This window comes from Lolium rigidum, chromosome 4 (genome assembly GCF_022539505.1).
Source record: "Lolium rigidum isolate FL_2022 chromosome 4, APGP_CSIRO_Lrig_0.1, whole genome shotgun sequence".
NCBI lineage: Eukaryota > Viridiplantae > Streptophyta > Magnoliopsida > Poales > Poaceae > Lolium > Lolium rigidum.
This window is the reverse complement of record NC_061511.1, coordinates 180,805,748-180,876,112: the sequence shown is the minus strand read 5'-3', so window position 1 is coordinate 180,876,112 and position 70,365 is coordinate 180,805,748. Positions and strand designations below refer to the sequence as shown.

Sequence of the window (70,365 nt, the reverse complement as noted above, 5' to 3'; positions counted from 1 at the left end):
ATGTACTGGTATCATAATTTTTCTTATATTAATTGATTTGTAGAATGTCAATGTAGATCTATATACAAGATATATTTGACATTAAATTTTCTAGTACTACGTGCTATGATAAAGTATCTACATATGCAATCCTCTCCCTCATCTTTAATTGCACTTCCACATCAGATTTTTTGCATGCATGAGATGCATGATACTTTTCGTTTGACTAAGTATTACTTTAAATATATACAGATTATTTGTATAAAATTAACATCACTAGAAAGTGCTTTTCAATACGAATTCAACGATACTAATTACATATAATATAACCATGATTTTGTTGCTCAATTTTTATGGTCAAAGTTCGTCTTGGAATACGTGTGCGCCTCTTAGAGCAAGTACAATAGAGTCCAGTCAGCTGATTATAAGAAATTAAATAATATATTTTAGATGAGTTGGAGGAGAGAGGAGAGGAGAGAAAAGGGAGGTGAGGCTCTTGTGCGTGTGAGGAACAACACGCGTCTTTCTGAGCGGCTGTGAAGTGAAAAGGTGGAGTAATATATTTAGTAAAGTCTTCGTTAACATGGCCATTATTATCATTAGTATATGATGACACAAATGATATGTCGTCTTACATTGTAAATCGATAGTTGGCTATACTATTGAAATTATCTGTTACTCCCGTTGTGGTAGTAATTTACTCATCATCTCAATGTATTGAATAAATGCAAATGTATAATTTGTACCAGATCTATTACCTCCATTTTAAAATATAAACCTTTTTAGAAAGCTAATAGTACTATATTTTAAAACAGGGTAGTACTTTGCTATTAACAGTATTTTGCTATTAATACAACCACTTGGTGCATGCATGCAGTAGGAGTCCATAAAATAATCAAATTAATTTGTCAAACCGATTAGATGCCGTTTATTCAAACTTGAGTACGTACGGGTACACCATACATTAGGAACTTGCATCTCAGCAGGGCGATCAAACGGGCCAGCATTGCCAGGTCGTCGTTTTAGACGTTCGGGTGGCCGTGCGGGATGCCGAGATGGCGCCCCGCGTCCGCGTGTCCGTTGGAGTGTGCACGCTCGCATGCAACGCGGCCACCCGTTGGTCATTTGACATATTTCTTTGGGAAATAGGCCATCTGACCACACATACTTATAAATAATATCTAACAAATATAGAATAATATCTAACAATTGTAGAATAATATCAAATAGCATAAAATAATATCAAATAAAAATGTTGCATGATGAAGAAATAAAATGTGCCATAGTTCGAACAAATGAAAAAATTACAAATTGGGATTGTCAACTCAATTTGGGCGCTCTCGAGATCTCATACAACATCTTCTCGAACCAAGCTCTCTTCGCCTCGCTCATGTTGGTCAAGTCGGCGTTCATGATCAGGTTGTCTTCGGCTTGCCGTTTGAGCTCAACTTCCTTCGACTTCAACTCCACCTCTTTGGCCCTTGCCATTGCTACGAGCTCAATTTCTCTCTCTTTCCGCTCAATTTCTCTAACTTTGGTCTTGGCCTTGACCTCTTCAATCTCAAGCTTCTTTTTTGGACATCGAAGTAGTTCTTCCTGTCCTCATCTTTCTCCGGTGCCTCCTCTCATCCCTCTTGTGCGTGGACACCTCTCTGTCACTTCGGCTCCTTCAAAGTGCCCAGACAATAGCATGGACAAAGCATCACGCTTCATGTCGGCTTTGGTTGCCCGCTTGGCCGCGCCAGGCGACTTGCCCGAAAGCGAATACGCAAGGCTGCCCATCAGGTCAATGGTAGCCAGGATCTTTGGCGGTCTTGTTGCCGAGTCCAAAGGACGCCATGTGCCCTCGTGCCTCACGGAACTTGGGGGGTGCCATGGGTTCGCCTACAGCAATGAAGTTTACAAGGTCTTTTGCTCATTGTTGGAATTTGTGCCATTCAAACTTGCCCGCCTAAAATAAAAGCGGGAGACAGCAACGATAAACATATGTGCAAACATCGGATGAATATGTTGAAGTTAAGAATCCACTTCAAGTCCTTCATGCCCAACCGCTCTTGAGGATCGCTTCCACGTGATCATACGCCGCACGGAACTTGTTGCATTCCGTTTGGGTGCTCCCCACCTCTTTTGGAGCGAATATGTCGATGGTCGCTCTCCGTGGCTCTTGTCCGTATTTGCGATGTTCATGGAAGTAATCATAGATCCGGCGCGATCATGCACTGTGTCGGCACCGTCGGCCATCTTTTGTGGTCAACCATCCGCCGACGAGCACCTTGTCCTCCTGCACCGTGTAGTTGGTGGTTCTTTTGCTAACCCGGCAAGCTGCGACCTTGTCCGAACGTAGTTTTGGCCGCGAGCTCGTCGGCGAACGCGGCTCTGCTCGATGTTCATGCTTTCTTGGGACGTGGCGGTGGTGTCCTCTGTGTCAATGGGGTGGGTGGGGGCTTGCTCGGTTGAGCATAGGGCATGGTGGTCGACATTGTGCGTGTGGGAGCGGAGGGCACGCACGGTGGACGGTGCTGCATCGGTGGTGGCGCGCGCTGGGCGGCTCCGTCGCGGGGTTGCGTGCACGGGCCGCCATTTCTGCGCTCCCGGTGCTTGGGGAGCTGGGGTTCGTAGAGCGCACGGTTGAGGTCAATGGACGAAGGAACGGCGGCGGTTCGCCCACCTCGACCGCCGTCGGCAGGTACGCGTCTCGGCCGGCAGCGCTGGTCGTGCGCGGCGGGCATGTGCCCAACGGGCGGTCGGCTGGCATGTTGACCTTGGAAGAAGGGGCCGGGCCAGGACGGGGGCCGAGCTCCCCGCCAAGGCCGTGCGGGCGCCGGGATGGTCAAGTGTTTGAGCGACGCTGCGTGCGGCGTGAGCATGGCGCCGCTCTTGCCGCGTGGTCGCCTTCGCCTCCGTCTCGGGTCCGAGGAGGAGCTACTCCGCCGCCGCTGCCGCTCGCTCCGCGGCGGCGCGCCCCCTCTTCCGTTGCTCGGAGCGCCCTCTACGCCGGTCGCCCCGCTTCTTGCTCTCCATCGCCCTCTGCTCCGCGGTGATCTCGGGTTTCGCCTTCTTCGGCGCCGGCCCGGGCTCGACGACCACCGGAGCGTTCAGTTGAGGAGCCGCCGCCACGGGAGGAGCGGCAACGGCCGCGAGCTGTGCCTCGTCTCCGATGGTGCGGTGGTGGCGGTGGTGGCGGCAGTCGCTTCGTCGGGCATCTCTAGGTTTTGGGAGTGGAGTGAAGTGTTTGTGTTTTTGGAGACAGACAGAGGCCAGGGCGAACAAAGGGAGGGCGGCGACCAGCCGCTTCGCGGCATCCGGCCACGCAAACTCGTCCTAGATTTGGGCCAGGTTTGGATCGTCCCGGACGCCGCGGCCATCCGTTTTAGGGATGAGTCCGCGCGCTGGGCCACGTTTTTGTCCGGTTGGACCCATCAGGACGCGCGGGCGCGGGATGGGTCGCCCCATTGGAGATACCCTTAGGGATGGATATAAAGCTTGAAGCTCAGAGAGCTTAACAAGCGCTTATTTACTTGATTCGTTTGAGCCGGTACGTTTCTTAATAGCCAAACATCATTTTGTGCTCGTTAACTTTAGTGAGTTAAACAATCAAGCCAACGAGTTTTGTGAGCTACTTGTTAAGCGCACTAGCTGCCTGCAGTTGACAAGTATAATAACTAGAATGATACCCCGCGTGTTGCAGCGGGTACCTCTTTAGAAAATCTAATAAAACACATAAAACTTGGTTTATAGAATATGTAATATTTAGTTGGTTATAGTAGCTGAGACACTAAATTTAATAGCCATGAAATGGATAACTATTTGAAAATTTCAAGATTGTTATATTTTAGAGGTGTACGTGGATTGATTTAGATAAGGTGAAATCAACCGAGTGTAGAACCAAATGATATGGATGGCTTGCATGAAAAATGCATGCAAATTGCGGCATTACGTTTTTAAATATCTTGTATGGTTATCGTATATAAGAGCTCATAAGTAACACTGAGTTTAATTTGCAAAGTGTTTATTTGGTTGCCAAAACTATTTGGTGACTAAGTTGTACATGACTCTATGTAAGGATATAGCATGAGGGTGCGATATTATCAATCGAGCAGCAAATAAAAAGAATGACATTGCTAGTTTAATGGTTAAAAATAGATAATCTAAATATCTTGCATGTAGAGATAGATAATAAATAAGAACTATTATTAGTGGAATGAGGTGGACAAATGATTGGCTAAGGAAGTAGATGATGTAGATAGCTTGCATATTAAGATAGACAAATATTAATTACACTTAGTGGGGTTTTATTTTATAAGAAGTATAGATATATCTCAAGAGAAGTAGCTGATCTTAGGTGACTTGACCGTGTATGGCAAGCAACGAAGCCCATCTGGTAAGCGACCAAGCATTCCTTATAATGACCACTACTCTTAATTGCAACTTTCTTATCTCGTATTCTCATCTTATTGAACTCCTAGCGGGACGCTAGCGGTATCTGCTGACTGCATCCCCGCTCATGCCGACCTCCCAAGTAGCCGATCTTAGAGCATCTTCAGCCATGTCTCCGGGAAGGCTCCCGGGACTTTTTTTTTCATCGAACGGACGAAAACGGTCCAGTCACACCCCTAGCTTCTCGTTTTCGTCTGGATTTAGGGCTAAATCCGTCCGGACTCTCCAGACCATCCTCGGTTTCCCGGGGTGCTGTCGGGGACTCCGGATGGAGCAAATTCCGCGCTCTGGCAGCATGTCAATGAAGATTCCGCGCTTTGACCCGACAATTCCTCGGGACGGCTGGAAAATCGTTGCTCCCCGCCATGCCAAAAATAGGTCCAATCCGAATCAATTTTCGGGGGCCTCCAACGGCTGGAGATGCAGATGCTCTTAGCTTAGAATTTTTCTTGCATGTTGAGCGTGCGTACTCCTTAACGACTTAATGAACGTGCAGAACTTATGGAGTGAGGATGAAATTTTGAATGAGAATGATAATACAAATCTAACTAGATCTTTTACTACATTGGAGGTTAGAAATGCTCACTTTTCCATGAAAAGTAATCGTGCTCCTGGGCCGGATGAGATTCCCACTGAGTTCTATCAACACTGTTGGGACGTAGTAAAAAATGATGTGATGAACCTTTTTCATAGTTTTCATAATGGTAGCCTGAACTTGCAGCGACTCAACTATGGGGTTATAACCTTGTTGCCAAAAATGGCGGATGCGAATAAAATTCAACAATATAGACCCATTTGCTTGCTTAGATGCATTCATAAGTTGATTACAAAAACTTTAACCATCAGGCTTGACCCATATGCACCAAAGCTTTTTAGCATTCGGCAGAATGCTTTCATAAAAAATAGACATCTGATGGATGATGTGTTTTCCTTGCATGAAGTTATGCATCATGTACATATTAAAAAATAAGTTGGGGTGATTTTAAAACTTGATTTCGAAAAAGCCTACGACAAAGTGAATTTGGATTTTCTTTTGAGTTGTCACGAAGCTAGAGGTTTCTGTCCCCTTTGGTGTTCGTGGATTCGGATACGCTTCATAATGGGATGGTGAGTGTCAAAGTCAACTATAAAATGGGTCCATATTTCCAAAGTGCCAAGGGGTTAGGCGAGAGAGATCCGATTGGCTCCTTTTTGTTTAATATGGTAGGTGAATCCGACTAAGATGGTGTTACAAGCACAATGTAATGATCCGATCTCGCGGTTTGGCTCTGATTTGGTGGATAAAGGGTCGGTATCCTGCAATGCGGATGATACGGTGCTATGTTTAACTCATGATCCCGAAAAAGGCTGTGAACCTGAAACTATTGCTTTACTTGTTCGGAACTCATGTCCGGACTCAAAATAAATTTTACGAAAAGTGAGATTTTTACTATCAATGCGCGACAATGAGACCACAAGATTTTATTCGAATGGCCTCTTTAAGCGCTAAGTTGATTGGTTACCGATGAAATATTTGGGTATGCCGGTAACCTTTGCAAAGCTAAAAAAGAGTTGATTGGGATTTCCTTGATGCTAAAATGCTTAAAAAACTTGATTCCTGGATTGGGGACTCCGCAGCCCTCAGGAGGTCGCTGTAATTCTTACACGGATTCCAGTCTCTCGGGGATTCCATATTTCTATATGTCTATGTTCCTTTTAAACAAAACATTTATTGAAAAATTGGATAAACATAGAAGGAGCTTCTTTTGGGCTGGTAAGAAAAAGAAAAGAAAGTATCACATGGTCAAGTGGTCGAGAATCTGTCGATCCAAAATCAAAGGAGGCCTTGGGGTCAAAGATCTCAGAAAACAAAACATTAGTCTCCTGTGTAAGTGGTGGTGGAAATTAGAGACGCAAGATGGGTTATGGCAACAAATTGTGAAAGCAAAATATCTTAGAAACAAATCTGTTGTGATGGTGAAACCTTGCATCCATGATTCCCCAGGTTGGAAAACTCTCTTGAAAGTAAAGGATTACTATTTTGAGGGGCGAAGAGTTGTGCTAAAAAAGGAGACTTAGTAAGATTTTGGATTGATCCCTGGTTGGAAGATAAACCTTTATATGTAGTGTATTCGAATCTTTTTGATATTTTTCAAGGTCAGGAGTGGACCTTCGAGAGAATGCTTAGTTGTGATTTCAATGTCCCTTTTAGGAGAAGGTTGTTACCCGATATGTTGGTACATTGGGATTTTATCAAATCCAAGGCCCGGGCATGGCCTTTGGTAAATGAGTCGGATGTAGTTACTTGGAACCTGAGTAACAAAAAGGTTTTCTCTACCAAATCTATGTATCAACACCTTGAGAGAAACCTGGCTGGTTCTCACAACAAATGTATTTGGAAAGCTAAAATCCCTCTCAAAATAAAAATTTTCCTTTGGCAATTGTTCAGAAATGCTATTTTGAGTAGAGACAATTTGAAAAGACGCAGATGGGCAGGTTCCCCTCTCTGCTCTTTTTGTAATCAATGTGAGACTGCTAGACATTTATTTTTTGAGTGTGCTAATGCCAAAGTGGTTTGGGGGGTCTTGGGGAAAATTTTGGGAACTGAGGTTTGCCCCATGTCTTTATGGCAAAGTATAACCTGGTTACATTGTTTCTATCCACATGGGAAAAAAATTCCATATGCTTCTCCTTGCCGCAATATGTTGGGGGATTTGGAATGTCAGGAACAAGATAACCTTTGACGGAACTGTTGTTCGTTCTCCTCTAGTAACGATCGCCACAATTTGTTCTTTCCTGCATTTTTGGTCAGGGATTTACGGCGTGGAGGAGGGGGAGAAGATCAAGAAAGGCGCGGATCAGATGCTGCAGCAAGCGTCGGTATTACATCATGGTGCTGTGACGGTTGCTCCAGGGACTCCAAGGCCCAGGACTGGCCTCCTGATGATCACTAATGGGGAAGACTAGAAGAAAAAGTTGGGCCTGATGTTGGCTGTTGCTTTGTTAGCTTCTTGATTGAGCTGTTGCTGTGGTATTTTGGTATCCTGAAGCTCTTTTGTGGTCGTGGTAACCTGAAACTTTGTAGTGTAGGGGTAGGTTTTTTGCCTCGTAACTTAGTTTTCGATGCCGAGGCTGAGCAGCGGGTTTTCCTACCAAAACTTTCCTTTGGCTAGGCAGTTAGACTTCCTGTTTTTCAGTTGTCTTGTTCCTTTTGTGTGTTGTGTGGTAGAGACAAAAACTGACTGATGTATTTCCGTTATATGCTGTAATGGAAATGGGAAGAAAGTCCCAGTTGGAAAACGACTTAATGAACGCTGGTTAGCGCACAATGAACCGAACCAAACTTCACTTTTAGCCCGTTAGAGATAATAAGTTTACCTATCCGCGCTTTCATGATCACGAGTCTTGATGAGCCGGGCCTAAACGAGCTAAGCAGCTCGTTAGTCCAGCCATACCGTACACGGTAATTATTTAATATTAGCCACGTGACTTCGTATACATGGTATGCAACAAACTTGTCTTATTAAGTGCATATAGATGACTAAGACGAGCGTGTACGTCAAAGTGTGGCCGCAAACATGGACGCGTCCATCCGTCAATGGTTGGCGACGATCTGCTGAGCCTTGGTCTCGAACTCAAACCTGTAGGGGCTCGCCTTGGAGCTATCCGCTGACCAGATGAAGAACCCCGGCAGCTTGCCCTGCCGCAGCAGCTCCTTGGCTCCGGCGATACCTTGCTCCGGCGAGAGCAGCCCGAGCTGCTGGGTGATGTTCCCGGTCTCCAAGCTGGCGAGCAGCTTGGCGCCGGAGCCGGGATAGTTGCGCGCCTGCAGGTCGTAGAACTTGACGTAATAGTCGACGTTGGTGTTGGCGCCGTAGCCGTAGAACTGGAAGTTGATGTAGTCGATGACGCCGGAGTACTTGCCCCAGAGGGCCTTGTAGTGCTTCTGGACCTCGACGTCCTCGAAGGGCGCGATGGAGGTCTTGATGTTGGGGAACCGCGCCTTGAGCTGGGTCAGGAGGCGGCCGATGCACTCGACGAAGGTGTCGACGTCAGTGCCGCCGCCGAAGTGCTCGTAGTCCACGTCCACGCCGTCCAGCCCGTACCGGTTGATCATCGTCGACAGGGAGGAGACGGCGTTGGCCACCCAGGAGTCGACCGAGGACGGCGCGAAGGCGACCTTCACGCCCGTGTTCTGCACGCTGTCGCCGCCGAGGCCGACCATGACGCTCAGGTTCGGGTGGGCCGCCTTGGTGGCGGAGATGGCGGCCGGGGAGAGGTTGGCCGTGTCCCAGAACGGGGCGAAGACGCCGTTGGTCGGCGCCGGCGGGGACGACTTGCTCGCCATGTAGTCGATGGCGAAGGCGAGGATGAAGTGGAAGCTGAGGCCGGCGTTCACGGGCACGTCGGAGAACCGGACGCCCGTGATCTGGGCGCCGATGTACTCGCGGAACACGTAGCCGTTGGTCATGGCTAGTTAAGCGCACTGGATCGAATCTCACTCCCGTTCGACGCTAGCTTGCTCCCTCCAAATTCGAATAACATGAATGATCGCTTGTATCCAAATTTATAGCGCCTGAGCCCTGAGGCTCACTTGTGGACGCTTGGATGCCGCATGCACGGACGGACAACCAGTCAACGATAGGGTGCTGATAGTCGCTTGGATGCCGCATAAACGGAATTCCGGAATAAGTCAACATTATGGGCTGCTAGTTTCTACACTTCGTCTTGTTCAATGTTCAGCACTCGGCACTCGATCAGCACTCACCACTGTGGTTGTTTTGACAATTCTTACGAACGCATGCCGCTAAATGCGCTGGAACAGATACCATCAGAATGTTGTGATACCAGCCTGAGGTGACACGGGATTCGATTGCGAAGTGCAATTACACCACGTGTCCTCCAACGTGCCTCGTCAACCCTTTCTGTTGGGCACGTACGTCACGATGAAATAGCAGCAACAACAACATATATAAAAGTCTTTTTCTCAAACAAATTGGGGTAGACTAGATATGAAACCTAACAGAAAAAAAAAACCAAAACAAGGAGAAAGAAAGAAGGATAAGAAAAACAAGACAGTAGAAACATATGATAAATATGATGAGTTGAAAGTGGATTTTGTACTTATACTCATGGGTGTGAGTGTGTTCTGGACCATCAATTTATTCCTTGAGATTCCCCCTCGCCTTGGTAGATGAAAATATTATTTTCTGTATTTTATTTAAATCTTAAAGCAAAATAAACGGTGACCGAAAACACCCACATATATACGTGCAAGTACAAAAGTATTTCCTAAACTAGAAGAGTTCAAATTACAGCACCAACAGTTTAGTAGGTGGGGCATATAAATTGATTAATAAATACTATGTTAAAAAGAGGTTAAATCAGATGCTTAAAGATATAACCACAACAAGGAACCCTTGTACTCATATTGGCACACATGAGAGCCGGGAGCGACGTGCGTTCAGGGGCATCGTGACAGTTGGGAGTGAGGAACTACGCACGCATGCAGACACCATCAGCTGAAAAAGAAAGAAAAGGAAACCAAAAAACGTACATGACTACTCAAATTAGCAATCTTCTCAGATTGTAAAAAAATATTTTTTTGCTAGGCAGCTAGCCGCGTTGTTGCTAAACATCCAAAAGCTTTAAGTCGCTAATATGTACTTCATCTTAGTACTACTATCTAGAAGAGAAGCAAATGCCCCCCTTATTGGTCACAAACTCTCTAAGGCAGCTGACCTTGCTAATTTCTATGGGGACTCGTGTATGGATAACTAACAACAATGTGTTTATTGTGCTAACCAGCACCATTAGTGATTCTTAGATATTTTATACAAAACATTTTTGCTTTTTCTAGAACACATTATGGCTTTAAATGTATGTCTTTTTACCTACATTTTGTTCACTACGCAATCTTAACCAATCTACCTTTTCACTAATACCTATCATAATTTATCTTATGATTGTGTCCCTAAGTAAACAATCATGTACTATCACTCGAAATGTTTTTCCTATTTTTTCGATGACAATAGTTTTGTCAATTCTGTCTTCTAATAGACTAAATTGCATTTCATATATATGAAAAGTACAAAAGAACTCATCAACAAACTAATGCGTTCTTTTAGGAATTTAATTGTTTTAATATTGATAATATATGTATATATATACATCTCTTGGTAGATCGCTTTAGAGCATACACCAGTATAACAAATATCCAGAGAGAGGTTTCGAGAGGGCGTGGAAGCGCACCTCTACCCTCTAAATGTGTTTTGATGATTAATGCGGAGCATTACAGACCCTGCCAAATATTGAAAAGAAGTCAACTACGTGTTTACGAAGAATATGTTCTTTGAAAGGAGGACAATGATGTGTGCATGAATAGTATGTAATTTCATGAGAGTTTTAGTGATTTGATAATCTCTTTGAGTAAAAGAGGTTATTTTAATATTATTAAGACTCAGTTTACATTTATTTAACTATAGTTTATTAACTATATTTATCGGGTCTCTCTACGGCTCAGTCTACTAAGCGTTAGGCTAGAGCTCAGTAGACACCTCCTTCTTCTCTGGCGCCGGTGTGCCCCCGCTGCCACCGCCCGCCAAACCGCCGACCTGACGACCTGCCCGCCCGCGTCTGGCGCTTTTCAGCGATGCCTCGCTGCCCCACTCCGTCAAAGCTCCTCCTCTATCCCGGTCATCCCTCTAAGCCCCGCCTCCTTCTCCGGCGCCGGCACCCCGCACCCCAAACGCCAAGATCCATCCTCGTCGTCGATGTCTCCGCCGCGGTCAGCCACGCCGTCACCGGCTCCGGCTCGGCGGACGTTCACCGTTCCCCCACCCCTCCCTCCTCCCGCTTGGTGTGTGCAAGGTAGAAGATGATCGCACGTATCTTGGCGCGATTGAACGGCTGCAAATTCTATTGAGCTCTAAGGTAAATCTCAGTTTACTATGGATTAGCAAAACCGATATTTATTGCCAGACAATTGCTAAGAAGGCAGAAGAGTACGTTAGCCAAACCGGTAAGTATGAAAAAATTGGTTTGCAAAATTAAGGTATATATTACCATAATCCACCTTTTAAGTTCAAACGGACACTAGAACGGCTCCACTAGGAATGGCTCCATCCTTGCCAAAGTATAGTGCATATGAGTTTTTCAAACGATATAAAGTTTGCCCAAGTATATATATAGAAAAAATTATCAACATCGTACTCCTTTCTTGTATATACACACATTTCATTGGCTTTTTGCCTTTTTGCTAGTCCACTCATTATGTTAAAGCCACCTCAGGCTCGGCCGTGGACGGCAGATTTGCCAACCATGGGAGGAGCTTCTCATGCACGAGGTCCGGCCGATCATCGTGTGGGCAGTGGCCGACTCCCTCCAGCATGTGGAGCCTCACGTTCGGAAGCTCGGAGGGGAGCCCGGAGAAGTACTTCCCCACAGGCCCATCGATCGGGGTGAAAGGATCCTGGTCTCCCCATAGAACCAAGACCGGGATCTTGATCTCGGGCATCAGTGCGATCGGGCTAGGACCTGGCGGGCCTGTCACCGTTGACACGAATGCATCGAGAGCACCTTCAGTATCAGCTGGACCTCTTATGATCTGCACAAGAATTTGACAAGCATCAGACATCGCTTGCCAGTCAAAAGTAGTGTTTGTATTTTATCTCTGCTGAAATGCACTTGAGAATTAGCTGATAGTTTAAGATATATAAGCACATTACCTCGACTAATTCATCATCCACGGCGTCTTTGTTTCCATAGACAGACAGTAGGATGTCCTTCAGGTTCTGCCTGTTTCAGCTCAGCAGTAAGTACACATCACCATATAAATCAACCGATTAGACTGGGTTAAAAACAGTGTAGTGACATGCCTTTCTTTTACACGCCCGAATAGTGCTGATGCTATGCTTTTTTGTTTCAGCAGAAAGTCAATTAGCCAAAGCAGAGGCAAGAGCAACTTGATCCTCCAGTCATCGACTATTGCCTTGTTGTTCATCCCACCTGAGCAGTTCAGTAGAACAAGACCCCGGACAAGATCTCTGGTAGAATCTGTTGTTCAGCATTGGAAAACAATGTTATCGTTTCTGAGTCAGATGAAAACCTATAAACATTAACAGCGTGTATATCTAAGCTTGGTGCTGGAGCAGTGAGCGGATTGAAATGGTTAAAGTTAGCATATGTCTGGTTATAAAGACCCCCATCTGAAGATTTAGAAGTAGGTACTCCTGCACCTATTCTATCGTGTCGGCACTAATTGCCGACAGCAAATCATTCTTCAGAAACAGCTACATAGCTAAAGTAGTTTGAAGTAAATTTCTTCAATTCAGCAACCACCCCATATTCAACATGAAGACCATAAGAGCTACTCTACACGATAGCCTATCACTAGGCATCGTTGTGACCAGACCAGAATCCTAAGCTACGAGAAAATGCCGTAAGAAGAGCTAGCACTTCTTGCCAGGATGTGTCTAACCTGAGGCAGCAATGACACAAGCAAGGCTTCCCACAGAGTTGCCAACGAGCACGGTGGGCCTCTTGACGACCTCGTCCAAGAAATCCAGGAGCAACTGCTTGGCACAAGAACACGCCCAATTATATTTATGAAAACTTCACGAGGAAGAGCTCAATTAACATGCATGATCTGCTGCTAGCTACTAGCAACAAAACCCAGGACTCACCTCTGCCCATGTTTCCATAGTGTAAGAAAATCCGGCAGGCTTGTCTGACGCCCCAAACCCGAGCAAATCAATCGCATATACCGTGTTGGATTCAGATAGCACGCCAATGTTCCTGAAAAGAAATGTTCAGTAAACATTTGTGAAGTACGTAGTGCAAAATATCTGTAGAACCTCCGCTGGTTCATCGATCGAGCACAATGCGTGCACAACCGATTACCCACAAGAAGTGCTCGTTTTCTTTGGTAGCGCAAAAATCACCAGCCCTGATCGGGCTTGATAGGCTCTTGCTCACCTGCGCCAGTGCGCGACGGAGGCGCCGAAGCCGTGGACGAGCAGCACGGGCGGGCCTTCCCCTCTGACCAGGTAGTTCACGCGCATCCCCCTCCATGTCCACGTTGTGCAGCTCCGGGCCAGCTCCTCTAGCGACGACGAGCTGGTGGCCGGGGCCGCGCTACTGCCACTGGAGGCGTGCCGGATAACACGGGCGCCTCTGGGGCGACCATGGGCAGGAGGCGACGACGAGGACGGGAAGGTGAGCGAGGAGGAACGGCGGTGGTGGAGGAGCAGAGTTCTTGGAGTTGCGGAGGAGGTGGTGGTGGTGGAGGAGAAGACACGGTGGTGGTGGGCAGCGAGTGCGGCCATATCCACCGCGGCCTCGTCTACTCGCCAGTGGTCACCGGTTAGTTGTGTCCCGTATGTTTTTGGCGCCGTCGATCGAATATGCACTGAGATTTGTGACTTTTCGCTCGGTTTTCCTTCGCCGTGGTAGGCAGTGGACTCCGCCTATACTGGGTGGAGATTTTGGTGCACGTCCTGCCACGATATCCTCGTTATGTAAATCTTTTTGTCCGGCCTTTGATGAGGTGACTAAAGCTTGCTAGAGATATTCAAATTTGGGAAATGTCTAGGATGACATACTCAATGATCTTAATTTTAGAATTCCCGTGGTCTTCGATTGAGGATGACAATTGGATAATTACGCTTTGGCCAAATCATATGAAGTTAGTGTCGGTGTTTGCTCTTTGTATGTTATCTTTGTATTGATTTTCTTAGTATTTAACAATTAACATCATGTACATACTGTGTGCCCTATGTTGGGCATTCTTTTCTTTTTGACACAAAACACCCTAGGGTGTTTTATCATATCTGAGAAAGTTTAAGGAATGCAACGCAATCTGGGGGTAGGACAGATGTCTCGAACATTACAAAGAAGCCTCTGCACAAAAAAGAAAATGCAAAGAAGTCCACACATGACACCGTCTTCAACCTTCCGTCTTCTCCATTGCACTTCCTCTTTGCATATCCATAGAGGTAAACCACGGAAAGGAAGACAAAAGCTCATCAACTTCCAGCAAGTTTGCCCAAGTTGTCGCCACCATGGGCTTTGAAAAACCGCAAGAGCTAGAGGGCAGGATTTTAACATCGACATTGGTGTGTGTGTGTGTATGTCTGTGTGTGTGTGTGGGGGGGGGGGGGGTTCTTATTCTCTGTTGGGCAATCTCAAAGTTGAGAGCCAAAGCTTGTTTGGCCAAAAGGTAATTAAATGACGTGTGGAAATAATTTGTTATTATTCCCCTTTTTTTAAAGGTTGGGGAGGGCTTCAAAATGATGAAGACAAAAATGATATATCATACAAGGAGCTGAAAGGTGTCGGCAATGAGGAGGGGCGTGAGGAGCGCTGTTATTCCCTACCTTGTTGTGCAATTTCGGAGCTTTGAATACCCGGAGTATAAGTAATTATAAAGTGTTATGTAGCTGGCAAATGGTGTGGTGCTTTTGCGATATGCTTTCTAGAGTGTTTAACTAGGTAGTTCGCGCTAGTGGGGTCTGAAAGAAAAATGTTTGTATGTTCTTGGGTTATTGGTTTGCTTGGTGGCTAGTTTGTGGATGTTAGCCGTTGCCTTGTACTTTCGTTCATGTTTTATGTTTTGCTTCTAGGGCTGTGAGCAATAAGAACTTCGTTTCCTTATATTTCAGCAGCGAAACTCAAAGCTTTTCAACCTTCGTTTGAAATTAAAAAAATTGAGCCATGATTCACATGTGTTTTACTTTTAAATTCTACTAGTTGTTCTATTCCGTGTACTCTCCGGTACCAATGTAGAAGGTGCATGTTAAAGCCAACTCCATGTAGTTAGGTAGAAAGTCTTGTACTGATATATTCTTGTATTTTGTTGTCATATTCTAAAATGAGCAGGTTTCAACTAGCATCTACATAACAAAAATCCAATATAGGGATTATAAAGTCTACATAAAATAAAAATAGACATGTTCTCGTTAGGGTTTTCCAGGACTTTAAACGGTCTAAATGGGAACAAATTTCATGAATCACCGCATTGTAACCCAACAACATAGAAAAAGAAACAAGGAAACAAAAGCACATGGCTACGTATAGGAAAAAAATTAAGAAGAAAACATGTCAAACATAGAACACACGAAAATGTTACGAGTTCAGACAAAAATCACTAACACATAGTCCCAAAGTCTCTGGATTTTTTTTTTGGCTTGTTCCCCTAAAATCAGGTCTCTAGTTTGTACACATCTATTTCTCTTAATACGAGTCCGATATATGTTGTATGAAGTCTACATAAAACTCAAAATAGACACATTTTTTGTTAGGGTTTGCCCGGGCTCTAAACGGTCTAAATAGGAACAAATCTCATGAATCACTGCATTTTAACCCAACAACATAGCAAAAGAAGCAAGGAAACAAAAGCACATGGCTACAATCAACTGTATAGCAAAAACATTTGGAAGAAAACATGTCAAACATAAAACACACGAAAACGTTATGAGTTTCGACAAAAAGGCCTTTGGAGATTTTCTGTAAAAAAAAGTTTGTGAAGTTTTTTTTTGGCTTGTTCCACTAAAATCTAGTTTGTACACATCTAGTTTTCTCTTAACACAAGTCCAATGTAGGGTTTATGACGTCTACGTAAAACTAAAAATAGACACATTTTTTGTTAGGGTTTGTCGGGGCTCTAAACGGTCATGGGAACAAATCTCATGAATCACTGCATTGTAACCCAACAACATAACAAAAGAAGCAAGGAAACAAAAGCATATGGCTGCACTCAAGCGTATAACAAAAAGAAATAGGAAGAAAACATGTCAAACATAAAGCACACGAAAAAGTTACGAACTTAGATAGAAAGCACTAACACATAGTCTGAAAGTCTCTGGAGCTTTTCTCTAAAAAAGAGTCTCGGATTTTTTTTTCTGGCTTGTTCCCCTAAAAATCAGGTTTTTAGATTGTACATATATCTAATTTTCTCTTAAATAATGAAACGGTAGCGCTTGTGCTGTTTTCTCAAGGAAAAGAAAAAGAGTCCAAGAAATACAAGAGATTTCTTCAAGAGAAAGGAAAAGGTCCAACAAAATAGACTTTGACGCGAGTAGATATGATGACGATAATTCCATAAAGCCAAGAGATACGATGACACATGCCCTGGCCACGCCACTTCCCAAACCAAAAGCTCAAATCCTCCCGAAAACGAACGCCAAATCCTTGCCGAAAATAAAAACCTCACCACTTCTGCGACTGCGCGACCCTGTCTCTCTGCCCTCTCCACCTCCTCCTGCTCGCCCGCCTCCACCCTCTCCTTCCCGCCGCCGCCGCCGCCGCCTCCTCGCCGGAACCCTAAATGGACGCCGGTGCCGGCGCCGGCGCCGGCGCGCCCTACGCCTCCCGCACGGCGGAGGAGGTCTTCCGCGACTTCCGCGGCCGCCGCGCCGGCATGATCAAGGCCCTCACCCACGGTACCCGCCCCCCTTCTCTCTCCGCCTATTTCCCGCCTCCCGGATTTTCCCCGGCCGGCCGCCCGCCCCGACGTTGCTGACGTGCTTTCTGTGTTTGCTTGGTTGGTGTTTTTTTTTTTTGCAGAAGTCGACAAGTTCTATCAGCTCTGCGACCCCGGTGAGTACGCTCGATCTCCCCTGCTGTAGGGTTTCGCGCCGCCCAGGCTGCCGCCGCTGCTAGGTCTGGGCCGTTCCGTTGCTCCCCTGGGAATTCCGGAGCTAATTTCGTTGAATTTTGCGCGGCTGGAGCTCCGTAGCTTCGCAGCTTCCGTCAATGCGGCGATGAACTGGGGCGTGTTGCGTGGGATTGGAACTATAGGCTGGGAGGAAATACGGTTTACTAGTTTCTTATCTTAGCTCGGACTCTTCGAATTGGTAGTACTTTGTGGTTACTGCTTGGTTGTTGGCTCTTTTAGAATTTGACGGTAGCCAGCCATCATTGCGAGGTGGAGGAATTTGAAAAAAAAAATGGTGCTGGGGAGCTTTGAATTAGTGATGTACTCCTCTATCTGTTGTGTATTGTCTCTTTGTCGGTTTGCTCCTTTTGTAGCTTTTTCCTCCATAAATGCAGTCTAGGTTCACGGGCTCATAGTCTCATACGTTTTGGTGAAATCATTAATCTGTGCTGGAGTAGGTGCTGTTGCACCATGGGGTTGGGTGAGAAGCATGTGTGAGGCTGCTTTATTTATCTGTTCTGTCTAACATTGTAACGGATGCTATCTCTGTTTGGCCATTGCACTGAACCGAGGAAATTCTGCAAGTACTACTCGTGCAAAATTGGATGTATCTACTAATTCTGTTTATTTGAACAGAAAAGGAGAACTTGTGCCTTTATGGTTTCCCTAATGAAACGTGGGAAGTGACCTTGCCAGCTGAGGAAGTTCCCCCGGAGATTCCTGAACCAGCTCTAGGAATCAACTTTGCAAGGGATGGCATGAACGAGAAGGATTGGTTGGCGCTAGTTGCTGTTCACAGCGATTCCTGGTTACTGGCTGTTTCCTTCTACTTTGCAGCACGGTTTGGGTTTGACAAAGAGGCAAGGTAATGATTCCATTAAACCTTTGCAGTTTCCTCCAAACAAGAATATATGTATCTGTTAGCTTCGCATCCTTCATTCCCTTACTGATTTCATCTACAATTCCGTTAGTCCTTGATCAGGGGATATGCAATACGCGCGACAGTTTTCCCCATTGGTAGCTTTTGCTTTTCTTCTTAAGATATTATTTATTATCCTTCATTAATTTTTTACTTGTTTAGACTACCCTCTCTTAAATATATCTCTCTATAAAAATAATTTGGTAGGAGATCTTTGTTTTAATGGTTTCTTCCATGTGCTGGTTTTCTCATTCTGAAAAAGGAACTGAGTGCATGCCCATATGCTCTTAATGGTATCAAAAACAGAACACGCCTTTGGAATTATTAGCATCACACAACGTCTGGGAACACTAGAACACTTTCTGTAGCATATAGTCTGAGCTATGAGCAGTTTCGTTGTTAAGTTTTCTTGTGCAGGACTACAATTGAATTCCACTGTTCTGAGGTTGAGGCTATTTTGTCTTCCCACACCTACCATCCAGTGCTGCATTTAAAATGTATGCCACTATGGTCTGCGAGGAGTCAGCTTTCTTAAACATTGACCACTATTATACATCAAAGTATCTAAAGTAGCCATGTAAAAATGTTTTTTCAGCTTTGTTGAAATAGCCTCAAGAATAAGTATTAAGAATATCAATCACACGCACAACCTGGATACTGTCATGTCTGGAATAACATACATTCTATTGCTAGTGAAGTTAAAAACAAAATAAAGTTAAAGCCATTGAATTCTAGCACCAACTGTATACATAAAGCAGACTGGCCTGGGTTGGACTGGATTCAAATGAAGTTAGTCCCACCTCATGAGTATTTATCCAGATAGTCTAAGGCCTTGTTCGGTTAATCCCCTTGTCAAGTGGATTGAAGTGGATTGGAGGGTATTAGGGGGTATTTTGACGTAGAATTTCTAATAAGCCGAACAAGATTATCACCCTGAAACATCGTATCCTGGACTTGTAGCTTGACGCTTTGGAAAACATTGACTTCTACCTCAAACTAGTTTCCTTGTGTTTAGGTGGGAATAAATTGGTTCCATTGCTCGCAGTTTATTTGGAATCTTGCAAGATTATGTAATAATTAGGCAACATGCTAACTGACAGCTATCTCAGAATGTAATAAACTTTCACATTCTGATGAACCCTGGACTGGCTTTTTCTTTCATAGTGAAAACAAACATGATAGACTTTGAAGTTTTTCTTATTAGTATTCAAGACGAGTGGTATAATTCCAGATTGAATCATATCAATGATTATGTGTCGACGTGTCGCAACTTGTCGCTGGGGTACCGACAAGCAGACAAGTCGTGACAAGTCTCGACAAGTGCCAGGCTTGTCGATGTGTTGTCGACAAGGAACTACTAAAAAATACTATTCTCCATTTAAATTTTTCTAGGATATCGATCCACTCATTATCCCATTGAAATTCTTCTAGGATAAGAGCATTTGCCCTCTTTCCTTTGCATCCTTCCTCACGCAGCTTCTTAAACCTATTCTCCATTTACCGGTTGCATGAGACATATGATAGCTTGTTCAATCTCTTGCACTGTAAGCGGTTTCTCCCTTTAGTGTAGATCTGCAAAGTGCCAGGGGAGAGGTAGCTGGGGGAGGGAGATGCGACCAGTTTCTGAGTCGTTGGGTTTCACGAAGACATTTTATATCCCAGGCATATAACTTGTCGCTCGACCAGTTGACCTAGACAAGTCGAGGTTTGTCGCTGACAAGTCAACTTGTCAATCGACAAGTTCAACTTGTCGTGTCGCTCCAGCGTGTCGACATCAGAGTTGCGATCGTGCGACAAACCTAGACTTGTCGAGCGACACTTAATCGTTGAATCATATAGTTAAGATTGGGTTGTGCAATTATCTTTGCCAGCATAAGTTATAAATCCTGGATTGATTTGGAAATGACACGAGAATGTTGTATCTGCAAAAAAAGTGCAGATAGTATCAGTATGGCAATTTATGTTTTTCAAACAGGATATTGCATACTATGTTGCAGATCTAGTTCTCCAAAGTCCCCTGTTTTCCTTCAGTAGTTGAGAACTTTGATACATTTGCGTCAACATGGTTTTAGAACATTAGAAATTTATAGTTAAGAAAAGGTTTGGTTTGAATTGTTGAAAACTAGAGTACAAAGATGTAAAACAAACACAGATGATTATAATCCGAGTTTTAAAACAAAAAACATCTTGTTAGCAATAAGATTCGAGATACAAGAAGAAAATGCTGCAATGACTCATATCCTCGTGAAGTTGACTTAAGCTCTAAAAGCTGAATGCTGCATAACTGGAGTGCCTCGCGCAACAGGAACTTCAACATCAGGACATATCTAAAATGGCCTCTTATGTTCAATACTAAGAAAGTTACGAGATTAACATGAAAAGTATTAAAGTACATGTGTAATGCATGTACTTAGTGACTGGGTGGGTGCTAGACTTTATGAGGATATGAAAGAATGTATCAAAGCCTAGATATCTCCTAAGCCTAATTTTGTGATTGTGGTCCTCATTGATTAGTGTATTCACTATTCAGATAGGTATGGCTTGCCAGGCAAAATTAGCTGGGTGCAACTTTAGGCTTCATTATTTGTTCAAGTTCAAGAACCCTGTGTCAAAAGGCAAAATTGGTCAAATCTCAAGACTGATTGAACTGTATTTCAGCATCCAAAGTTGGAGTAAATTTGAATGCTATTATGGGTAAATTGCCTAACAGTTATTTCTTGGACTCTTTATTGCCTAACAGAATTATTTGGGGCCAGCATGGGCCCTGCCCCCAGCCAAAAAGTAATTGTTCAACAGCTACTATGTAGGGAAATTTGTCAGAGAATTACTTAATGAGCCCCTGCATCTGCAGTGTTCAAAAGCCCATGAATTGCCACTTGCTGCCTTCCCTACCAGCCAGAGAAGCCACCAGTTCACTTGTCCACTCCAACAGTCCAAATTTGAGACTGATGCCTTCCCTACCAGCCAGAGAAGCCACCAGTTCACTTGTCCACTGTCCAACAGTCCAAACTAGACTGATGCCTTCCCTACCAGCCAGAGAAGCCACCAGTTCAGTTGTCCACTGTCCAACAGTCCAAACTTGACTGAATTTTATTTCTTCACTACAGGTTTTACCATATAATAGACTTATGATAGTTTGATAGCATTTCAATACATTGAATTGTGATTTGTCCCCTCATAGTTCACTCAAGCTCTGCCACTGTTCCACCCGATATTTTGTCACTGTTTTTGCAATTTGCATGGCATAAGGATGTTGCAAGAGCTAGTGACTTCTTAGGTGCAGTATTTTTTTGTTTGTTTGTTTGTTTTATGTTGATGGTAGTTAATTAATTCTGATGTCAGCCTATATTTTGTGGAAATGTGCAGAAGTCGTTTGTGGAAATATAACAAATATCGGGTGCCAAGAAAATAAATGAACCATATCAATTTCGTAGGTTATGTAGCTTGCTTGAATTGATCATGTGATGCATATTTTGTCCATTTTTGTTTATTTTTCTACTAAACTGCGTGACTATCTAGGACTTCCTTTATGTTGTTCTACACAACTACGCCAATGTCATGTATCTCTTTGATCTACTCCCTACGTTCCATATTAGTTTTCGCTGATTTGGATGTATCTAGAGTCTAGACACATTGTGTGTATAAATACATCTGAATCTGCGACAACTAATATGGAATGAAGGTAGTATTTATTATTTTATAACAAAAATTGCTGTAGTATTTATTATTTTGATACTTTTAAGGGGAGTAGTTTGATTTTATGTTGGGTGGAGAACATCCATACTACTGAATTAATTTTGGAACTGGAAGAAGCTTAATTTGCTACTCTATGGATCCTAGCTATCGTGTATTATATGTCTGGCGATCATAGTTGTTTTTCCTAATAAGGTAAAATCCTTGTTGTCAATGACCTAAAAGTATGATCTCTGTAGCACCTAACCTCATGCAATTACAACCTCAAAGGGAAAACCTTATGCTCTTCGCGCTCAGCCATAAACAAATTAAGCTGCGTCCGCAGGTGATTATGTCCGGTTTGAGGCTCCCACTTCCCGCTATAAATCAGATGGTTTCATGTACCTCGAGAGGGACTGATATTCATAGGGATGAATGAAATTGAGGTGGTTTCTTGCACATTTCGATGAAATATATCTAGGTGATTATCCAGTATCAGGAAAATGTGTGAACATGAAAATACACAACAGAAAGCAAAACCATTAAGGTGGCAGAACAAACCACAAACTGTGGTTATTGCTATAACGATGGTAGCTGGATTGGGCCCTGCACCAGAAACTAAACCTTGATTGAAGCTAGCTAAGGTTGCTGTCTCCTTAGCTCTTGGTGATTTTGCCAAGGTTGCATGGATATATTATTTCAACTTATTCCTGTATGCATAATTTGCAACGAATTTTTTAAAGATAACAATGAAACTACCTGTGCAAGAACTATCCATATTATTGTGCATAAAACAGTGGCAATTATTGTTCTTACTGGGAGTTTGGGATACTGCAGAACTATCCATTTATGATCTGAAGAGCCCTTGAGTGAACTATAGACCTCTTATCTGCTAATGGAAGGTCGTGCTCCTATCGGTTTGTTTAAAAACGTTGACCAACGGGGGAATGATCCCTCCCTTGGCTATACGTTGTTAGGTAGGATGAGACTCTCCCCGCGGATGGACGCTAGGATGATAACCCGGTTTAAAGTTCGCCCCTCCCTGCGAAATTACCGCGAGATGGGGATTCGAACCCGGGTGGATTGGCTGCGAACTATCGGTTTGTTTAAAGAAAAAGTGAAATATAGAGTTTGTTGTTTCTGCCAACCAATGCCACTGAAGTCCAAATAGATTTTTTTTATGAGTATCAGCAAATTGATCTTGACATTAGTTGTGCCATTCAGTGGGGTTAGACTAAACTCTCCGTCGGAGAAACATGAAGCCTCAGTGCAATTTACCTTTGGGTGTTTGACAACCTGTGCTAATTAATGATATCGATGTACTGCTAGTTCAGTAAAAAAATGTTTCCTGATTCCATGGGTGTTTGACAACCTGTGCTGTGTTTTACTATCTCATACGCAGGCGACGACTTTTCAACATGATAAATAACCTGCCTACCATATTTGAAGTTGTGACCGGGGCTGCAAAGAAGCAAACCAAGGAGAAGCCCCCCAACAATACACACAAGAGCAATAAGCCAAGCATGAAAATGGTAAGTGAGACAGCTTTTTATGCGACATTTGCATCATAAGACGTCACTAATCACATTCTGTTTTGTAGCCGTCAAGGCCCGAGTCCCATTCAAAGGCACCAAAGATGGCAGCGCCCCCAAAGGATGAAGATGAGAGCGGCGAGGAGTATGGAGAAGAGGAGGAAGAGCGTGACAACACCTTGTGCGGGACCTGTGGAACAAACGATGGCAAGGACGAGTTCTGGATCTGCTGCGATAACTGCGAGCGGTGGTACCATGGGAAGTGTGTCAAGATCACGCCTGCTCGTGCTGAGCACATCAAGCACTACAAGTGCCCAGACTGCAGCAACAAGAGGGCGAGGGCGTAACGCCGAGAAGCAGCACCAGAGAGACCCGGAATGGAACCAGCGCCAGCGCCAGATCGTCAATGCCTGCAGATATGGCCTAGCTTTCTAGCTCGTAGACTTTCTTTTCGTTTCAACCGAAAACTGTTAATTAACTCTTGACCCTGCAGTTCATGTTGCTCTTGACACTTGAGTTGTGTTTAAACCGTTGGTCGGTGTAGTAATTACCAGCTTCGATCTCTTCAGCGGATGTGTCAAAGACTGTTCTTCAACTGAAAGGACCCGAAAGCTGACCATTGTTTCTGTCGTTGTTACCCTCAGTTCCAAGCCATAAGACAGTTTGTAGCAATTAAATGTGTTTAATTGTACACTGTTTTGCTGTATAATAGCCGTCACTATTCCAGCTCGAGTGCGATGACACCGGCCACACGCTGCGTCTGTTGGTGGCTGGCTACGGCCAAGAGGTCGTCGCCGCTGCGGAGGCCAAGCCAGTCGTGCCTGCTACAAGCGCACCTCCTCCGATTCTGGCCATCTTCTTCGCCGTCGGGAGTAACCCATGGCTCTCAACGGCAGCGCCTTCCCCTTCTCCATGAAGAGCATATTTGTGGCAACGATCGGCTGCCCGGACCTGGCCTACTTCGTGTGGCCGCGGTGCTGCCAGAGCAACATCCCGTTGGGGCGAATTCTTGGCATGGTGACACACTGACACGGCGGCTGCCGCCACCGGCTGTGGCGGCATGAGCCTGCCGCCCGACAGCTCTGCAGGGCGCTGATTCCCACGCTTAACTTTGCTGATTCCCACGCTTAACTTCGCTGATTTTCAGGCCGACGCGACCTGTCGGTTGGTGGCATGCGCCGCGCGGGAGGTCTTTATATCTGCTGATTCCTGCGCTCTCTCGCCGACAGCTCTCTTTCATTCACTCTCTCTCGCGTTGCCTTTCTTTCTCTCGTCTCTGCTATTCACCAAGAACACGGAGGAAGAACATCAAGGTACGAGCAACGCAACGCATGGATCTGTTTTGGCACGAACGGTGTAAATTAGTTTGTCTTTTTAGCTAGTAATTAGCTATGCAGTGTTCCGTTGCAGAAATTTTACAAATATTTCCGGTCGACATATGTCGCACCTGAAGATGTTGTAGATCAATGTTAGCTCCATGCAGAAGTGGTAGTTTTTGTCACATGCACGAATGTTATTAAAAACTGTAGTTAGTAATTTTGGTTAAAGTTTAGGAAGGTTTAGAGCGGGACTGCCTTCACAGCAAGTATTCGTAGATATTGTACATACATGCAAGTTCTATGTTTATAAATTTGTTAGCAGAAATCATTTCAGTGGCTAATATTTATGTTCACGTGATAATAGGTGGACTCTCTTGATGGTCATGGTGATATGTTGATGCTGATGGGAATTATTTGGAAATATCTTGACCCGTAAATTATTTTTGGAAGAAACAAGTCGAGGTATAAATGAAGTTGTGTAATCTTTGCAAATATTTGACGTATGAATGCTATTTTTAAACAATAATCATGTACTGTTGTGAATGATGTTGCTATTCTTGTTAGATTTTTTTAGAGTGATGCTACTATTTTTCTGAATTGTTATATATTTTCTTAATATCGGATTTGTATTAAAAAAAAATGTAGTTGAAGATGGTGTAGATCAATGTTAGCTTTGTGCAGTTGTGCTAGTTTTTTTCTCACATGCACGAAATTGTTAATGTTGTCATTAAGTTTCAATTAGTAATTTTGGTTAAAGTTTAGGAAGGTTTAGAGCAAGATTATCTTCATAACAAGTATTTTTAGATATTGTACATACATGAAAGTTCAATGTTTATAAATTTGTCTGCAGAAAATAATTTCCTTGGCTAATATTTATGTTCACGTGATAATAGGTGGACTCTCTTGACGGTGTGTTGATGCTGATGGGTATTATTTGGAGATATCATGACGCACAAATTATTTTTGGAAGGACACCCATCGTCAAGTTGAGGTATAAATGATGTCGTGTGATATTTATCGTTAGAATTTCTTTGACTGATGCTACTATTTTTAAGTTATTGTATAGTTTGTTAATATCGTATTGTATAAAATTTGTTATTATGGTACTATTATTTTTAAATTATAAATAAAATATTAATTCTACTATAAAAATAGTAAAAGGATAATTAAAAAATAAATACAATTAAAATACGTTGTTACTAATTTTGTTACTGTAAATCCGGTTGTGCGGTAGGTACGGTGGGAAATTTGTTAGTGTTTTACGGGGAAGTCGTGCACGACGATGTTTCTGGCGTCGATGTTTTCAAATGCGACTCTATGAAAGTTGTACTCAAAGGCATGGTCAATGTAGGTTTTTTGGAAGTCAAAAATGCATCCGAGCGAAGTTCTGTCCTGGGATGCGAGGAAAAAAATGACCGTTAAGGCCATTGTCTGCGTAGGAGGGAATGATGAGACAATTTCTCGTTGGGGTTTGCGGGAGGTCAAAGGTGATAACTGGTGGACGAAGTACATGGAGTTTGCAAGCACACCTGGTGTTGCTTTGTATAGAGAGCCGATGGTGTATGTGTAGTTTATTTGTGATAGTGATGATGTCGGATGCAGTAGCGGCGCTGCTTAGGTCGAGCTAGCCATCACTGAAGCCCTTACGATGACCCATTAGAGCTGATGGGCGGCCACCATGTGTCCGACCCAGGATATTGTTTTGCAGTCGTTGATATCAACAAACACGTGGAGGGATTGCCGTAGGCGCTAGATTATGACGATGACGGTCATTCTTCTTCTTCATCATCCTCGGACGAACAAGGTGTTGGTCCTTGTAAAAGGGAGGTTGTGGCACCGATGGACCCTGAGTTTTTACAGACTATGATCATCAATGAATTTTTCCCTGTTTCGGGCCTAGCAGAGGCAAGTCTACAGGTTGGGTAGAGTTTCCTAGACAAGGACTCCGCTTACCAGAAAATAAAGAGGCATGAATTAGCCTAGGGTATGCCACCGCTAAACATGTGTCACGTGTCATGTTAGGGGTGGTGGTGGAAAAAATCTACCTAAAATCTAATTGGCTTCAAAGTCGGCTACAATGCTAGGAGCGACAATGGCGCATCTGACAAGTCTTATGATTGTGCCCCCAGAATGCTCAATAAGATAGCCGTAGCTAACAAGGGCACTCATTGTTGCTCATGAAAGCGTCTACACCCAAGTGAGGAAAACAAAATTATCTTTGATCGTTTATTTTGGAAATTTGCCCTAACTATACAAGCATACTAGTACTATCGTCCAAAATTATCAATTAAAAATACCTTTCTCACTTGAAAGTAGTAGGGCACACTCCTACTGGCAGCCGCAGTAGACGCAAATAATCAACAACTTCTATTGCATATGCCCTGGTCAAGGGAGAGACTAAAGATAGTTTGTTGTGGTTTTTGAGATGCTTGAAGCTTGGAGTCATAAAAAATCGTCCCGATGTTTGCATCATCTCTTATCGTAACATGGTATCATTGAGCGTGCTCGACATTATCAAGCAGTCGACGAACCCTGATTGGGGTTGGCCTATCTAGAGAGACAATGTGATGCATGAGGCATTTGGCCGCAAAACTTTACACAAAGTTTAAGAACAAGGATTTGTTCAAACTATTTAATAGGATGTACATGTAGACACTGATGCGAAGATTAATGCAATTTTGACAAGAATCAACGGATATATTAAGCGTGTTGGCTTGCCAGTGAGAGATGACATGAGGGATCGTAGAATGGCTATAAAATTTTCCTAGTAGATAATCGGGAATTTCCCTCATTTATACAAGTGGGAAGCAACACATAACACTAGGGCTGGCTACGATAAAATGATCAACAACATGTCATATGAGTACAATGGAGTTCTTAAAGGTGTGTGATCCATCTCTATCACATCCCTAATTAATGGAACTTAGAACCGGACTCTCACATAATTTGTAGACATAGTCCAGGTCGCCAATGCACAATTTGCAATGGACGGGCCATGGTATGAACTGATGCAATGATATCAGGGCGAGAAAGCGAAGAAATCCCAAAGTTATGATTGTAGTTTAGTGGACGCACTTAGAAATACGTGGAAAGTCAATGTACGAGCCAAGTTCATGAAAACCCACCACAATGGAGAAAGAAAGTGGCTGTAACCCTCGGTCCCACTACGTGTGAGTGCACTTGTAACAAGACAGAGCTTTTGTGATACCCGTGTAGTCATGTCCTCAGGGTGGTTGTGGATTATAACATTAGCGTTGAGGCTACACATCTCCTTACTTAAACACGCACAATCTATTCAACACCTAGAGCGGTGAGTTCTGAACATGGGAAATTAATCAACTCTATAGGTATCTCTAGCCGAAAAAATAACCCAATAGGTTGCAGGCCACACGTTGATGAGAACCGCAAAGAGAAGGTGTTCGTCTCGGGATCATAGAAATGACATGGATCATAGCTAGTCGGGAGAACCAAACTGGTATTAGATTTGCATGTGCCCCGTTCACCTGTAAAGGGAGTGTTGGTACTGTAGCAAAAAACCACCCTAAATGATGTACCTATTACTCGGGATGTACCGTAATAAATTTGTACTCGTGACGATTAGGTTTATCTGTACTCGGGATGTACAATAATAAGTTTGTACTCGTGATGATTAGGTTTATGTTTTCACGAGTTGTATGTTAATACATTTGTACTAGTGATGTATTGTAATAAGTTATTCTCGTGATGCCATGATTTATTTGTGTTGTAATAAAATGGCCGGTTGTACAAATATTAAAGTGAACTAACTACAGTAAGCTATGATTATGTGTGTACGGGTTATGATGTCGCACGTGTCATACCTTTTACATGGTCGTGGGATGTTAGGCACCGTTGCCACCTCTCGTTAGACCCTCACACCCACTTGAACCCCAGTCCGACCTTCACGCTTCAAACTATCAAGAATCGAGGTTTGTTTACGATATTTTTGAGGAACACCCTAGGGTTTACGGACCTCTTGCTTATTCTAAAATTACATCTAGCAAGGACAAGTTAGTCCATGTTAGACCCCTCTCATCTTACAAACCCTATTATTGATTGTTGTAGACCTGAAACACACACCTTTCACTTATGTTGTGGGGAGTTGTTGGCGCCTACCCTTAAAGATGTATCATTGATCAATTCTCTACCAATCAGTGGTAAGCCATTGGTCCCTAAAACATATTCTTGTATTTGTCAACACAAAGTGTCAGATTGAGTAGGCATGGAAATCTTGATTCCACCCACATTGGAGGGTGTTCTAGGGGTGTCCCTCTAAAGTGGATAATACTCAATTTTTGTGAGTTACAAACTTATGCAGATCATTAGACTGTGAAGATGCATATCTTTGTGTATCTGTTCTATCTCTTCGGTATAATGTTCCTTTAGTCACACGGTTCGTTGTTCTCCCCAGTCTCACTAACGTTGTCGAGCAGATATATAGTAGATGCCCCTTACCTTCCAACCCCATATACAACTTCGGTTCCGCTATGATCGATCATAACTCATACCTACATGGGTTGTGTGATGCCACCAAGAATAGAAAAAAATACTACTAAGGGCAATATACTTTGTGTATGCTACGCGTTTCTCCAGTTATCGTCATGGGAGTACCTCCCAGTTGTATGTCCCCAAATAGTCAACACAATTCACCCATACAACAATATACATGAACAATATGGCCTTGTAACTATGGGAAGTTGGTGAATACATGTTAGCAAACGTGTTTCCACAAATATGGTACACGGTTGCTACCCTGAACACCACAAGCAGTTTGAGATTATGTAGGATTACATCAGTTAAAAAGCTCGAACTGATGTACTCCAATAGAAGCTCGAACTACTTGTGGTGTTCAGGGTAGCAACCGTGTACCACATTTGTGGGACAATGTTTGCTAACATGTATCCACCGACTTCCCATAGTTAGAGGGCCATGCACTTCTATTTGTTATTATATGGGTGAATTGTGTTGACTATTTAGGGACATCTAACTGGTAGGTACTCCCACGACCATAACTGGAGAAACTCATAGACCACAACAATTATGTGTCCCTTAGTAGTATTTTTCTTTTCTTTATGCCATCACACATCCCCTGTAGATATGAGAAATCATAGTATAACCAAATTAACTTGTATATGAGGTTGGGAGGTAAATGGGCATATACTATCGTCTTGACAATCTTAATGAACTGGGGAGACGAAGGGGACATTATACCAAAGAGACACAAAGAGATTCTTCTTACCTGTATCTTGATCCGCATCGGCTGGTAACTCACAAAAACTGAGCATTAACCAGTTTAGAGGGACACTCCTAGGACATCCCCCAATGCAGGTGGACTCGCGCATTTCCATGCTTAGCCGGCCTGACGCTTCGTGCAACCAAATATTAGAATATGATTCAGGGACCAATGGGTTACCACTAATTGGCAGAGCAGTGATCAATGACACACTTTAATGGTAGACGCCGGCTCCCCACAACATAAGTGAAAGGTGTGTATCTTAGGTCTCCAACAATCAACAAGGGTTGTCAGACAAGAGGCGTCTAACATGAACTTATCCTTGCTAGATGTATTCTTAGAATATGCAAGAAGTCCGTAAGACCTAAGGTGCTCCTCAAACATATTGTAAACGAACCATCGGTTCTTGATGGTTTGAGCCTAAAGATCGGAGGAGGGTTCAAGTGGGTGTGATGATGTAACCACGGGTGGAAACAGTGCCCGACATCCCACGACCCTGTAAAAGGTCTGGCACAAGCGACGTCATAACTTGTACACATAATCATAGTTTATTATAGTTAGTTCACTGCAATATTTGTACAGCTGAACATTTTATTACAACACAAATAAAACATGGAATAACAAGAACAATTTCTTACAGTATAACACTAGTACAAATTTATTACAATACATCTCGTGAACATATAAATCAAATTACCACGATTAGAAATTTATTATAGTACATCCCAATTACAGATAAACCTAATCATCACGAGCACAAATTTATTAGAGTACATCTCGAGGTAAAATTACATATGCAAGGTTGTTTTTGTTGCGGTACGTGCATTCCCTTCGCGGGTGACCCAGGCACATGCAAACCCGACACCGACGTAGTTCTCCCGACTTGCTATGGTCTAGGTCGTTCTATTTTTCCAAGAGGAACACTGTACCTTCGCGGTTCCCATCAACGTCAGGTCCGAAACCTATTGGGGTTTTTTTCCGGTTAAAGGTACCTATAGAGTTGATCACTACCCCATGCCTAAAACTCACCGCTTGTGGTGTTGAATAGATTGTATGTGTTAAAGTAAGAAGATATGTAGTTCCCGAAGCTGATATTATGATCTACATCCGCTGTGAGGACATGACTACACGGGTAGCACAACACCTTTGGCTTGTTGCAAGTGCACTAACACATGGTGGGGCTGAGGGTGATGGTACGCTTTATTTCTCCTCTATGGTGGGCTTTCACAAACTTGGTTCATACATTGACTTGTCTTTTATTTCTGAGTGTGTCCTCTAGACTAAAACCATGACTGTGGATTTTTTTTTTCTTTCTCATCCAAATGTGGTTGCACCTTTTGATACCATGGCTTCTTCATTTCAACTTATGCATTGATGACCTGGACTGCCTGCAAAGTATATCAAAGTCTGGTTGCAAGTTTCATTATCAGGGATGTGATATGGAGGGCTCGTAGGGAGCATAGTGTAATCAGGCTGTGCCCACTTGTATAATCAGGGAAATTCTCGGTTATCCACAAGGACAGATTTTGCAGTCGTACGATCCCTTCAGTTTTCTCTCGTCGGCAAGGCAGCACGCTCGATATCTCCATTTTTCCCGTCCAATTGCATTCATCTTCACACGAGTGTTATGCATGCACATCCGCTTGAATAGCTTGAACCAATCTTTGTTCTTAAAATTTTGTGTAAAAAATTACAGCCAAATACCTCATGCACCACCTCATCTCTATATAGGGCCACCCAGTTAGGGTCCGTAGACTGCTTTATTATGTCTAGAGTGCTCAACAGTACCGTGTTGCGATCAGAATTGATGCAAACATCGGGAAGATTTTTCACGAGTTCAAGCTTCAAGCAGCTCAAGAATCAGAACCATCTATCTTTGTTCTCGCCCTCGACCAGTGCATAAGCAATAGGAAGGAGCTGATTATTTGCTTATGTTATGATCGCCACCATGAGTGTGCCCTTATACTTTCGAGTGAGAAAGGTATCATCAGTTGATAATGTTGGACGGTAGTACTGCAATGCATGTACGGTCATGGCAAATGCCCATAATAAATGGTAAAAGATAACTTTGTTTTCCTCCCTTGGGTGTCCGACGATTTTAATTATGAACACTGTGAGTCTCCTTGTTAGCTACCGCTATATGATGAAGCATTTTGGGGCATATTAATAAGTCTGCTCATAGGTGCCATACAATTTATTGAAAAATTTCTCCTTGGCATGCCTAGCCTTGTTGTAGCTGACTTTGAAGCCAATCCGATCTTCGGTAGGTTTTCTCAGCGCCTTTATACCAACATTGACATTTCTTCCACCGCTGTTGACATGACATGTGGCACATTAGTGGTGACATTGTAGTGATTTGTAGGAGCCCCCGTTTGCTCGCAGCTATGTTCACTTTTGAGATACGCCAGGGCTAACATACACCAGAGCTCTTGCGAGCGACCACTCTTCCCTTGCAACCTTGGTTCAAATTGATGCATATGACTTTTAACTGGATTCGATCAAACTGTTTCACTCTATGCCGGCGAGAAATGGCCAATGCATGCCCCTTTATTGCCTGGTCAGTAGAGTTCTTGTCTATGAAACTCTGTCCAACATGCAAACTTGCCTCTGCTAGACGCGAAACAGATTGAAACTCATTGGTGATGGTCGTAGTTTGTAAGAACTTAGGATCCATCGATGTCACAACCAGCAATCCCTCCACTTGTTCGTTGATATCAATGACCGCAAGCCAATATCCTTGGTCGGACACATGGTGGCCGTCCCTCAACTTTAATGTGCTAGTGTTAGGGGCTTTGGTGATGGCCAGCTCGATCTCAGCAGCGCCGCTACTGCATCCGGTATTATCACTTGGAGGAATAAACTGCACATCCATCATTAAATCTCCATACATAGGTGTTTGCATACCTCATGTACGTCGTCCACGGGTCATCGTCTTTGACCACCCACGGACCCCAACAGAAACTGTCTCATCATTCCGTTTCACTCGGTCCAAGGAGGCGACGGGTCTCGCCGCTCCACTCATCGGTTTGGATCACGGTATAACAGCCTACGTGTTCATGGTGGACGCGTGGAGGTTTTGGTACGTTGGTTCCCACTTCAAGGGAACGGGCGCTTCACGGTGCCCGTCGTGTTGGACTGGGCTTATTATCAGGCAGGGCCGCCGGGCGCCGGGAGCTCCTGCGCCACCGCTTGCGCGTGCCGGAGCAAGCGGAGCGTCTGCCTCGACTCGACCAACGGTCCGGGGTACATCTGCAACTGCACCAGCGGCTGCAAAGGTACAAGCGCACCCCTAAAAAAATGTTTCATCGATCACCTCTGTCATCTCAGTTATTATTGACTTATTATGGCACATCAATCGCTTACTCTCTGTCGATTCTTACATATCGTGCTCAAACGGAAGATGTGGACGAATGCGCGCACAACGATTTGTATCAACAAGCCAGGCAGCTATCTCCCAAGGGATAGAGTGGAACTGGATGGTTGTCACCAAGAGGACAGATTATCATTAGTGTTGAAGGCCGTCACAGGTATGTACAAGAAAATTATATATAGTAGCAGTACGGAGTAGTGATAAATTAGTTTCTAAGATGCAATCCATTTTTTTGTGCCTGTGTTCAGGTGCGTAAGCATGTTCCTGGTGATCCTCAGATCCTGATGTGCTTCTGCGCGCACCCAAGGAGCAAAGCTCAGAGCAAAGTAGAGGTTCTTCGAGCAGAACGGTGGCCTCCTCCTTGAACAGCAATTGGGTTCCCTGGCCAGCTCCGGCGTGGAATTCAAGATCTTTTCCGAGGAAGAGATCAGGAGGGTCACCGGCAGCTTCGACGAGGCGCGGGCCCTCGGCCGAGGAGGCAACGGCGTTGTCTGCGGTGGCGTCCTCGCCGACGGCTCCACCGTTGCCATCAAGAAGTCCAGCTCAAGGAGAAATCCTGATACTCTCGCAGTCGCAGATCAACCACAGGAACGTCGTGAAGGGATGCTGCCTCGAGGTCGACGTGCCCATGCTGGTCTACGAGTACGTCCCCAATGGCCAACGGCAGCCTCCACCGCTACATATATCCACGGCTGCGACGGCAAGGGCAAGGCGCCCATGCCGCCGGGTCAGCGCCTTCGCATCGCCCCGGAGTCGGCGCACACGCGCTGGCGTACATGCACTCATCCGCCTCACCGCCGATCCTGCAAGGCGACGTCAAGTCGGCAAACATCCTGCTCGACGTACGGCGAGCTCACACGGACAAGGTGTCCGACTTCGCCGCGCCAAGGCTCGCGCCCGTCGGAGGAAGCCCAGGTCACCAGGTGACGACGCTTGGCCAGGGAACGTGTACAGCTGACCTGCAAGAGCGACGTGTACAGCTTCGCGGTGGTGCTGCTGGAGTTCCTCACCGGGAGGAAGGCGTTCTCTGGGTTCTGCCCGGACGGACAGTGTACAGGATGACACCAAGCCTCGCGTTCTGCTTCGGCACGGCTGTGCAGAGTGGACGGCACCGGCCGCGGGAGATCATGGACGGCCATGTCAGGGAGGAACTCGGGGTCGAGGTGCTAGACGAAACCACGGAGCTGGTTATACGGTGCCTGAGCTTCTATGTATGCAGAAATCCAACCGTGTATATCAGAAAAACGGAGTAGTTTGCCTCCTATGGTCGTAAGGTGCAAGTAGTATTCACATATCACTCCGTTCTGTAATACTAATACGGAGTACATTAGTCTGGGCGTGCGCCGTTGAATGAGCGAGCAAAAGAAACAAGTAGATCCATCGACTGGCCGTGCAATTGGGACTTGGGACTAGCTCTGTTGACTGTTGCCCTATATATTGGCAAAAAGCTTTGGTAACTAGTATGAGCTTGGGTAAAAAGGAGTAGTTCATAATGGATGTACATCACTATAATATTAATCTTTACTGTTGTGAAGATCTAAGTTTATGATGGTCCGATCACTCTCTATGTTACCTACGGACTAAAGTTGCCATTAATTATTGCAATTATCGTAGTAGTACAATTTTGTAGATCTGTGTATCGTAGTCTTTTGGTTAGTTCATTAGATTGATGCACATTTCCAGCACCATGATAACACAAGCATTCAATCAACTCAGGGAAGAGACAAACATTGGCAATGCACAAGCATTATCTAACTTATTGGGCAAAGCACGACTATTTAGCTATTGGTAGGTAAAAAATATCATGATTATGGTACATTAGATGATTTCCGGTGCTCTTTGCAGCAGGAATGACTAGCACCGTAGGATAAGCTAATACTGGGATTTGTTTCTTAGGATACATAACAGGGTGTAACCGAGGTCCAATCACAAGGGATGGAAATGTAAACCCCGATTAGTGAAGGGAAGATCAAAAAGACGAGAAGCGATAATCAAACAGAGCTCTTCTTTAGGTAAATCCCGCATTTACAGCAACCGGAGTCACAAAACGATGAGAAACCACAGCACCGCAAAGTTACTGGGAAACAAACTAGTCATACTCGATACAAGAACTCAACAGACGGACACCTAGACCGGCTACAAATAGGTCGGATATCTGTCTCCCTTATACACCAGACGCATATACAACTTGTTAGTCAGTTTTTTCAGTTAGTTACAGGTTCCCTCACTGGTCCTTCCACGAGTCAGCCAAGCCCTCTGAGAGTTGACAACTTGAGATGGTACCAAGCCGAGTACTATTCCTTCTAGTCTGACCGACTTGAACGGAAAGAGGTTGATTTCAGCTAGAACTTGCCAACTCGCATAGGCCCAGACTCCAATGTATGAAATGAACTATCTCATCCCGTTGGTCATCACAAATGACACTTACATCATTGTGGTACTACTCCACACAGTCGAGCTTTGCCAGGATTAAGCAGCGACTCCGACATTATCCATCCCTGTAAAACCGAAAAATTAGAGTTGTTAGGTCGGATAACATTACATTAGCCGATGGTTTTGATCAGGCTATTTGATCATTAGTAGAATAACCAGAGCACATCGGAGGAATAATGTTGATAGAGAAGGCAGTTACGTCACCTGTTCTCTTGCTTTCCTCTTGAATATTCCATACGACGATGTAACAATCTTGCAAGATTCTTCAATGTGTGGTAGAAAGTCCATGTTCAGAGGGTTTGGGTTTACATACTGGTGTGACCCTTGGTCGGAGTTCAAGCGCTTCCGTGCTTTCAGATTAGCATGTGATGCAGTAATAAAATGCAGCAAGACATGTGCCTGTAAACCAAAACACATTTGAAGAGGGTTAAATAGTTGCAACAAACCCTAACCAATGTAATATTATGAAAGTAGTTAACAATCACTGCTTACATGGAAGGCAGCTTTGAGAACGTCATCTTGCCTTGCTTGGTCCTTGAGCAAAGCATAAACCCTGTCCTTTGTAGGGTTATATGTAACAATGTACCTCTCATCCTGTAATCGTACGCATCACAACTTTATATACTAATCTTTGATAAAACTAAAGGGAACAGAAACACCATGATGGAGGACAACAGTCCCAATAGAGTGAAAAAGATTGTACCTCAAACAAAGGCCTCGTAGCAACGAATGAAGCAGGTTCTTGAAATGCCTCCCCAAATCTTGAACCTATGAAACCGAAACAGGTCATTAAAAGGTCACACAGTCAAAATTCGCCGCCAAGTAAACATGATCATAGTTGCAAACCTATCGCAACAGGTTGATGTCTCCAAGGTGGATTAAATACTGTCTCCTCTGAGTTTCCTTCCTTCAATGACGGAACATGCCCTGCATTGGGAAAATCAGAGACTCAAATATTAGACTGATACTCCATATCTTTCATGGATTCTAAGAATAACTATGCATTACATAGAATCATTATAGTGTATTATTAAGAAACTCCACACTAAAAAGTCTACTCAGTAGAAATTAAGATACAAGCATTATAGTGTATTATTAAGAAACTCCACACTTGTAAGTCTACCAAGTAGAAATTAAAAATATTCACTTCATGTACTAATGAAATATATTCGAATATATTTGGCTTTTCTCAAAATTATACCCACTATCCAAAACATGATGTTACCAAAGATTGATTTGGTGTGATGCTTGCACTATATTTGAGGAAAACTGTGATGTGCTCTTTTCTTCGACAAATCATGAAAACATCTGACTAGGAGAGTTTCTAACAAACAATGCTCACTTACCAGTCTTTACGAAGGAATCCACTGCCACAGTGAATCTTGCCGTATTTAGCGTGTTCAGCACAACAGACCTTACCTGGTAACAGAAACAATATTTCACGTATTAGCGGATAAGTTTATCAGAAATATTTGACCATAACAGAAGCAAACAAAAATAAGAAGCAAACCTCTTGATATGAACTAAGGAGGTATCCACAGGACAAGACTGCAAATGAAGCCACCAATGATGGATTCCTCTTGGAGATGAGAATGCTCATACCGGTACCCAACTTCACAAAAGAGGTAATAAATAAAAATCAGATAACTAGCATATGTATATTTAGTAGTTCAGTCAGCATGGTGCAAATATAAAAACAGGAGCACTAAATGTAGAACATAAATGGTTACCAGATCAGCGATGTTCCCAACACTTTCTCCTTTAGCAGTAACATCTCCAATATTTTCTCCTTTCGCATATGCCTTGTAGATTGGTGTGCGGGTTGAGGTAGATGTAACAGCAGCAACATTCTGAAAAGAAAAGAAAAATCATTATATCAGCACATTTGCAAGTAATGGAATAATAGGTTGTATCACTGCCATAAATTATTGCAGTAAAGCACAAGGTCAAACCTTGACAACATTTGCCATGCAAGCCAACGGCAGGAAAAGTTGAGGGAATGCTGCAGTTGCTAACTCTATCCCAGCTCCCAGTTCCATCATGAGATCTCCAGAAAAGCGGAGCTGTAGTAAATTTTGATTTCGATGAGTCTACTGAAACAGAACAAAACAAATGCAGAACCTCTGCAAACCATTTGGTGTCAAATATTGCACCTGCTTGAGGTCACAGTCAAATTTCTTCCCTTGACGTGCAAAAAGCATTTTTCCGACACGCCCAGCACCATCCTGTAGTAACAGAAAACGATAAAACCGTCAGCCAATAATCAATTACTGATAGCACAGGATAACGACACCAACAATGGAAAGAACATTTTACCTTGAGTATCCAGTTAATAGCCACCGCACCAGATGTAGCCCTGCTTTGTGAGACTCCCACAGAGTTTAACAAGGCTCTTGTTGTAAATACGCTCATTGCTCCACCAAAGAAATGCTGAAACGAGGAAAGCAAGATTAAACTAGGTATATTCAAATCCAGTATCGCGATGCAACTGAACGTAAGTCTGTACAACATACCTTCAGTGCTCTCCATGTCATGTATGGAACATATGAAGGAGTGACGCTATCTGGAAAACCTTCGGGCACAACATATGACCTTATGAAGTTCATAATTTCCTGCGATATCATAGTTTACATAGCGCATCAGTATTGTAGTTCGCCATGCTTAGTTATGGTCAGTCAACAAGACCTCAAAAGCCATGATGAACAATAGCTGCAGCAATTAAAACAAAACAAAAAATCTCAAGGAGTTCAGCACCATCTAACAAGCAATTACTACTCCTAGCTTACAAGAGACATGAGCGTCACTTTGTCTGAATTGCAAGTTTACCCCTGAGCAAAGGCCCTAGAGCAGATAGGCTGGAATCAACCAAATGTAGGATAACCAGAAGCTAACGAAATGGAGACAAAAGTGATGACGGGATGAAATTAAAATTGTGCATTACACCGGAATCAGGTTAATCGCAAAAAGAACCAAGTACAGAGCCAGTCGTCACCATATCCACCAGCATAACATCCCAATTGAACTAATTAAACAACCAGCCAAAAAGAGACAGAATCAATCAACCTATAATAGCAACACAGAGGCTAGAATTCAGGATCCAACATAGTAGCATTAGGAAAGTATTCGTAGCAAATCCTGAACAGGATTCGCATCTCATCGAGTCTACCAAATCCGCGTATGTAGCAGTCAATTCCGGCACGACGAAACGAAACTGTCCCCAAAAACCAGCAGGAGGAGACCTAGAGAAGCGTTCCCCTCTTTTCGTCCGCATCGGATCTAGGTCTAGGCATGTAGCGACGGTCACACGTATGGGGCACGGCAATCGCCAAATCAAACACAGGAGAGGCCATAAGCAGGCGCTAGGAAACCAACCTCGGCGGGCGGCAGCGGGGACTGGAGCGGCACGGCCCTGAAGGTGGCCCCGACGGGCGCGGCCCTGGCCCTGGCGCTGACCCTGCCGGGCTTGGGCTGCGCGGAGGAGGCGGAGCCCTCGACGACGTAGCTCCAGCGCCTGCCGTCCACCTCCTCGAGGCAGAGGACCCCGTCGACCGCGGCGGGCGGCGCCGGCGCCCTGGCGGAGGAGGGCGGCGATGCCTCGGCGTCCCGCAGCGCGCCGCGCACCGCGTCCCTGACGGCCGGCGCGGGGAGGGTGATGGTCTGCGTGGCGCTCCCCGACACCGCCGCCGGCCGCTTGAGCCCCATCGCCGGAGCCATGCGTCCCGGTGGTGGTGGGGGGTGGGTGGCTGGGGGGTGAGATTTAGATGGGTTTGCGAGTGGTGCGCGATACAGCCAGGCAATCTCGCCACGGGGAGAGAGAAAAGGCTTTATACCCGAGCCGGCCTCCTGGCCGTGGAAAATATTGCGGGGGAGACTTGCCAGTCAGCTACGTTACATACTTTCTTCTATCTCGCTGACGTGCGGGCCCGGAGTGAACGGGGCCCAGGTGTCAGTGGGTTGGGAGTAATTGGGCGGTGCGAAAGTGGTCGGCTGCTGGTGCCAGCTTGCTTGCTTCCAGGTTGCTACGACGCGTACCGCTGTGATCTTCTGTCAAGGCAGAAACTGTGGGACCAGATGGTTTGCTGGGCCCATGTGTCATCGGATAACGGATGCTTGTGGCCGTGTGGGGACGAGAGGTGAGCGGTTGGCTGGCGAACCGTTGGAACAGAGGGGGAGAGGAAATGGTGGAGCCCTGGGGACGGAGGGGCTTATTTGGCTTTTGATGAATACTAGATTTTTTTTGTTTGTTCTTCCTTTACATTAGATTTTTCGTGGCGTCGGGGCGATATGATTCTGAGGTTGCTCTCAACAATCGACATGCCATGTGTGGCGTTTTAAATTGAAATATCATGGAGAGACACATCATGTGCGTTGTTTGGATTTTTGGCTCTTGTGGGATGCGAATCTCAAAGCACGTCGTGGGACCGAGATAACATGTATATATGCTACCTTCGCCGATGCAATCAACACATAGCTATTTGTCAAAGATTATACCGGAATTCTCTAGAATTTGTATTTTTTGGGCTGCTTTACTTTCCGATTCACAGACATGTCACGCTCACGGTATGACGCGTCGCTAGCATACATCTCGTCGACACATGGGTGACTTTTGGAAGATCCGTGAAATATCATTTACCTTTTTCCTTTATACCTTGTGGTTCTCGAGTTTTTCTTTTCTTGTATTGGACGGAAAACCCACAAGATGTCGTGGGATTGAGGTGCACCGAGGATTTGGAACACGTAGAATTCTCATTTGATGCTGGTTTAACTTTCGATAGACAAGCACAACACGCGTGTGGTATGAAGCATCGGTGACATACATTATGTTGATACATCGACAACTTCTGTCTTTTTGTGATTTTCCTCTTTCCATTACGAACAGGCATAAGATGTGCGGGTCTTGGACTTTTGTTGTTGGTACATTGAATACACTACCTAAAGAAAATTGTGGCACTTTGATAGCACGGTAGCAGATGCAACATGTTGATGCACAGAGCTTATTGTCATGGATTATGTCGTGATTCACCATTTTCTACAATCTATCTATATTTAGGAGTTGCTTTTATTTTTCAATGTACAAACACAGCACGTTCACGGTATGATATGGTAGTGGATGCAAAACCCACATAATGTCGTGAGGTTGAGGTGCACAAGGATCAAACTAGCTGGTGCGAGATTTTGAAACACTTAGTTTATTTTACCATAGATTATCCCATGATCCGCCCTTTTCTAGAATCTACATTTCGATGTTGGTTTTGTCTTTCGATGGACAAACACGACATGCATGTGGCATGATGCATCGATGACATACATTATATCGATACATCCACAAGTTTTGTTTTTTTTTATTTTCCTCTTTCCGTTACAAAAGACGCATAAGATGTGTCTGTCTTGGATTTTTTTGTTGTTGTTATGCTGAATACACTACCCAAAGCATGTAGTGGGACTTAGATAGCATGGTGATCCAACCTTGTCTATGTGGCATGGTCATGGCTCACCCTTTTCCAGAATCTATATTTGGAGTTGGTTTTGTTTTTAAATGTACAAACACAACACGCTCACGGTATGACGTGGTAGTGACATACATTTCTTACGATAGATCCAGGGTTGAGTGAAAGTTTAACCAACATCAAAGGTGCTACAATTTGTAGACGATGGTCCCGCTAGCCGGTTAGCGGGAGGGGATTGAAGGGGCGGCGCCCGATGATTTTCTGAAATCACATATCTAATTTGCATCCGTCTCATGGATTTCTTTATTGAGTAAGACATTTATACTGATTACCGGTCTCTATTCAGATCTTGACCAATCTCACTGATAATCACAACTAGATCATCAATGTACCCTCTAGTTTGATTGGTCCAATCAATCTTGTACTAAATCGATCTATCTCACAGATTCACTACCAAAATAACAAAACAAATCCAATTTTGTGCTTTGATACCACTGTTGGGCCACGCAGAAATGCAACGCTTGGAAAAAATAGTTTTTCCCTATGGGGCAAACCCAAGATCAAGTTGAGGAGATAGGTCACAATGATTACCGCTAGATGCGCAGATGCGGAACTTGATGTAGGGCGTTGGGGAAGTACAATCCTATCCCATGAACTCCTCTGTCTCGAGTGTCACACGTGCAACGCTTCTACTATGTCCACAAGTATGGGAGGGGCACGAGCAGGAGATTTGTAGATCCAATCTTACCCGATATGGGAGTGAGACCGAAGTGATGGCTAGGGTTGGGAATTTTTCCACCCATCTCACTTATGTAGTATTCCTAGATGGGCTCGACTCTTGAGGCCCATTTGTACATATTTCCAGTGTCGACACAAATCCAATCCAGAAGGGATATGTTCTTATAAGTGTGTGACTATGTAGGTTAACGACCAATTGGATACGACTAGAGTTACTCCTCCAAATATTTCGTCATGGATCTGAGTCCAGCTAGCTTACATGAACACTCGGCCTTAAATCGATAACTGTAGTGGCTCCTAGCAGAACATGTCAGATTCCAAGTGAAGTAAAGTCATAAGACAAACCTTTTCAAATGTGGCTTTCATCCAAGTCCCTTTGCCTCACGATTTACTTTGTAAAACCCTTAATATCTGAACTCTCTTCTCGATTCATGATATGTGATTCACTAGACTAACACTTAGTCTAACTCATCAATTAACCTTCCGATTCACGCATGAGCATGATTCTGGATCATATCACTCGACAGGGACCAAAAACTATATATCTCTCCAATTGGAGGGGCAAATCCATGTCCTGGTCATCCACCTTACGCAACTTGATTCTCAGCCGCCCCAAACTCTACCTTTATAACTCCCTTATAGTAGAACAAGGTTCGATAGAACCTAAGTTGGATGATTCACAACTTGGATTGTACGATCACGTCGGTTTTAAGGATTTCATCAATTGAGACACACAAAGAGTCAATTGAGCTTCATGCCCATGACTAGTGGAATTGGTTCATCACCCAAATTGCACATTAGTGTAGGTTGTGTGCGTGACATAACCTTCCTACTAAGGACAGTCTAGTATGAACAATATATATACATAGTTCCACAACTGAATCCCATATTCATGATACATAGAAATGTTCATACAAGCAAAACTTATTAACTATATGAATACAATAGAAAATACATCATGCATGATTGCTCTAGCTAGATAGGACATATTTCCAACATATGTGTCACTAACATACATCTTGCCAATATGTGGAGCTCTTTTGGGGGAAATCGTGAAATATGTTTTGTTTTGTTTCCTTTACACCGAGGCAGAGTGTACCTATCTCTTGGATTTATTTATACTACCAAAGTATATGGTGGACTGATGGAACTGAATGATCCATTCTTGCCAAACGCAACATGTAAACACACACAATTTTGTCACGGATTTTTGTGAAGAATCACCCTTTTCTAGAACTTGTGCTTCAGTTCTGTCTATTTTCTGGTGCAAAGACAAAATACACTCACGTATGACGTGTCACTGATATACATATTATCGATAGATCACCGGCTATTCAAAAATAGTGTAATATTATATCTTTGTTTTCCTTTATAGATAGATAGAGTATGTGTGGCTCTTGAATTCTCTATACATAGCCCAAAGAATATCATGGACTAATTTATATAATACTGAGATCCAAACTTGTTGATACATCATGATGATACACATAACCTTTTGTCATGGATTATGGCATGATTCGCCATATTTGTAACTTATGGTGAGGTTTTGGTTTATTTTCTAGTGCACATACACAAAACGCTCACACACATTATGTTGATACGTTGACTGCTTTTGCAATAACTTTAAAACATGGACTTGGGGAATGCATGGCTCTTGGATTTCTTTATACAAAGCCCAAATCATCTCATGTACTAAGAAACATGAGGATCCAACCTTACCAAAACAATTTTGTCGTGGAATTTTTCAAGAATAACCCTCTTCTAGCACTTGCGTTTCAATTTTGGTTTATTTTCAAATGCACAAACACAAAATGTTGACGGTATGAAGCGTCACTGACATGTATTTTATTGATACATCAACGACCTTTTTAAAATTTGTAAAATATCAATTCCCTCTTTTCCTTTGTAGAGATACTACATAATATGTGTGGCTCTTGGATTCTTTATACATAGCCCAAAGCATCTCCTGGGTTGAGATAACTTGAGGATCCAACTTGAGTTGACACACCATGATGGGCCACGTAGCCTTTTTTCATGGATTATGGCATGACTAGCCCTTTCCCTAACTTGTGTTGCGGGGTTTGGTTTGTTTTCTAGTTATAAATAAGGCACACTCACGATATGACATGACACTAACATACATTTTGTTGATACATGGACCGTTATTGAAAACCCATAAAATGTTATTTTCCTGGGTTTCATTTTTTGAGAGGCATGGCATGTGTGGCTTTTAGATTTTCTGTGTTCAGAGCACAGTGCACATCGTGGACTGAGATAACTTGAGGGTCCAACCTTAGTTGATACACCATGATGGTACATGTAGGGGTTGTTTGGTTCCCAACCACATTTTCCAAGCAAAAATTTGGCAAACTAGTATGTTTTTTTTGCCAACTTTTGCCACACTTTGTGTCTTCCATTTTCTATCCACACTTTTATGGTTGCCACACTTGCTAAACTTAGGCTCGGCAAATTATGGCCGGGAACCAAACAAGCTCGTAGTCTTTTTTTCATGGATTATGGGATGGCTAGCCTATTTCTATAACTTGTGTTCCGGGTTTGGTTTATTGGTTTATTTTCCAGAGATAGATGCAGCACACGCATAGTATGATGTGTTAACATACATGTTACCTACACATGGACTACTATTGGAAAATCGTGAAATATTATTTTTCTTGGTTTCCTTTGTAAAGAGGGAGAGCACATGTGGAATTTGGAAAAAGAATATTGTATTTGCAGAGCCCAGTGCATCTTGTGGGTGATCCAACCTTGCCAATGTAACACATAAATACACACATTATTTTGTATTGGATTTTGTCAAGATTCACCCTTTTCTAGGACTTATGTTTCTTTCCGGTTTAATTTTAGGTTCGTGTTATGATGTGTCACTGGCATGCAATTTTTCGATAATGCTCTTGGGAATATCAAAACATTATTTTGCATTACAGATAGACATAGCAGGTGTGGCTCTCGGATCTTCTTGTACATAGCCCAAGCATCTCGGTATGCATGGACTGAGATAATACAATGATACTACCTTGCATGCAACATGTTAATGTGCATACCAGTTCTGTCTCTACTCTTGTCAAGATTCGCGACACAAATACACGTTTTATCAATACCCCGATTGCTTTTAGAAAGATGAGAGGCGAATTTGTGTTTATGTGGGCAGCTGCGCATGCATGGTGGTATGTGTGCACCTTGTGTCCACCGTAGGATCTCCAGCGTTGGACGGCTGGCCCTCGCCGAAGTGCAGTGGTATATTCTCCCCTACATCTATAGCTTTGCCACGAACGTCTACACCGGAGGCATGCATGCCAGCCATAGCTCGTACGGCGCTCTGGACGTTCTGACAACTCCTAGTTGGGCCTCGCTCTGCACTTTCAACGCAGGCCGAAAAAATGGGCTGGATGGGCCTCGCTCTGCTTGGTATCATCTCTTTGCTGGAAAAATTCTATAAGCCACGATGCAGACACGTTTTTCCCTCTGCCCACGTACTGTTTTTGCTTCTATTTAACCGTCGGCTTTCCTGTTTTGAGCACCCACAGTCTGTTCCAACACTACCTCCTACCTTCTCCTCTCCCCTCCTCACACTATTGCCATCCCCCCATCCCTGCTAGGAGTGTAGACATGGCTCCTCCTTCGGTCCGCGCTCGGGAGGAGGCTGACGAAGAAAACGCAGTGCTAACAAGGTCTCTTCTTTTGTTTTTGTTTTTGGTTGCTGTTTCTTATACGGCCCGGTTTCTTATACGGACGTTTTCTTTTTCAGGTCTGCCCGTGCGAAGAAGGCCAAGGTCGAGTCGCATGCAACTTCCAGCATCACCGTGCCGTTGTTCAAGAACCTGCATCCTCCTAAGGATGACGATATCATCGTCGATTCTGCGGAAGCGCTCCGTTCCTTTTTCCGCATAGTGGACTCGATCCCGGCGGAAAATCTGCTACGCCTCCAGTTCTGCACCGAGCCCAAGCTCTGCGGCAAGCTCTTCATGGCCACGGCCGCGCTGATGACGCTGCTTGGCCACAATCGATATGACATAGCGGAGAGCCCTGCCGGCGCCATGTACATCTGTACTCGCAGCGTCCAGGACGCCGTCATGCTGGAGTCGCAGGTCTACTCGGCATTCGGAGCGGTGCTCAAGTTTCACAGGGTCAGCACCGTCGATCGCGAGTTTCGTTACGCTCGCGGTGAAGCAGCAGCTTTTAAGTTTTTCGCCCATGAACGCTGAATCGTTTCGTTAAACCTGCAGTACTTCTCCCCTCCACCGACGAGCTGTAGTTGTTGTCTGCCAGCTAGTTTCCGCTACAATTATGAAGTGTACCAGTTTGTTGCTCGTTAGTTGTTGTGTCTTGGCTACTAGCCATGCCAAGAATGTATCAGTTTCGCCGGTTAAATTATCTAATGAAAAGCTAAGCACCAGCTCATTTTGCCACGCTACTCTCATCTGCTGCATTTCTAATCGTTAAAACAACTTTTCGCCGTCTGATGGATGCACACACAGTTGACGTTCCTTTTGGCTAATAGACATGTATCAGTTCGAATTTTATTTTGCGCAACGAAAACCAGGGAAAAAATGAAGACATGTTTACAGACGGCGTGTCATTTTTTTACATGTAAATCACAAAAGTGGAACCCCCGACGTCCAAGCATGCACTTGTGTGCAAGATGGCCTATTGTTCTGGAACATCCTCGACCAAAAATGACGTGGCTCCTCCTTAAAAGGAAAAGATGACGTGCCAAACGAACTGTGAAAGACATGCTTGATGGCCCAAAAAAAACTCATTGGCTGGAGCAAGGTCCATAGAGCAAAACGTCGAGCAAAAAGCCTTAGAGAAAAAAACGACCCGGATGTGAGCGTACTGCTGTCATCGATAGGTGATAGGTATAGTAGTAGTATTCCACCTGTATTATCCGGGCAACACATGTGCACCCCCCCCCCCCTACTCTGTACATCCACGTACCTCTACGTACTTGCTTTTGACTCATCACGTAGGGGATCGACGTGTCTCTGTCACTAGATGCGTTGAGTCACTGCACCTGCTTTCAGTACACTTGCACCCTCGTCTAGAATTCGTCATCCATTCCCCGCCATGGACTACGCGGCAAACGAGTTCCCGCCACTGGACGTAGGTTGTTCCCGCCAAAAAAAATGCATCCATTGCTATTTATATCGACCATTTGGCGATCCATAAGATATACAGTCTCCATTGCAAATCCCAGACGAGAACCGACCATGTCGTTCGGCACCCTTGGTTGCCCTAGGAGTATTCCTGATAGGTTGACGAACTTTGATTTTTTTGTTGATATGACCTTGCAGAAACTTTGTTTATCTCATGTTTTTCCTAACGTTGTTTCATCTAATTACATCTTTAGGCGAGTCGTCGGCCCCCGCTTGCCGGCTACATGGAACTACGGCGCGGTTGAGCGAGCATTGCGTGAGGCTGCAAACCGTGGCGATCGTTGCATCTTTGAGCCAACCGAAGGCTATGTTTTCGAGTCACCGGAGGAAGCTTACGAGTTCTACAACATGTACTCTTGGGAGCAGGGGTTCGGAATTCGCTACGGTCGTAGTCGTGCAAACAAAGCTGGTCGTAGATCTCGCCAGGACATTGTGTGTGCTTGCCAGGTGAGTTTTTTTTTTCTTTGGTTTGCTACCTTTTTCTTTGTCCATCCAAGCAGACTAACAACTGCCCTCTCACATGTGTTTTTATTTTTGTTTTTTGATGTGTTACAGGGCAAAGACAAAACGGAGGGCACGCGGACTGCTAGGACAGGATGTGTTTCCCGACTTACGTTGCTCCGATCCGACGACGAAGCCTGGTACGTTCGTCGGTTTGTCAACGACCATAATCATCCCCTGTCCGCAACCTGCGGGGAGAGGAGGCAGTGGAATTCTCATAGCCGTATAGATCAGATGACTCGTGAGCTTATCCGCCATCTGCGTCTGAATAATGTCCAAATATCCCGTGTTTGTTCTATTGTTGGTTCTATGCACGGTGATGCTGCGCATGTTCCTTTTAGCCGACACTCCGTTAGGGCATTGTGTGGTAGGCTAGCCCAAGAATCAATAGAAGAAGATATGGCCAAAACTCTAGAGATTTTTGACCATATGAAACGCAACGATCCAGGCTTAGTCTTAAAGATGGATTTGGACTCCGGTGGCAGGATTAGAACATTGTTTTGGTCACACGGATCTAGTCGTGCCGACTATGCTGCATTTGGTGACGTTGTTACTTTTGACACGACATACCGTACCAATCTCTACAACCTCCCCTTCGGTTTGTTTGTTGGTGTGAACAATCACTTCCAAAGTACCATGTTTGGTGCCGTGCTACTGACAGAAGAAACAATCGAGGCCTTCCGTTGGTGTTTTCGTGTGTTTTCGGAGGCCATGGGAGGCAAACGTCCGGTCACTGTGCTGACTGGTAAGTTTTATTTACAATCTGTCAAAAATCTCGTAAGACTAGTTTTACTATTCACGTGCATATGTCATTCATTTCTTTTCTCTTGGTCCTGCAGATCAGTGCCACCAGATGAGGGTTGCTCTCGAGAAGGAATTTCCAGATAGCAGGCATAGGTGGTGCAAATGGCACGTGCTTAAGAAAGCCAAAGAGTCCCTTGGTCCTGTGTACACGAAGGACAACACTTTCAAATCCCATCTGCACCAGCTTTTGGACGAGATTGTTGGAGTCGATGAGTTTGAAACTCGTTGGTCTGAGCTTATCAAGACTTATGGTCTTGAAGACAATCTTTTCCTGCAGCGTGTGTACGATAACCGCGAGATGTGGGCGAAACCATACTTCACTGAAACTTTTTGCGCAGGCATGACAAGTACTCAGCGTAGTGAGAGTGCAAATCACCTCCTGAAAACATATATAGCATGCGGTTCTCCTATGCATCACTTTGTATCACAGTACAACAAGCTTATTGCTGATCGCATTGCCGATGAAGCTAGAGAATCTCACGCCACAAAACAGGTGATTAGCTCAACATTTCTTATTTTGCATTGTGTTATATTCACCGAACAAACAATTCCTTGCTAATACCCTTGCCTATCTTTGTGATTCTGTTTTTCCATGTAGACTCTAAGGCACCTGACCGTAGGTGTTCCTCTTGAGAGGCATGCTGCAAAAGTTTACACACGTGCAATGTACGCCCGGTTTGACAAGGAGCTCTACCGGTCTGGATCTTTTACATGCCGCCGTGATGATGAGGAAAGTGGTCTGTTTTCAGCAGTTCTTGTTAGCCGTCCTGGATACACTGACCTTGGTACAACCGTATTCTCAGTTACACGACTTCCCGGCGCTGATATGTACAGGTGTGATTGCAAGCAGTTTGAGCATAGCGGCATGCCATGCAGGCACATAATATGTGTACGTTTTCATACCACATGCAAAAACCCTTCTGAATTGTTCTTTCGCAAATTTTAATGTCTTCGTTTTTAAAAAATGTCCCTTTGCTGATGAGGTCCTTCTACCCAAGTGCAGGTCTTGGTTAGCCTTGCCGCCACACATTTGCCAGAAGGGTTGCTTTTGAAGAGGTGGACTAGAGCAGCTCGTGAAGGACTCCCTGTCGACTCCCAGTCGTATGTTCAGGCCAACGGTGATGCAACGGACAAAGCTGCAATGCATTGCTTCATCTATGCATCTGCCATGGAGCTCGTCTCCATCGCCACATCGTCGCGACCCGCCTTCGAGCTAGCCGTCGATTATGTCAACCGAGCTAAGCTTGCTGTTTCTGCCATGACAGTCGTCTCTCCGGCGGGCGACTCCTACGTTGGTGACGTCACACGCCAGCCGCCGACCTATGTTCCCACCGAGGCCGAAGAAGTTCCAGATGCTATTTTCGACTATGGTGAACTCCCAGTCGAAGAGGAAGAGCAAGAAGCACCGGCCGTGTTCGCGCCGCCAAGAGTCCGTTCGCGTGGTCGCATGAAGGCTAGCCGCATGAAATCTCCAATTGAGAGCCCTGGTGCTCGTAAGAAGAAGCGTAAAGCGACTGATCCTGTCCCATGTGCTCCCACTCGTAGGTCACGCCGGTGTGCTGCATCTACTGAGGCAGCAAAGTGCAGGACTTGCAACTCCGTTGAGCACTTTGCCAATAAGTGTCCTCTGAACACGGTGTCGAATCCAGTTGGTTCCTCTAGTCGCAAGTGCACTTCTTGTGGTTGCACGGGTCACAACAAAAGCACCTGTGGGCGCAAGTCTTCCTATGGCAGTCACAAAGATTAGATCCTTGTGTGTATGAGTGTTTCGATGGTGTACTCGTTGGTTCTATCAATCATGCTGTTCGTCTTCCTATGTGCTCGGTTATTCGAGAAAAAAACGTTGGCCTACTTGTTGTAGCTATACTGTGCTGTCGACGCAATGTGCTAGTCATTGTACAGGTGTATCCCTGAATATCTTGTCCAGCTGTCTTCGATTTTCAAAATTCAAAAACGCCCCCATCCTCCTACTGAAGCCTGTCTCTCTTATAAGGCTCGCCCATCTCCCGTATCTGAAGTCGCACGCACTTCGCCCTCCCTCCTTCCGATTGAGGCCGTTCTTGCACCTTCCTTTTCTTCCTTTTCTGTGTAGAGGTATGTCTTGCTGGCAAGCAGCCAAGGGTAAGCGCAGTGTCCGTGGTGATGTCCGCGTAGCTCGCACGGCCTCTGCAGAGTCTATTCCTAACTTTGTCAGCAGATTCAACCAAACTTGCCTTCTCTTTTCTGATTCCCAACGTGAGCTGGTTCGGTTGGCCGGTTTTGGTGCCTTTTCCGGAGGAATCCGAGTTGTTTCTTTCGATCATCCGTTCACTCTTTGGCTCATGTCCAAGTTTGATACCATGCATCGTTGTTTGAAAATCAAGCCTGAAATCCGTCTTCCTATTCTCCCTGTATTTGTCGCTGCTGTGTTTGGGCTTCCTTCTTCTGGCGCTGAGGTGTGGGATTCTTCACTGAACAAATCAAAGGTCGCTTTTGATCGAGTTGCAGAGACAATCTCGTATGCGTCTGAGGATGATCCTCCTAGTGAGGCAGCTTACCGTGTCCTTGAATCCATGGTCTGTCGAGACTCCCTCCAGCAAGCCGACCCAATTCGTTTCATCACTTCTTTCCTCGTTTGTCTCCTAACCATCCTCGTGGACACTGATTCTCCGGGCTGCCGCGAGACCACCAGTTTTTGGCCGGCGTTAGCAAGTGGTAGAGATCTCAACTCCTTTAACTGGGCTTCATTCTTCCTCGAGGATGTTGTAACAGCATGCGCTGCAGCTAGACGTAGTGTCAGATGCGAAGCAGGAAGTCCATGTACCTGTCGGTGTGGCACTTTTCTTGCAGGTATGACCATTCATTTTTCGATTGAAATTTTCTTTTTCGATGATTATTTCCTGTTTCTGAATGTGCAACTAACAAACGTCACAAACTGAAAAAATTTCAGATTTTCTACCTTGATAGCATGCACTATGGACCTGATTCGCCTCCACCACATATCCGACCCAGGGTTTCTGTTTACGATGGTGCTCTGATTTCGAAGCTCATAATGGCTGACACTGTAGGTCTACGTGGCTCAGTTCCATGTAGAGTTTTTGGTGCAGGCAAGGTATGTCGCTTCCGACAGAAAAAACACCCCTCTTTCTCCCTCCCTTTTCTATGCTGATTCATTTTTGTTTACATGTGCTGTTGAAAAAAATGTGTTGCAGGTTCGTGCAGACGAGTTGGTTGTTTATTCGTTAGCCGGAGATAAGTTTACCTCCCAGCCAGATGTTAACGAGAAACATGTTTCTCCAAACGAATCCTGTGTCATCCAAACATGCCAGCCCACGGTCAAAGTTTCGTCCCAGCCAACTACGCCCTCTGAAACTGTTGTTTGTCCGAACTTAGTACAGTCCACGCCAATTCCTCCGGTCCATCTTACTCCGCCCAATGAAACTGCTGTTTCCCCAAACTTAATAGAGCTCAGTCCTTCCGTCGATGATTCTGCTGTTTCCGAACCTAGTGTTAAGACACCTGTTCATCCGCCTGTCGTGTCAGCTCCTGGTAAGAGCACACATTTTGCCCCGCCTGATGCTACACCATTTGATTTAGTCATCCCACGTACTGAGTTGGCGTCACCGTGCTCCGATTTGCCAATTGTAACGTCGGCTTCCTCTGGAACTGAATCATCTGAGGCAAGGTCGTCAGTTTCGCAGGTATTTATCTTCAGTTGTACCGTATGCACTGCTTCGATTTCGTCCCTAATTTGACTTTTCGTTTTATTTTTCGTAGGTGCATGCCCTACTGGCTGTTAAAAAACACCGGGCTCGCTGTCTGAAAATCCTTACAAACGCCCGCCTGCAGATAGAGAGTGAGACAAACTGTTTGATATCTTCTATTTTCGATTTTGTTGAGGCCCGGCCCAATTCAATCGGGAGCGATGGATCGGCCCATGCAAACTCCACTTCAGGCACTCCCGAGACTATAGGTTTGTATTCATGTTTCGAATTTCTAATTGATAGCTCCTCGGTGTAAAACTGTTATCTTAAACTTTACTTTGGTTTACTTTATTCCTTCAGTGCAATTCCCTGTATCCGTTGATACTTTTTCCAAGTCGCACTACGAGACGGCAGATATCCATTGTGGTGGTTCCGGCTCCACCGAGAGACGCCGTATTGGCCATTCACCTCGTTTGTCGTCTTCTTCTTTCGTCCGAGCTAAGCGCGCCCTGGAGTCGATCGACCTTAATCAGCAAGCTCCTGATGCTGATTTGGTTCTGTCACCACGCCCCAAGCGGAGGATACGTGTGAAGTTCGCCGACACGCCCTGGACACTGGGGCTAAGAAATTTTAAAGCTGACATTGTTGCTGCCACCGAGTTCTATGAGTGGGCTACTGTAGATGGTGCTCGCGACGATTGGTAAGTGTATCTACTAGATTTTGCTGATTCTATTTGCTGTTGTTCACCCTTCCCAAAAAGTCGAAAAAAAAACAAAAAATAATCCCATTTTTATATTTTTTACATGGTCTGTAGTTGCTGGATCCGTCACTTGGTGCCTCGACTAATAGAGCTATCTGGTAAGGCGATCAGCATGCAGTTTGGAGCTTCTTGTGAACTATCTGCAGCTTCGTGCGATGCACTATTCAGGGTTTTTCGACAGAGTGACACGAGGTTGTACGGGGCTAGTGCGCAGGTCGTTTGGAGGCATTTCCTGGGCTCCTCTTTTGCGGTGAGTTTACTGTGATTCCAGAATTGAGATCCAGAATTGTAGCTGGAGAGAATAAAACTGAGGTCTTACTGCCCGCATTCTTCATCTCCTGACTAAACATTTCACTTCATTCTGTAGGATTCAGTATTCAACAACGAAAATTATATCACAAGCGAGATATTTCGCCAGCAGTTTATAGGTGATCATATCCCATACGATCCCTCCCGCTGTCAGATGGTTAGTTTAAGCCCTATAATGCAGAAAAATACTAAAACAAAAAATGTATTCCTCCATTTTATTTGGCTCTACTAACTAGTGCTTCTCATGCAGTTTATTTGTACTGCTGTGGTCTCGGGCAACCTTGCTGCGTTTGCGTGGGATATGAAGCGCAGGCAAATAACAGTTTACGGTCTACCATCCGTGTCGACTCCTCTGGATCCCTGGTTTGCTCATAGCAAGCATGCTGATGTTTTGCACGGTGCAATTGTCCAGTGCTCTCAGGATCTGTTTTCAGATTGGCAACTTGTTTCAGCTGGATGGGGGCGCGTTTTTATTGACGCTGGTTGCAGAAGTGCTTCCCAGTCGAACTCCTCTGGCATATGGTACGACTATATACAAAAGGCTACGTAAAAAACAAAACCATTACTGTATCTCCATGCATCTTTTCCTCTGATCTAAACGGCAACCCCCTTTTTCCCTTGTTTGGCAGGTCTGAATCTACTGTCCATGCCATGGTTTTCTCTTATACATGGGACGGCGTGGATCATCAAGCTTCTTGTATGGATGCTAACGAGCACGTCATCAACAGGGCTGCCCTTCTGTACCAGTTGATGCACATATCGGACAACCGTGGGAAGCCACCAAAAGAGTTCGTTCAGCAGATTTCCGATTAGTTGGGCAACACCGAAAAAAGGAAACCATCTCATATGTAGATGCTGGTCGTTTTGTAGGTGACATAGCTGTTGTCATCCCTCTCAAATTATCGACAGTACGAACTAGAAAAGTGCATACACTGTTAGATCTTTGCCACAGTGTTACATGGATTCGTTCTTGTGACAGAAAATAAGGAAAAAAAGATAGATCTCCCAGTTCTAGAAATTCGGTACATCTAAACTGGTGGATCATCTTCCGCGGGTGCTGCCTCCATTCTACCACCGTTGCTCCAAGCCTTTACCGTGTACATTAGCGCTCCTGTTAATATCCAGACTACTGCTACGCATGTCACGAAGAAACCGTTGTCGCCGTCTCCCCTGCGGAATAATTCTCCGCAGAAAACAATGGTGGTTGTTGTGTGTAGCGCGAATGCCGTTCTTTTGCTTCTTGCCCTAGCTTCCTCTTCCCAGCTTGCTTCACATGCTTTAATTGTGTACCAGACCTGGAGGCACATTGCCGAAATCATGAATGCTGATAGGGCCAAATCTATTGTTCTTATGCCTCTCCCTGCTGTCGCTAGTACGAATGACCCTGCCAGTAATAGAGCTACTCCCATTATGCTAGTAGTCCTCATTTTCCTGAGCCTGCTTCTGTTGATCGTGATTGCTGGAAGAAAAACAACAAATACAAACCAAAAAAATAAAAATTAGCAACTCGGGAAAAAGTTGTAGTTAAGCGACCAAGCCGGTGTGGAAAAAAAGAAGAACACAGAGTCTGCTGTTGCTTACCTTTGCTCGTCCAATCCCACCCAAATGCCCTACCCCCACTGATCTTGTAAGAAAAGGATGAGTGCTCCCCTGTTCTCCCCACCCCTTGCACCTCTGCATTATGCAGATCGTCGTGTTGATTATATGCTCGCGTGGATGCCCCCTCCCCCCTATAAGAATAGGTGTGTGACTCACTCGTAGCTCCCTGTGCTGGCAGTCCTCCCCTCTGTGCTGTTTCTATAGCTGGGTTAGTGTCCATGCAAAAGAACAGTGACTTGGCTTGTCTACCGTATCGACGTGCCGAACCGAAGCTAGCTACGTTTTAGAGTGAAAACTTATCCTTCTCCCCTTCGCACCTCTTCTCGTCTCCCTACACTCGTCTTCTCGTTTCCAAAGCATACCATTGTTCCTACGCAGTTTTTGCGCAGCATGGACAGAGCACCTCCCAGCTCTTGCTCATCCTCGTCGCTTCGCGTTCCGATGCCTGTCGCCGTTTCTCCTCCTCCAGAGCTCAGTGTCGTTCGCTCTGAAGTTCAGGTTCGTTTCTGTTCCTCTCCTTGACAATCTTTTACCCCCCTTCGGAGTTCAATTTGTTTTTGCGCAGATCATTCTCTAATTCCTTGGAAATCTGTACAGTACACTTCTCCCACTGTTGTAGCAAGGTCCACCATGCCGAACTCCTCGCTGACGCTGATGCCTGTCACCATGAAGATGGTGAAGGATGGCCTGTCGGGCAACCTTGACAATGGATTAATTATCAACAATACCTCAATATCCAATGTGAGTTTCCGTATTCGATCAAAATAACTTATTTTTTGTGCGCAGAAGAAAATTATGCCATTTTTTGTTCTGTGCTATTAAAACTGTCAAAACTTTATTTTTTAGGTGCGTCTGGTCGGTCGTTTCTATGATCAACATATCACCGACGACAAAGCTTCCTTCACCCTGTGCGATGGCACTGCAGCTATGCGTGGCACTATATGGTTTGGGCACACTTTCTCCTCTCAATTATTTGAAAAGCGAAAAGAAAAATTTGCTTTACCGACTAGCAAAAAGACAGCTTAAAAAAATGGCATTGTTGTATTCAGGTTTGCCGGTGATTCTGCTCTTCTAACGCAATTTTCTGCCATCGGGTAAACTTTTATTGTTTTTGTCAGTCCAGTCAGGTTTCAACCGCCAGCATGAAAAACTTAAAAACAGTTTGCTATTTTCAATAATCCAAACAACAGTGTCGGCGGGTATGGTACTTTTGTTGGGCGCGTGGCTCTTAGGGCAGTGCCGATCGAATTACACGCATACTCTTGCAGGTTAACCTTTCTTCCATTCATTCAGTTTTGCATCTGAAAAAACATAAAAATAAACGCTAGTATCTTCCAGGAAAATGGTTGATTTTAACGAGCTCACGATGCACTTCCTTTCCGTCATCAAGGTTCACATTGAGCTGGTTAGTGTTTCATCACTTGCACGCATAAAAAACACAGTGTGCACCCGCCAAAAAAAGGGAACTCTTCGCTTAACGAGTATTACTTATCGTCTGGCATCTTCTTTCAGGTTCATAGGCCATCTTCTTCAATTCCTCGTACTCCATCTCTGATGTCCTCGGTTCACGATGCTACATCTCTGGTCCTGTCACCGCAGCCTATTCCTATCTCCGTTTCATTCAGCAACAAAAACGTTCCAGCTTCCTCGTCGCTTGTTTATCCATTTTCAGATGTTGGCTCCCTTGTGAGTTTTTAACTCGTCCTCCTATTGTATTTTCAGTAAAAAAAAGTATAAACTATAGATCATTATATCAGTACTGACTATATTCGCCCAAAAAACTTGACAGCCCGCTACGATTGGGACACCGATATCTCGTGCTGTGCTTGACGCTATCTCTGGTCTGTCCAAGAGGTATTTTTCTTTTTTGGTTTGGTGGTTTTACTGTTATTTCTTTTATTTTATATCCTTTAATCGCCATCGAAAGTTGACAAACATTTCCTTTATTTATTTTCCAGCGCTGGGCCTGTTGGTTCTCATATTGACGAGATTAGTTCTATTCTGATGACTACTTCAGAGTTGATCAGGTTGGAGTCCCCGGTCGTGGTCCATCATTCTCCGTACTGACAAAAAACTCTCATTCGTCCATGCACACAACTAACAAAAAAAGGAATGCATGTTTTCCTGCTTGTTTTCGCAGGCCATTCTTGACTGATCTTGCAAGCGTGGGCGACGTTTACAACACGGTTGACGAGAACCACTACAAGGAAACGTGAGGGGCTCTGTACTATGGCTTGATCCTTTGTACCTTCCCGTGATAGCGCTGTGTGGCTGTGACCACTTATCTTTTCCTGCTATAAAACTTTTCCCGATTAGGTTTTATCTATGGTCTGCTCTTTCATTATCTCGGTCGCTACTTCGATTGTAGTTGACAGCAAGTATTTAGTCATTGTTGTTGTTGCGGAGTTAATTACGACTGTTTTTCATTGCATTTGCTTTAGTGGTGTGCGAGAGGTCGTCGAAGAAAAATGATCCATCCATACTTTTGACGCATTGATTATGACGGCGGTGCCGACTGGGTCGGCAACGTGTATAGACGTCGCGATGTTTTCCTATACGCGCCATGAAAAGCCCACCCCCACCCTCCATTCCTACTCGGACTGAGGGGCATCGCTTATGCGGTCATCGCCCGTCGGGTCTGCGCCGCACCATTCGCCATCGATGGGTTCTGCACGGGCGCGGGGTGGCGGTGGTTGGGCTTCTGCGCCGCCTTCAATACCATCTTATCCCGCGCACGGGCCACGCTTAAAAATTCACCAGCCGCGTTCCTCGACAACTCCACTCGCACCACCCCCCCGCCCCGTAACACCATGGTGGAGAAGGAAAACTTTGAAGCCTCCGGCAACGGCTGCAAAAGGGGTGCCGCTTTCCGGCATACGCTGTGGCAGTATGCCGTGGCGGAGGGCCGTGTTTTCGAGTTCCGATACAACATGACGGACGACGAGATGGCGAAGGCTCGGGATCCTCGTCACCGATAACGACGCGCATGTGCAGCCGCCTCTGCCCCGCTACCCCACCGGCGTCATACCGCCGTGCCTTGTAGCCTCTTCTATCGCCGCGACAACCATACCCCATGGGTGCCTCCGCCGACGCCACAACCCGCAGCTCTGTCCGTCTCCACCGCCGCAGCCCCCAGGTGGCCTCTCTCCACGTCCAGCACCGGCGGCGTGACCCGCGTACGCTCCCCCCGGATAGCAAATTTCCGTGGGCTATACTGGGGCTCATCATGCTCGACAGCGACGATTAGCAGCAGTAGGCGTGCTACTAGAGCCACACTACACGCAGAAAAAAAATAGACGTGCGGCGGATTTCGCCCATATGGGTCGAGCAAAAAAATCTCAGTTCCATCGAGGCGCAGTTGTTGTTCCATCGGCGAGATACGCGTCCTTGAAGGTTGCGACGGCAAAACTTTTCCCAATTAGGTTTTATCTATGGTCTGCTCTTGCATTATCTCGGTCGCTGCTTCGATTGTAGTTGACAGCAAGTATTTAGTCATTGTTGTTGTTGCGGAGTTAATTACGACTGTTTTTCATTGCATTTGCTTTAGTGGTGTGCGAGAGGTCGTCGAAGAAAAATGATCCATCCATACTTTTGACGCATTGATTATGACGACGGTGCCGACTGGGTCGGCATTGTGTATAGACGCCGCGATGTTTTCCTATACGGCCCCGTGGTGGTACACCATCAGACGCGGTGCGAAACCTTTACGATCCTCGCGCCCCGCTGAACATATAGACAGTGCATCAAACATTTTTTTTACAGCTTTTTCTCTTAGGGCATCTCCAGCGGGGACTCACCTGACACCGCCTGCAGCTGGGCGACGCAAAGAAAGTACAGGCCGTCCGCGGGGGCGCAATCCTGGCCCAAAAATATGCACCATGTTTGCTGCTATGCGGACGCTGTGCGTCTCCAGCGCCGCAGCCCTGAGGGCCTCCTCTACATCCAGTACCGCCGGCGCCGCCCCGCGTACACTCCCCCCTAACGTCAAATTGGCCGTTGGCGATATCGGGACTCGTCATGGTCGACAGCGACGAGTAGCAGTAGTAGGCATGCTGCTAGATCCACAGCTGACGTAAAAAATGGACGTGCGGGTGGAATTCGACCTTATGGGCCGAGCAATCACTCGTCAAACAGTAATTTCGCGGCTATCGTGACTTCACTAGAGCGGTTAGTTGAAAAAGCAAAGGTGGAAGAGTAAACTGGTAAAAACCCTAGTTCCGGTGATACAGTAGCAAAAAAAAAGGGAAAACAAAAAATGAATTTTGTTGTCAAAGAAAACATTCAAAGAAGAGGCCGTTGGACTATTTTGCTTGTGTCACCTACAAAAAGGATCTTAAAGGACATTTACGATCTGATAGATCGTTCTGCGAATGTTGCAATGGCCCTTCCCGATGACTCACTGTAGTGAGGTGTCCTGCCTTTCCCACTACCGCCGCCCGCCTGCTCCCTCCTTGGGCATAGCGCTGCAGCAGTGCCTCCTCCTCCCCTACCGTCCCGTCCCCTGTGTCAGCTTATGCTTACGTGCGTGCTTGCTTGTGTTGGAAAAGAAAGAGATAGGGAAATGGTAGATGTGATAGGTGGACTTTGTCTTGTCTACTACAGAAGAAACCAGCTCGTGCTGTCGCTCTCTCGTTCTTCCTTGCATATCCTCCTTGAAACTGTTCCTTCTCCTTCCAAACTCACTATTCATTCTCTGTCTTCCCCCGCTCAGAAAAACGTCTCCTGTTCTTTCTCCTTCGAGCTGCTTAGGACCATGGCCAATGAGATTTCTCTCTCCGACTACGACCTGTCCGCCCCGGTGTTGAACCAGGAGGGTGGCGGAGATGGGGCCTTGCTTGCCGAGCTTGTAGCTGATTCCTGCATGCATAAGGTTAATGCATTCGAACAACCTCTATCTAAATTTCCCGTCTGCCTGTGCAAGCTCTTCCGTTCGCCTGTTGTTTCTCCAGTGGAATCTCACTGCCGTCATAAATGCGCATTAAATTTGTTGGAAACAAAATTCAGGAACCTGCCATTGATGGCGCCGACGTCGGTTACGGTATCGGCTTCATGAACGGCTTCTCTCCGTGCGGTCTGGACCGCGGCTGTGGGGAAGGGACTAGCCAGGTTTTTCTCTCTCTCTCTCTGCTAGTGCATTCCGCTAATGCATTCTCCCTTGTCTTTTGATTCTGTTCCATTTCTGTGTCGTTGACAAAATTAAGTTCAAAAAAGTTGAGAGAAAATGTTCGTATTTTCGCAGTGGGTGCCCGCTGGAGACAACGGCCGGGCCGTTGGCAGCGAGTTTCAGGTGATTGTTTGTTGTCTTTTCTGTATGGTGTCTTTGGGATTAGCTTACCGTGGTCAAAAAGGGCTCTCTTGTTGTTATCGTAATGTGCTTTTTGGATTTTTTTGAGCTGCTTTTCATGACTGCTCGTCCTTTGATGCGTCGTCAACAAAAATATGGTGCATCCGTGCGTTTGATTCCTGGCTTGCTGGTGGAGAATCTTTCTTCACATGTAAAAAAGCCCAGGACTCCTATGTCATTGTAGGAAAAAGACACCACCCCCCGACCCCCTCCCCCACCCCACTCCTCCTTCCTCCCTTCCCTCGAGCTCTATGACTCGCACCACCGCTAGATATACAGAGATTACTATCTGCGCAAGAAGGAGCGCTCTCCGCCCTCTGTGAAAACTCGCTACGCCTGTGTTTACTCTGCGCCATGCCTAGCTATGTTGATGTGTCGCTTAGTCTGTCCTCCTGTCAAGCTGCGAGCGACTCTAACATAGTTTGTTTGGAGGTTATCCTGATTGTTTCGAATCGGACTGCTATAATTCTTATGTTTATTACTTGTTATTCCCATGTATCTGAAAAATCTGACCTCATTATTACTTGTTTGGAGGTTAGCCTGTGTTTCGTGCCGTTGGGTTCTTGTGTGTGCCAGAGAATATGATGGGCCATAAAGCCAACTGTGTGTAGGCATGGCGTGTAGATTCTCTCCCCCACCACCCTCCCTCTGTACAGCTGGACAGGAAGAAGGACATGGCGTGTCGAATCGTTGCTACCTCGCCGTTGGCAAGATGCGAAAATGGATAATCGTGATTGTAATTTCGTTTTACGAAAAAAAAAAGGTGAAAGAATGGTGAAAAGTGCTCAAAATTTATTGATTGATAATCTGGTACGGAAAAAAAGATACATAGAGTTCTGTCTTCCGATTACGCTGCTGCGAGAAGGAAGAACATATCTCTCCTTTTGCAAACTAAAAGGATCAAGCCATCCTGAGCATGCAGAAAAGCACTAAGCATGCGATTACGATCGGGCGTTCGCTTTCGCTTCGGCGAGCTCTGCTTGAATCCCGTCGATCTCTTTCTCGTGATGCATCTGCAGATTCACAACATCTTCATCGTGGCGCGCCTGCATCTCCTCCGCCTCACGAACGCAACGCGCGCGCGCAGCCGCAACCCTTGCAGCTAACGCAGCATTATCTGCCTCGAGACGCCTCGTTGCGTAAGCTACTTTCGCATCTGTATAACTCTTGAGCAGATCTTCCCAAATCCACAGAAAACAACCCTATTTTCACGACGGTTCCAAAAATAAAAAAAGGGAGGTGTGAGCACGATGAAACGGGAGAATGAACAGAAAAAAGGGATCAACGATGAGGTGATGTCTCCTACCTGTATCCCTCTGTAGCACTCGCACCTGATGGGCGGGCGGGCTGGATTCCCACACTTGAGGAAGTGACGGTGGGGGTTGGCAATGGTGTTTGCCCTCAGCGACAGAGCTGGCCTTGCGCATGCACAGAACAGCACCGGCTGTGCGCCGCCCGGCTCGTCGCACAGGGGCTTGTCGTCGGCGAGGACGATTGCCATCCCATGATCGCGGGCTCCGGATGACCCGCCACTAGATGCCTCCCTTCGGCTTGCATGGCTGCTGCGGCTGACGTACGACCCGGCTGGCTCCATGGCTCCAGATGCAGAAAGGCTATGGGTTGGACGCGCTGTGTCTTCTGTATGTGGCTGACGATGGTTGTGCTGCCCTCAAAAAATATAATGGCTACTGGCCGTCGCGACGACACACAAAAAAGGGTGGATCGGCGCCGGCCCTCCCCGTGTTGGACCTGAAAATCGGCCCGTATGTACACAACGCCGACTGGGCCGTTTCGGGCTGCGAAATGGTAAAAGGTAACTCTACACGCCTACACTATAGCTACGCCTGAAACGCTATACCTGGTAGTGCTGACATGAGGCTCCGGTAGCTACGCCATGCGTCGGCAATCTAGTGCGTGTGTACCTAAACCCCCCCGTGTGCATCTACCACCATGGACAGCAAATTATTTTCGTTAGAAAGATTGTGAAATTATATATTTTTTCCGTTAACATAGAGCCATAGCATGGATGGTTATTGGATTTTTTTATACTTCCTCCGATCCACTATAAGTGGCCCAAAACATTTGTTGGGTTGAGGTAACACGGGGATCTGACATTGCCAATGCAACATGTTAATGCACATGTCTCTTTATCGAGGATTTTATCAAGCTTCTCCTTTAACTTATTATAGTTCGGTTTTGGTATGTTTTAAATAAATGTATATGCATTTTATTGTCAAGTAGTACTTCCTCCGTTCACAATTACTTCGTGTTCTCGGTTTAGACAAAGTCGAACTTTATAAGATTCAACTACATATTTCGAGGAAAATATTAGTATTTACGATGTAAAATCCATAGTATTAAAATTGGCATAGACCTTATTTTCATATTGTATGTATTTGGTATTATGGCTGTTGATGTTTTTTTCCTATATTTTTGGTTAAATTTGAGAAATTTTAAATTTGACAAAAGCTAGAACGCGATGCAGGCTTGTTTCTTATAGCACAATCTCATTGAGAATGCATTTTGTACTTACATGCATGGACATGGGTGTTTCAATCACCGTTGATTTATTACTCGAAATTCCTGTTATGGAAAAGTAGCTCTCCTCTCTCAAAGCAAAACAGACGATGTCGGAAACACCCATCCCACATATGTAAGTACATAAGTATTTCCGCAATCTCGAAATCAAGCTCAATACTTTAAGGGATTCTTGTTTCATTGGGTCTCTCCATTTCGCATAAAAGTTTTACTTTATGAACTCTGGGCAACGTATTTGTTAGCACCTATGTTTGTGTATCGTGTTTGGCAAAAGAAAAATCCTACTTGCAAGGAAAAAATATGTGCAAGCAATTTAATCAACTGCGCATACATGCCCATAGGCCATAGCAGTGGCGCCGCCATGTTACACACTGCTGCCGGTAGTTCTAGGCCAAAATCCACACCACCATTTGCAAGAACCGATCCATCGAAAAATCCCAGTGAGCCGAAGCCCCACAGGTATCTTATAGCCACGAAAAAGAAGCAATTCACCGGGCCACGAATACAAAATTTCCCTTTCGTTCAGATCCCGCGGGATCCTGAGCGCGAGCCCTCCGAAATTGACCGGGGAAGTGGCTCTGGCTGGTGGGCGCCGCCACGAGGCCCGGCGACCGGCGCGTGTGAGCCGAGCGACGACGTCCGGACGCGCTCGAGCGAGAGGGACACCCGGCGTCGGCGAGCGCCCATGCCACGGCGTGCCGCCCACCCGCCCGCGCGGCCGGCAACCACTCGGAATTAACGCTGCGCGCGCTCCGGCGACCTTTTCTTCCCGTCCAGATCAACTCCACCCTTTTTCGTGCGGTGCGGACGCACAAAGTTTTCACTCGGTTCACCGCCCATCTGCTATCCCGTGTCGCTGTCGCCGGGCTCCGTAATTTCCATGGCCGCAGGTTGGCCTCGTCCGCATTTGCCGCCGCCTGCCGGCCTCGTGGGCGTGGACGCTGGGCGGCTCGCAGCAGGTGCGTCGTACCCGGCCGGCGTCGTGGTACAGGCGTACAGGTACAGCGTATGCTTTTATCTCGTAGTGCCCGATCCCATGTTACGCCTAGCGATGCAAAAATCCCCCATTCCACGTCTCGATCGCTGATAAGAGCATCTCCACCGGGCGCACGTCCCATAGCGGTCTTGATAGCGCGCCGGCGATTTTTCGAGCTCAATAGAAGCGTCGGTAATCTCGTGCCGGTCCCTCGCGAGACGGAAAATTTTGGACGTGGGAGCCACCTGTCAGCCACACATCCCAAAAGTCGACGCCAGCGGGGAGTGGCTGGACCGACGCGTCAGCGGCACATTCAATTTTAACCTAACCGTTGCCTACCTCGCGGCGCGAGTTATTGACGCGCAGAGGCGGTACAGTTTCCGCAGACGCGCAGCGAACCGTCCCATCGTGCCTAGTTCTACGTGCCGGCGTTAATGAGCGTCACCGCTCCCCCGCCTCCCTCCGGCCTATAAAAAGGGCGCGCTCGCATCGTCCCTCCTACACAAACCCTAGCACCTCTCTCCCCAACCCTAGCCGTCACCATCTGAAGAGACGACGCAGTGTCTAGTCGAGGCCGAGGTCGCGGCCGTGGTCGTGGCTGCGGCAGAGCTGCACGCTCGTCGTCGTCTTCATCGTCGGACCTGCAGGAGATGGAGCGGCAAGTGTTGTTCGAGTTCGTCGTCGTCCTCAAGGGCGACCCACTCGGCATCCAGAGGATGTCGGACAACTTCACCGACTTCATCGCCGGCAACGAGCCGGCCTCACTGCATCTGCGGGAGGCTGTCTGCAGCTGCTGCCGGTGGATTGTGGACGTGGTCCGCGACGCGTGCGGCAAGATGTACCTCCACATCGGCTGGGAGAAGTTCGCGCGCTACCACCACCACGAAGCCGGCTTCGCGCTCACGTTCTCCTACTTTGGCGAGGGGGATATGAGTGTCAAGGTATTCGACGAGACGCTGCAGCCGGTAATACCACGGCGACACCGATGAGGAGGACGACTGAGTGTTGTTTGTTCATAGCGAAAATAGGCACGCATGCAAAAGAACCAACAGGGTATCGTCACCAGCTGGATTTTCTAGTTTGGGTGACTGGGAGTGTCTGAGAGTGTTCTTTTACAGCGAACACACGAAACCTGCGATGCCAACACTAGTTAGGTTTCGTTATTTTGCAATTTTTTATATTTGTGTCAACCATGGTTCAAACTATGTATTAGTTTGTGGAAACCATGTTCCAAATTATATCTTCGTGTAAACCATGTTTCCAATTATGTATTAGTTTGTGGAATGTTTCTTCTCTTTATTCGAATTTCTATGCTTTTATTTGAGATTTTAATTCAAATCATCTATCGGGGTCGTCGGTTTAGGGAGCCGGTGTGGGAACAACACCCTCAAATAGAAGATGCAGTGCCGGCGTCCCTAAATACGAAAGTACCAACACCTCTGCCGGCGTCCTTAATATGGAAGTACCGACACCTGTGCTGGTGACTATTTAGAAGACGTTGGTGGAGACCGAATACGTGGAAATTTGGGGTGTTCGGCCGTTCCACGAGAGATCCCACTTGATCTCCTAACCTGCTCAGGGCTGCAACACACAGAGACGGAGACACGGATCGACCTCGTGGCCGCCGAAGAGGATCAACATGGCACGCTCAACCTCAATCTGAGCTAACTCTATTACGCGCTCGATTTTATGCCTCGTGGTGCTGCGCATTTTTGGTATGACTTGAAGGCCTGGATTCCTGCTACCCGCCCGCCACCATCTCACACTTCATTTTGATCGCGACGACCGGGCGGCCATGCCTACCGACAACGATGGAGTCACTAGTAATGGCCTTTCTCTTTCCAGCCGCAGGAAACACGTTGATTCCCAGTGAGCTAACTCTATTACGCGCTCGATTTTATGCCTCGTGGTGCTGCGCATTTTTGGTATGACTTGAAGGCCTGGATTCCTGCTACCCGCCCGCCACCATCTCACACTTCATTTTGATCGCGACGACCGGGCGGCCATGCCTACTGACAACGATGGAGTCACTAGTAATGGCCTTTCTCTTTCCAGCCGCAGGAAACACGTTGATTCCCAGTGAGCTAACTCTATTACGCGCTCGATTTTATGCCTCGTGGTGCTGCGCATTTTTGGTATGACTTGAAGGCCTGGATTCCTGCTACCCGCCCGCCACCATCTCACACTTCATTTTGATCGCGACGACCGGGCGGCCATGCCTACTGACAACGATGGAGTCACTAGTAATGGCCTTTCTCTTTCCAGCCGCAGGAAACACGTTGATTCCCAGTGAGCATAGCACAGCGCAACCAGATCAATTAAATGGCTTTTTAGTTCCCTACGTTGCGATTTTGTCTTGATGGCTTTCGGTACCATCTTCTTGTCTAGGCTTGCATAGTTACAAAGAGTCAAAAAGAACGTGCCCATCTATTTCTTTTGACCTCGCTTGCCTAGCATTGGCCAGCTTTCAGGTTGATTGCAACATATACAGGGCTAAACGTACGTGCGTCGGTACGCTCGCTCACCTACACGACATTTGCAATGACTAATATATATAGTCGAATTTTACGAAGTAACCATCAACAAAAGCGTCGTTTTCACTCTAGAAATATTTCCCCTTAGTAAGATACACTTGGCATGAGTTCGAACATCGGGGATGGACTACAATAATCGAGTATTTTTCAACCATCTTTTCTTATGCAGAAAAACAAAAGGCCGATCCCTCCTCCGAAAACCATAGTAATAATAAGTACTAGCATACAGGCATGCCCTGCTCAACTACTGTACATGAAAGTAACAGTGAAATAAAAATATGCCTCAAGCTACAACATCAACCAAGATCACAAACTAGGAAATCTACAACGACATGGAGCAAGTTGATAGTGATGCTCATGGCTCATGCCCCCCTCTGGAACTAGTATGTGTTCGACAGAGCGTATGGGTGATAAGCCTCACCAAACAATCGTGAGCGCCGCCCGACCTTCTCCAAATACAAAATAGCTTGATCCAGTAGCACAAAGAGCATCCCAACAGAGGGATGCGGAGATCGTCGGATTCAATACATCATGTCCATCTTCCACATGACCGATCATGGTACATTGGAGGTCTCGTGAAAAGAGAACGATGTGGATCAAATTTAAGGGAACACCATTTATTATATTGTGTATTTTAGTCATTGTAATAATATTCAATGTAGATTTTATCAGAGACACGGAGCACCTACTTAGAGATATTTTGAGAAGTGTTGTAATTTTGCTTTTGTGTTAGTTGGTTGACAAACATGCCAAGACTGTGAATAAAATAATAATGTCAAGAAAACTAACTGGCAAAAAATAGGGCATGTTAATTATGTTCCTAGAGTATATTGGGGAAGGAAAGAGTAGAAGTTTAAACCCTATAGGAATTGAACAACCGATGGTTGGCATATTTCCACTGACTATTTAACTTCTTTCCTACAAAACAAATGATATGCAACAATATTTTCAAATGCAAACATCTCTTTTCAGTTGGCCGATCGCCGATGCATATGTGCTCGAGAACTTATGTAAACTTAGCTCCCTCGGTTACAATTTTTCTTGATGACTTTCATTGTCATGTTCTTGTATAGGCTTGCAAAGAGTCAAAAAGAATGTTCCCCATTTGTTTCTTTGACCTCGTTTGCCTAGCACTGGCCAACTTTTTCTGTAAGAAATATTGATTACAACATATACATACACGCATACACATACATATGTCAATACACACAGTCACCTAGACAACATCTAAAGAAGACAATCGTTGTGGAGCTTCAAATTTTACAAAGTAACTACATGTGTCTTACTATCAACAAAACATCGTTTTCATTCTATCAATATCCTTCTTAATATGATACACTTGGCATGAGTTGAACATTGGAGTGGATTATGATAATCCAATTTTTCAACCATCTTCTCTTATCTAGAAAAGAGAAGGTTGATCCCTCCTTTGGCATATGATGCATCATGAAACCGGAATAATAGCAAGTAGCATATGGGAGGCTATCATGTCCTACTCAAGCTCATGGAAGTAACGGTAAAATAAAACGATGTGTCAAGCTACGACAATGACCAGGATCACGAGCTAGAAAATCTATACCGCCATAGAGGAAGCTGGTAGTGATGCCCATGTGCCTCTAGAGATAGTTTTGTTCAACGAGAGGTAGGGTTGACGCGCATCATCAATCTTGAGCTTCAACAAACAATCATGAGTAATTGTCCCCCGAAACTATCCAAAAACCAAAGGGCTTGATCCAATAGCATAATTTGTTTGGTAGAACAAAGAGACTGCCGATAGAGGGACGCTGAGATCATAAGATCCAAGACAGCGTGTTGTTCTTCCATAGGGCTCGTTCTGGTATATAGGGGGTCTTGCGACAACAGAACGCAGTCATTCATTTTTACAGGAATAATCGTCATTCCTTTGCATTTCACTCAGCATAATAATGTGCATTGCAGATTATATCATATAACAGGGAAACACATGTTTAGATATTTGAAATTTGGTGTGGTTTTGCTTTCGTGTTAGTTGGCTGACAGCATGCCAATAATGTAAATAAATAATAATATCAGAAATCGACATGTCATAAATTACTTTATGTTATGTTCCTAGAGTATCTTGGAAAGGAACGAGTAGAAGTTTATAAATGATGGGAATTGAAAAACTAATGCTATATATTTCTGGTAAAATGGATTATTGTACTTCTTTGCAATAAATGGTATCCAACATATTACTCTCTCACACATACGTAGACGTCGGAGGTAGAGGTAGAGAGAGGGGGCGAGAGAGAGGGAGATGGGGGAAAGAGCTTTGTTCAAACTTTTAATGGTTGTGAATAATTTCTACCACTGCTTGTTATATTTCTACCAAAATACACATAATAATTAATAACTTCAACATATACACATACTCCGATTTGTTTCTCAATACATTGCATATAAATTTTAGTCATAGTCCAACTTAGTAAAGTTTGACCATGTACTACATTAAAAAAATCAACACCTGCAATATAAATGTATATTATATGAAAGTATATGTCATCATGGTCTAATTACATACTCCCTCCATCTCATAAAACTTGTCTAAGATTTATTAAAATGTATACATATATGGTTGCTATTTTATGTCTAGAACTCTAGATACACCCAAAGACAAATCTTGGACAATTTTAATGAGACGGAGGGAGTAGATTTTTGTGGCAAACTGAGTATTTCCTTTTCGTTTTTTGTCTGGTAAACCAGATTTCTCCTGTTATCGTGGCTATTTATTTTTCACAACATATTGTAAAACAGAGTTCAGAACAACACAGTTCACCATCCATAAACTTGAGTATGAATTTGCACGTGTAACCCTAGAGTAGCAAGTTAGGAGTACAAGTACCACACCTCAAATAAAACAATGTTAGATCCAAGTCTTCCGTGTATTATTAGAGCATCCCAAAAATTATTACTAGTCTAGACCACTGTGGCCTTACAGGTTCATGAATCTAGTCAGCAATTTGTCATCCAGTTGATAAACAAACACTTCTTGAAGAGCTTCTCGATGACTGGCCACTCTCTCTTTTTTTTGGCAAACATGACTGGACAGTCTCAGTCGTGCTCGTGCCTAAACAGAGCACAGCACGTGGCAAACGAAAAATTTACAGGTAGAAAGAAATGTTAAGTCGAGCGGTCGAGCCAGACGAGATCTGTATGACCCAGATTATCAATATGAAAAATTGGATCTCGACAAAGGAGATCAAATGGTTTGTGACTTCCACAGCCTGAGGTAAGCTACCGCCATTTTTACTTTGTTTCTGCGATGGCACCAGCCGGCCAGGCCTCTGGCTCCCTTTCTCTGCACAAACACAAGCAGTCAAACACGCGAGCTTAATCCGGCGAACTATCTCCTTGGCTCCTCGCCTGGCGCAAACATTGGGCATTGATTTTGTCTGATTAGTTGGAGAGAAAATCAGCTGCCGGTAGGAGATTATATGGGTCAAATTCTTGGGTTGGCTCAGCAAACATTTTCTTTTGTTTCTTGATTGAGGGACCAAGCCAAACGCTTTCAACAAAGTAGGGTGTTGTGTCAGTGTTAGGGTGCTTGCTTTGCTCCTTCCTTGAGCGTTAAGCACGCCACTAGCTCAAGTCTATTGGTTATGGTCAGACCGTCAGGCCGTCGTCAACCAGTCTATTATGAATTATGATGACATACCATATGTGTAAGAGATTTATAACACTTCAGTTTTGTGAAGAACGAACGAGAATAAACTTCACCCGGTACAAGGTGCAACCATATGCATATTGCATATGAGTTTGTTCTTTTGGTAATATGACAATGATACATACTGTATTGAAGTGGTACCATCCTACTAGTAATATACTAATCTGATAACAAGAGAATTTTTCGTATTTGATTGATAGGGAGTACTAATTTGTCATTAATAACTGAAAGCTCAGCATGAGATGAGCCAAACAACAAACAAATATCCGACGATTCGGAAGATATACAATTATTATGTATGAACATTTGATGTTCTAACCATAACTGTCAAGTAGGGACTAATCAATCGAGAGATCATTTTTACAACGTTTTTGCTTCTGTACGCACCCACCACAAACTCGCCAAACCGCGAAAACACGTGGACGGTTAGGATTCGGTCATACCGATTCGGGTCTGGGGGCATGATCGTCATTTCCTGTGGACTTCGGGTTTGGCTGGGTTCGTATCAGCCCACGTACAAGCCCGTATGACCCATACCTCTATGTATTATACGCCTACGTGTCCACGCGCGGCCACGACGGAACCGCCGACATATAAATGTCTTTCTCCCCCGTCCTCTTCACCACATCTATCCAAAGCAAAAGCAATCCCCAAATCGGGCAAAAAACCCTAGGTCAAGAACAGCGAGCTCGCTCTCGTGCTCGTTCGCGCTCGTCCATGGAGAGGGGAA

General features: G+C 45.0%; 4 protein-coding genes, 1 long non-coding RNA gene and 1 pseudogene across 5 annotated transcripts; 3 read left to right on the top strand and 3 right to left on the bottom strand.

Annotated features, from left to right (window-relative positions):
• Positions 1-7,990: 7,990 nt before the first annotated feature.
• LOC124706350 (chitinase 2-like) lies at positions 7,991-8,879 on the bottom strand. Its single transcript, XM_047238018.1, has one exon. The coding sequence runs from the start codon at positions 8,864-8,866 to the stop codon at positions 7,991-7,993; it is 876 nt and encodes a 291-aa protein (XP_047093974.1). The 5' UTR covers positions 8,867-8,879.
• A 2,667-nt stretch (positions 8,880-11,546) lies between these two features.
• On the bottom strand, positions 11,547-14,181 carry LOC124647864 (pheophytinase, chloroplastic-like). The gene is made up of 7 exons (XM_047187725.1): positions 14,161-14,181; positions 13,372-13,862; positions 13,080-13,191; positions 12,875-12,968; positions 12,273-12,450; positions 12,123-12,192; positions 11,547-12,001 (listed from the first exon to the last, which is right to left on the bottom strand). Exons 1-7 carry the CDS (start codon positions 14,179-14,181, stop codon positions 11,666-11,668), a joined length of 1,302 nt encoding a protein of 433 aa, XP_047043681.1. The 3' UTR covers positions 11,547-11,665.
• Positions 14,182-16,700: 2,519 nt separating this feature from the next.
• Positions 16,701-23,803, top strand: LOC124706494 (PHD finger protein ALFIN-LIKE 5). The gene is made up of 5 exons (XM_047238157.1): positions 16,701-16,835; positions 16,960-16,992; positions 17,687-17,915; positions 23,044-23,173; positions 23,242-23,803. The coding sequence occupies exons 1-5, from the start codon at positions 16,721-16,723 to the stop codon at positions 23,518-23,520; spliced, it is 786 nt and encodes a 261-aa protein (XP_047094113.1). The 5' UTR covers positions 16,701-16,720; the 3' UTR covers positions 23,521-23,803.
• Positions 23,804-24,391: 588 nt separating this feature from the next.
• Positions 24,392-25,493, top strand: LOC124708486. Its single transcript, XR_007005155.1, has 3 exons — positions 24,392-24,486; positions 24,857-24,954; positions 25,386-25,493. It is a non-coding gene; the product is annotated as an uncharacterized LOC124708486 (long non-coding RNA).
• Positions 25,494-32,799: 7,306 nt separating this feature from the next.
• LOC124647863 lies at positions 32,800-34,366 on the top strand (annotated as a pseudogene).
• Positions 34,367-35,101: 735 nt separating this feature from the next.
• LOC124706492 (protein root UVB sensitive 6-like) lies at positions 35,102-39,275 on the bottom strand. The gene is made up of 13 exons (XM_047238156.1): positions 38,919-39,275; positions 38,060-38,158; positions 37,863-37,976; positions 37,700-37,771; positions 37,499-37,609; positions 37,277-37,396; positions 37,057-37,158; positions 36,893-36,965; positions 36,393-36,473; positions 36,250-36,314; positions 36,039-36,140; positions 35,751-35,945; positions 35,102-35,611 (listed from the first exon to the last, which is right to left on the bottom strand). The coding sequence occupies exons 1-13, from the start codon at positions 39,258-39,260 to the stop codon at positions 35,543-35,545; spliced, it is 1,545 nt and encodes a 514-aa protein (XP_047094112.1). The 5' UTR covers positions 39,261-39,275; the 3' UTR covers positions 35,102-35,542.
• Between the last annotated feature and the right edge of the window lie 31,090 nt (positions 39,276-70,365).

What these genes read in the sequence shown, in the direction of transcription:
- LOC124706350 (XM_047238018.1), bottom strand. Translation starts at nt 8,866, where the DNA reads ATGACCAACGGCTACGTGTTCCGCGAGTACATCGGCGCCCAGATCACG.
- LOC124647864 (XM_047187725.1), bottom strand. Translation starts at nt 14,181, where the DNA reads ATGCCCAACATAGGGCACACA. An exon ending in TGCCCAACATAGGGCACACA is followed by an intron (nt 13,863 to 14,160) that starts GTATGTACATGA and finishes CACCCAGTATAG; the next exon opens with GCGGAGTCCACTGCCTACCA. An exon ending in CTATGGAAACATGGGCAGAG is followed by an intron (nt 12,969 to 13,079) that starts GTGAGTCCTGGG and finishes TGTGCCAAGCAG; the next exon opens with TTGCTCCTGGATTTCTTGGA.
- LOC124706494 (XM_047238157.1), top strand. Translation starts at nt 16,721, where the DNA reads ATGGACGCCGGTGCCGGCGCCGGCGCCGGCGCGCCCTACGCCTCCCGC. An exon ending in CTATCAGCTCTGCGACCCCG is followed by an intron (nt 16,993 to 17,686) that starts GTGAGTACGCTC and finishes TTATTTGAACAG; the next exon opens with AAAAGGAGAACTTGTGCCTT. An exon ending in ATAAGCCAAGCATGAAAATG is followed by an intron (nt 23,174 to 23,241) that starts GTAAGTGAGACA and finishes TCTGTTTTGTAG; the next exon opens with CCGTCAAGGCCCGAGTCCCA.
- LOC124706492 (XM_047238156.1), bottom strand. Translation starts at nt 39,260, where the DNA reads ATGGCTCCGGCGATGGGGCTCAAGCGGCCGGCGGCGGTGTCGGGGAGC. An exon ending in TGACATGGAGAGCACTGAAG is followed by an intron (nt 37,977 to 38,059) that starts GTATGTTGTACA and finishes TCCTCGTTTCAG; the next exon opens with CATTTCTTTGGTGGAGCAAT. An exon ending in AGAGGAAAGCAAGAGAACAG is followed by an intron (nt 35,612 to 35,750) that starts GTGACGTAACTG and finishes TCGGTTTTACAG; the next exon opens with GGATGGATAATGTCGGAGTC.